Source organism: Gossypium hirsutum, chromosome A05 (assembly GCF_007990345.1).
Source record: "Gossypium hirsutum isolate 1008001.06 chromosome A05, Gossypium_hirsutum_v2.1, whole genome shotgun sequence".
Classification (NCBI taxonomy): domain Eukaryota; kingdom Viridiplantae; phylum Streptophyta; class Magnoliopsida; order Malvales; family Malvaceae; genus Gossypium; species Gossypium hirsutum.
In genome coordinates, this window is record NC_053428.1 from 2478091 (window position 1) to 2539038 (window position 60948).

The 60948-nt window shown below is 33.6% G+C and overlaps 5 protein-coding genes, 1 long non-coding RNA gene and 2 pseudogenes across 10 annotated transcripts in view; 2 read left to right on the forward strand and 6 right to left on the reverse strand.

The window, feature by feature from the left end:
- The window catches only part of LOC107958755 (protein tesmin/TSO1-like CXC 5), a 5889-nt gene extending 2093 nt beyond the window's left edge, over window positions 1-3796 (reverse strand). Inside the window, exons 1-6 of one of the 2 annotated variants that reach the window (XM_016894605.2) lie at window positions 3201-3796; window positions 2426-2530; window positions 1532-1709; window positions 720-1076; window positions 385-482; window positions 215-309 (exon numbers count right to left, since the gene is read on the reverse strand). In XM_016894605.2, coding sequence (XP_016750094.2) covers window positions 215-309; window positions 385-482; window positions 720-1076; window positions 1532-1709; window positions 2426-2530; window positions 3201-3340 — 973 coding nt within the window. In that variant the 5' untranslated portion in view covers window positions 3341-3796. The remainder of the gene's footprint in view (window positions 1-214; window positions 310-384; window positions 483-719; window positions 1077-1531; window positions 1710-2425; window positions 2531-3200) is intronic. The other variant, XM_016894607.2, reaches the window with a different exon arrangement.
- Window positions 3797-5997: 2201 nt separating this feature from the next.
- On the forward strand, window positions 5998-11613 carry LOC107958752 (probable plastidic glucose transporter 2). The gene is given in 14 exon segments (XM_041112837.1): window positions 5998-6310; window positions 6977-7136; window positions 7480-7591; window positions 7730-7797; window positions 7877-8009; window positions 8517-8572; window positions 8646-8808; window positions 8884-8977; window positions 9305-9458; window positions 9587-9730; window positions 9821-9894; window positions 10332-10420; window positions 10825-10939; window positions 11098-11613. Coding segments are annotated over 13 exon segments (1479 nt in total). The 5' UTR covers window positions 5998-6310; window positions 6977-7042; the 3' UTR covers window positions 11281-11613.
- Window positions 11614-12102: 489 nt separating this feature from the next.
- LOC107958753 (cyclin-dependent kinase F-1-like) lies at window positions 12103-14768 on the reverse strand (annotated as a pseudogene).
- Window positions 14769-15851: 1083 nt separating this feature from the next.
- On the reverse strand, window positions 15852-18089 carry LOC107958751 (rac-like GTP-binding protein ARAC7). Its single transcript, XM_016894600.2, has 8 exons — window positions 17567-18089; window positions 17358-17445; window positions 17082-17191; window positions 16791-16854; window positions 16615-16679; window positions 16450-16515; window positions 16258-16364; window positions 15852-16061 (listed from the first exon to the last, which is right to left on the reverse strand). The coding sequence occupies exons 1-8, from the start codon at window positions 17663-17665 to the stop codon at window positions 16031-16033; spliced, it is 630 nt and encodes a 209-aa protein (XP_016750089.1). The 5' UTR covers window positions 17666-18089; the 3' UTR covers window positions 15852-16030.
- A 10430-nt stretch (window positions 18090-28519) lies between these two features.
- Window positions 28520-36262, reverse strand: LOC107958748 (peroxiredoxin-2). 4 transcript variants are annotated; one of them, XM_041112839.1, is made up of 4 exons: window positions 35476-35612; window positions 32658-33593; window positions 32325-32404; window positions 28520-28939 (listed from the first exon to the last, which is right to left on the reverse strand). In XM_041112839.1, the coding sequence occupies exons 2-4, from the start codon at window positions 32810-32812 to the stop codon at window positions 28683-28685; spliced, it is 492 nt and encodes a 163-aa protein (XP_040968773.1). In that variant the 5' UTR covers window positions 32813-33593; window positions 35476-35612; the 3' UTR covers window positions 28520-28682. The 4 variants fall into 4 exon arrangements, 3 of the variants coding, with proteins under 3 accessions (XP_040968773.1, XP_040968772.1, XP_016750086.2); XR_001700716.2 differs by lacking the exon at window positions 28520-28939 and adding exons at window positions 34500-35238; window positions 36063-36253 and having other exon boundaries at window positions 32306-33593; window positions 35476-35946; XM_041112838.1 differs by lacking the exon at window positions 28520-28939 and adding an exon at window positions 36063-36262 and having other exon boundaries at window positions 32306-33593; window positions 35476-35946.
- Window positions 31530-32277, forward strand: LOC107958750 (uncharacterized). The gene is made up of 2 exons (XR_001700717.2): window positions 31530-31661; window positions 31959-32277. It is a non-coding gene; the product is annotated as an uncharacterized lncRNA (long non-coding RNA).
- Window positions 36263-36431: 169 nt separating the features above from the next.
- LOC107958747 (putative E3 ubiquitin-protein ligase LIN) lies at window positions 36432-43124 on the reverse strand (annotated as a pseudogene).
- A 2731-nt stretch (window positions 43125-45855) lies between these two features.
- LOC107958746 (transcription factor bHLH68) lies at window positions 45856-48673 on the reverse strand. The gene is made up of 7 exons (XM_016894595.2): window positions 48118-48673; window positions 47700-48006; window positions 47396-47470; window positions 47250-47315; window positions 46926-46991; window positions 46737-46799; window positions 45856-46429 (listed from the first exon to the last, which is right to left on the reverse strand). Exons 1-7 carry the CDS (start codon window positions 48393-48395, stop codon window positions 46283-46285), a joined length of 1002 nt encoding a protein of 333 aa, XP_016750084.2. The 5' UTR covers window positions 48396-48673; the 3' UTR covers window positions 45856-46282.
- Window positions 48674-60948: the final 12275 nt, after the last annotated feature.

Genomic DNA, 60948 nt, shown 5'->3' on the forward strand with positions numbered 1-60948 from the left:
ATCAGTAGACAAAAGTAGCTAGAGATGAATATAGCAAAGCAAGTATAAGTTGAAGATCATACATGACAACTTTCACTGTGTTCTTGGATAAATAAGCACAAATGATCTTCTGCCTACTCATGAAAAAACTTGAATTAAGCACTGAAGCATATCAGGAACTAGACACTTCAAATTAGACCATAGAATTGAATTGTTTTACAAGCACTCCATATACCTGCAAGTATCTTTGCAGCTTCTCTGGATAGAACTACCAAAACAGAGCAAAGCTCCTTCAAGTCCTGCTTTTGAATAATGTCCGCAAACAGAGACCTTCCACCAAAATTCATAAATTAGTTTCTATAACAAGCAGAATATAATATCTTTCCGTCAAGACTCTTCATTTACCTATATGATAATTTTGATGGGCCTACTGCAGTACCAGCACGAGAAACTGACATAGAAGACAAGGAAGAGGAGGGAATAGAAGCTCTGATAAGATTTGTCTGATTAACATATAAAGTAAGCACCATCCATAAGTTTTAGGAGCATAAACTAAAAGCAATGATGAGAAAGCTTTTACACTAACAGTGGCAGGAGAATGAGAACGGAAAAACTAAATTCACTAGCTGAGCACACATTCTTTTCTATCAAAAAAGAAGTACTATTGTAAGATTATTCAAATAAGATTTGGAAAGTTTATCCAAAGCAAAATGCCCATAATTATGCATAGACCTATTTACCTGTTGCAAATGTCCAAGACTGTGAACAGATGGATCCTTGGCAGTTGACCCCAAAAGGAGTTCCTGACTTTTTCTCTTCTTAGACACTGGGGCAGATGCATAACCAGATGACCCAATTGCTCCAGTTGTGGTAGCATTTGCTGCCTGCTGGATGTATGCCATATTGTTGGCATAGTCACCATGAAATAGAGCCTGTCTCTCTTCGCTCCCCTTAAATTTTTTGCAGCCCATGCATTTGCAGCTTTCGGAGCAAAGAATGTTGGCTTGGAAACACTCACAGTACTTTCTAAGACACCCAGATCTTTTACAATGACATCCTTTGCTGTGTTTTCCCAGCATCAAAACTTCCCCAGCCTCCTAAAGATGATCCAAATTAGTTCATATGAGAATGCCAATTGCAGCAAGATTTATCAAATAAAAAAGGCATTCATGTTATACTTTAAATTTTATGTTTTGCTATTAAAAAAAAAAGGCTCAGCTCAGGCCCATTTTCCAAGAGTGTAACCATACAGAATTTAGAGAAGAGGATATCAAATATGTGATAAAATCAAATGCATGGTCATACATTTCAACAGAAGGATATCATTTTAAATGATTCTGTATATTACTACTGGACCATCAATGATTAAAGGCAACAAAGTTATGACCTTGCTAAACGTGTTAACTGAGCCTCATGAAGAATAGCATCCCCAATAATAAAAGAACCAACTAAAAGAACATACAGCTTTTTGTTGAATGCATACTGTAAAATCTATGAGGTAACTTTGTACTTGATAATGTGAAGAGAAAAAAAAAGAGTTTGACCTGCGTACCTTGTTATCTTTTGCACCATGTGAACTGCTATTAATTTTTGGCCTGAAAGCATTTAGATTGCTCTTCAAAGTTGCTCCAACAGAATCTCGTCTCACAGCTTCATACTCAACATTTTTATAACAATTAACACAATTGCACTCATCACAATACATGCCAGATGCAAAGCATTCACAGTACCTGACCAAGGCTTTGCAATATTAACTTCCTATATCTTATATCATCAGTCACGTTGACAACATTTCAAATGCAAAAAATGGCTCAATCATATTATATAAACACACAAATCATAAACAAGACAGTCTAAAGATACTACCATCCAAATGACCAGGAAAGCTGACTAGATGCTACTAATAGAAGTCATAACCTATCCCCATCTTTTCCCTCTCACGGACACTTCTTGACAGATCGAACATACAACTACAAATCTAGTTAGTGTGTTGGAACACATTTTTACATCTTTTGTAGACCATAAATTGAATGGGTTAGAAATAAATAGAAGGAAATGTTAGCTTAAGGAAATATTTTAACAGAAGCATCTCTTATCGAAGCATGCCAAGGGTCTGGGCCATTTGGACGGAGAAAGTGCATTTTTGGAATTGAAGGCATTTTCCTCCTGTTTCTGCCATTTGTAGAGTTCATCTTCTTCTGCAATTGGTAAAGACGGAAATATTCCAAAACCTTATACTACTTGCACTCTGAAGCTGCTCAAGCCAGACCCATATAATTGTGGAAAAGGTTTAGAAGGTGATGCAGAACGAACTTAAAAGTTAGGAAGTACCACTTATCAGGCTGATGAAAAGTGATACTTGATTCAGCTAGGGGCTAGTGATACAGAAATGGATATTGTGAGAAATATCTCTAAGAACTATTGTTAACTAACTCATTGTACTTACAGTTTTAGACACCGAAAATGTTTACAGTTAGAGTGCTTCTGCTTCTTTGGAGCCCCATCATTTAGTTCATTTGGTCTTGTTTTAGCTTTTAGGGATTCTGGTTTTCTGAAGAGAGCAAGAGATAAAAATAATAATAAATTCTTCAATAAATGCAACAAATATTTGAGAAAATCAGCATTAATAATTACAAGAAGCATTTCATCTGCGCTTTAAGATTAATAGACATCATTAATCAGGAACAGCAATGCTGAAGGCATCCTCGGTTGAGCGGTAAGAAATATGACCATTACAATAAATAAGTCACGAATAATAGAAAGAACTATTCTTTCGCACACAAATTGACAGGAAAAAAAAAACCCGAAGCTGATAAAGCAACGGATATATTCCTTTACTCCAAAACAATGTTCAAATTGAAAGAGAAAATGATGGAAAAAAAAAACAATTGAACATCAAGAGATCAGTTCCAAAAGAAACCAGCTATTCTGTTCTGTGATCAGACGGAGAAAATAGTCAAAAACTTCGTAAAATGAAATACAAAATTCACCAGAATTTGATTCAAATATAACTGAAGGTTGATACTAAAATGTTAATTTTGAATTATTTAAAAACATAATGTCAATCAGGACATGGAAGACAGTAACCCAAGCTTCCTTACTATGTACACTCCCGGATAGGGGGGAAAAAGGAGCTTTTATCAAACAAAAGATTAATCTACAGAATAACACGATAAAAAGGAAAAAAAAAACAATCAAAAGTTTTGATAACAAAAACTTACACAACACTCGACGATGCTGTAGTTAGAGGATGAGATTGCCCGGCAGCCACAGAAATAGTCGCCGCTACCTGTTGCTTTATCTGTGGCTGCTGTCGCTGATTAACTGAAGCCGCTGCAGGCGACCACGAAGCAACATCCATCCCTTGTTTGGATTGCGGGTTTTCTGGGAAAACTACAGCAGCGGCAGAAATCCCGCCAAAAGCGGCCGTAAAATGGAGCTGCCTTGCTAGCTTCTTCTCCGGAAAATCCGCTGAATCAGATTGTACGTTTTTTTTGGCGGGAATTGGTCTCCTTTTCCTTCCCCCATTCAAGTTCCAATATGTTCCCAATGATCCTACACAGCCACAGCTCAAAATCACCAAATAATATCACAAATTGCCTTGAATCACATCAAATTCACCCACTTTCATATACAAATTCCAATCGACAATCTCGAAAGCCTCAAAATACAAAAATATCTGTGATTTCCCGAGCTCACTATTTCCACCGAGGCGTGCCAAAAAAAACAAGAGGCGATTTTTAATTGTTGTTGGTGTGTTCTTTCTTTCTCCTTTTCCCCTTCGGTTCTCCTCCCTCTCGCTTGTCAAAGTTTTGAATTTCTTTTTCTTTATTGTTTATTGAACGTGAGATTCGCGTGGGTTCTCGATCCGACGGCAAATATTGAAAGTATTAATCTGATGGATGAAATTCACAGTAGTGAGTATTGTGAGTTAGTGACCGTTGGATCCAGTTAAACGCAAGGTTTCCACTAAAGAGCTGTGGGCTAAGTAAGTGAGATAATGATTAATGATGAGAGTAGGGACCACTCATGTTTTGACACTTGGAGGATTATATTTTGGGAGTTATGGTTGAGAAAACCATAACGAAAAGATCGTCGTGCAAATGACAGACGGATATACTGGCAATAGCCTTTTTTTGTTTTGAAGACTTTGAGTCAACCCAAGTCAAATTTTAATTTCAATTATTTTTAAAACATAGCCACTGCTCTAGCAAAGATCTTCGTGTCAAAGATCGACAGATAATGGAATGTGACCTATACTTTCAAGTCGCCGTGTCAGCGACTTCATCTTTTCTCTTTGGCACTGCCCGCACTTACTTTTGTTGCATGCATAATTCGCTAGTATTAATTAGTTTAGTTATCGGTCAATTATTAAAATATAACAATTATTTTAATAGGATATCTAAATCTTAATTTTCAAAAACAGTTTAGGTTGAAATTGTTATTGCCGTACCAAAAGATATAACAATTAGAAAAAGTATATTATGTTTTTAATTTAATATTATTATTGTGTTATTTGTTGTTTTTAACTTCTTCTTTTTTACCTACAAATAATAATAAACACTATCATGTTTTAAATTTGTTTGAATAAAAAAATAAAAATTTATTTAAATTTTTTTAGAAAATATTTGATTTAGGAAACGATTAAACTTTAATTAATTCAATTCAAATAATAATCGATTAAAAAATTTATTTTAATTAATTCAATTCAGATAATAATCAAATAAACTATTTAGATATTAAATTTAGTCTTTCTTCTATTGGAAATGACTTATTATTGAAAGTTGAAAGAACTTTTGAGTTGTCCTTTAGACAAATTACTTTCTTTGGAAGGGTTATTTTAATGTTGGCTTTTAAAAACCTCTGAAAAAAATTTAAAAAAGTTAATTGTAACTATCAAAGGAATGGCAAAATTGTGGAGTCAATTGAGAATTCACTTTTCTTTTACCCTTTTGTTCGCATCATTGAAAAGCACGTAAATCTTTTTATCTTTGATTACATTTCTTACATAATGTTATTCATAACTTTACATCTTTTAGAAATTGTTTCATCCCTTTGCTTATTGGTCTTTTAATTTTCTTTGATAATAATTATTATTATGTATTATTTGGTCTGTGTTTGGAAAAGTTTAGATTTGATAAAATCTTTCAAAATTAAAAGGTATGAATTAAGCGATTTGATGTAATATTTATTGAGATTATAAAATTTTTTGATACTCGGATGATTTATACATAAACTAAAAGCAAAAATTGATCTTATTTTGAATTAGATTACGATAATATTATAAATCAACTTAATTCATCTTTACCATCTACCTCTTGGAATACGTTTGTTATCAAATAGGATATTATGCGAATTTTGTTCTTGATTTGCTTGCATTGGTTGAAACGGTAATACAATTGCAAATTGAATTGTTAAACAAGCTAAAATTGGGTATTCTATGACCGGATTTTTCTCCTTCACATGAGCTTGCAATAATGCTTGCCGTGTAATTGTTGGGTCCTGCAATGAATATGGCAGTTTTTTTTTAAATAAATAAATGTTGCAGTTTGACAAAAGAAAAAAATTAAAATTATAAACAATCCAACATGAAAAATATTTTGTCCCAAGCACCAACCCTCATGTGACAGTTCTTTTTCCCCCTCAGATCACGTGACAGGTATTTGATATATAAAGGACAAAAATATTAAACCACCATACCTTAAGGAACGACGTTTTACCCACGGTCTTCTTTATTGCTGGAATAATAATTCAAAATGTCTATAGTATCGCCACCTTTCTTCTCCAATGACCGTGAAAAACTAGAAATTCCCATACACGAAATGTCCAAGTTACCCCAATCTTCATCTTCTTCCAGCAACCTGTCACTTTCCATTTTAAGACAGGTGTCGTCACCGAATCAAACTCCCCCAACCCCTGGAATCACGTTTATTTCGAAACTTTAATTTGTTTTTTAGCGGCTAATAATTAAGTTGATTAACTTTTTAATTTTAATTAAACCAAAAAATAGCTTTAATTAAGTATCGTATTGTGCTTTAATTCAGTTCATTTTTTCTAGAAAAAGAGAAAAACTAATGCCTGTGCTCTGTTTCTTTAATTACGAGAAACCTTCTTCCTTCCCCTCAGTCCCACTCATCACAATCACAAACCTCCTCCCCCGGCGCACGATAGCTCGTAGACCTTCTTTTTTCTTCTTTACGTTTTTATTTATTTATAAATAACTGGAAGCTCTGTCTCTTTTTTCGCGAAATTTCTGTACCTTACAGTAAAAGTGTCATCAAAATTCTTGGACGATTACATACGGTAGATCTATCAAATCATCTTAAGCAAGGTGGATTAAATTTTAGCTTTTTGATCGAATATTAGCTTGTTTAGCGTTCATCTTCGTTTGATTCCTTTTTTACGACTAGCATTTCTTTGTGCGGTTTCTGCTGTAATTTGAATTTTCTTTTAATGAATGTTGATTGTATTTGTATTGATTTGAAGGTGATTTATTTTAATTTAATAGTTTTAGTTTTATCTAATTTAGAGATCCTCTGTTTTTCCTTTTCCTTCCGTGTGATTGTTTAGAAAAATTCAAAGGAAAGAGAAAAATGAAGTGAGCGTTTTAACGTAATGGTGGAAGTTAGCCTAGTTTTAAGGTTTTTGGTGCCAATTTAAATTTCTGGTGTCAAATTAATTGAAATCGGAGTAAGATCATTTTTTTGTTATTATTATGATGCCAACAAAGAATTGTTTGCTTTTTATTTACGCAATATGCAAGTGCAATCTAAACGTCTAATTTTAGCATATTGATCGATTTGGTTGATGATTTTGTTGAATTTGTTTGAGTGTTCAAAATAAATTACAAGATGTTGAGCTTGAATCTGTTTTACTTTTAGATGAGAGTTCTATAGGGGAAAATAAACAGAGATTTTTATGTTAATGTTATGTAATGATGAAGGAAATTAATTTTTCATGTTAAAATGCTAACTTATCGCAACATGCAATGTGCCAGGACGATCTTTACAAATATACGCAAGTTTGAGCGACAGAAGGCCGGAGCTGGCTGCTATAGTTTGGGATGTGGGGTCGTCACCGTGAAGCATTCTCAATGTACAAGAGGATGCCATCAAGAGATCATTCAACTCTAGTTGATGATGTAGAAGAGAATTCAGGTAAAGTTATTTATGATAGACAAGCTGAGGGTCTCTGCATAGCCATGTTTGTGGAGTTGTTAGACCCAGAACCAACTTGAGTTCGATTCTAATTGCCTGAAGTGCTTGACGGTATTGTTCCCTTGAGATAGGTCCTTTCGAAATTTGTGTACGGAAAAATGTTAACCAATGGAAAGATTTTGGAATTTTTTTTGTTCTTCTTTTTCAATTTACTCTTCATAAATTTGCATTCAGTTATCCACAATTGGAAAATCAGATGTTGCTTCAATAACTTCTTTTAGATTATTATCAGCTTTCAAGTAACTTTAAGATACTTCTATGCTTAACTTTTGTGTTTGTTTAGCTCTCTTACAGAACAGCATGGACGTGGGGACTACAAATCCTTCATGGTTGCTTTCCTTTCCGCATGTAGTAGTTGCGACCATATCTTCACTCCTATTTGGCTACCATCTTGGGTTTGTGTGCTATCTTAAACTGTCATCTTCATATCTTCCTTATTTTGCTTTTTTTATTATTATTATTATTATTATTATTATTATTGTTCTCACAGCAATATTAGATGTTTAGGGTTTGCATGTAGCCATTTTATACAGGGTTGTTAATGAACCGCTTGAAAGCATCTCTATAGATTTAGGTTTCAGGGGCAATACACTGGCTGAAGGTGACATTTTTTTTCCTTTCCATTTTTTTCCTCACTTCTGCATCTGGAGCCTAGACTTATTACGACATGTTAAATTTAGGTCTGGTGGTGAGTACTTGTTTGGGTGGTGCCTTTATTGGATCTTTGTTCAGTGGTTGGATTGCTGATAGTGCCGGGCGTCGTAGGGCATTTCAGTTGTGTGCTCTTCCTATGATTATTGGTGCTGCTACAAGGTGATATACATTGCCAATGAAATGCTTAAATGAATCGTTTTCAAGCTATGCCCTGTATTTTATACCCTAATACTGCAACAATAGATTTTGGTTTAAATTTGACACCCACTTTTTTATGGACTATTCGTTTTAGTTTGTTATAGTGACATTAGTTACTTTTTTATTCTCAAAGAAGATGGATTAGATATAAAATTTTACCCTTGAGACAAAATTATGTTTGACAACAAATTTACCATCTTGATAAAGTAAGAATAGCTAGTAGCCTAGGACCTTGATTGGTAGACCTTTTCTTCTGTTTTGACCTGCTATAGTTATTTCTTCTAAAGCCTTGTTTGTGGAGAGATCATGTTTTAAACTAGTTAATATATGTGTTGATTGGAGAACCTTTTATTGTCTTTATAATCTTTTGTTTACGTGCTGTGTTCTCCATACAATTCTTTTCTTTCTGTTTCACTTCATAAATTTGAATTTATAAGATAGGACTCTGACAAACAAATTTCGCTTTAGTGCAACAACAAGAACTTTGGCGGGTATGCTCATTGGAAGGTTCTTAGTTGGGACTGATAGGAATTGGTCACCATTGAATTGATATATCTTTTTTTTACCATCATTGAATATATAGCATACTTTATTCTTGCATGAATCTAATTTGCTCTTTGTCATCTGATTTTATGTACTCAATTTAGGTTTCCCCTGCTTCTTTAAGGGGAACTTATGGAAGCTTCATCCAGATTGCAACTTGTCTGGGACTTATGGGGGCTCTGTTTATCGGTATCCCCGTCAGAGAAATTGCTGGCTGGTACGAATCATGCTCTAGGTATCACAGTATCTGTTATATGTTTCTTGTCAGACTTATTTTGCATAATTTGCTCAGGTGGCGCATTTGTTTTTGGGTCTCAACAGTTCCTGCTGGGATACTTGCATTTGCTATGATATTTTGTGCTGAAAGTCCACATTGGTTATACAAGGTTTGCTCTCTGGTTTGCATGTATTGTAATATCTGATTTTATGTCTGAATATGTAGTTTTTAATGTCTTCCTGTATGTGTGTTGCTTCTCACTTTTATAGATGCAATTTATTGGTTAGAATCACTACCAACTTTCATTGGACCCTTTCTGTCATGCTATTTTTATTCTTTCAACTTTTCCATATACTGTACTCATTCTTCTATGGAAAATTTTTGAAGATGTGCCCATCACCTCTAACATGTAATCACATGCGATAGAAACAGATATTTAGTTTATTAAAGCTCATGCTGAAGTAAAATTATTATGCTATCCTGGTTGTGTCATCAGAAAGGTAGAAGTGCTGAAGCTGAAGCAGAGTTTGAGAGGCTTTTAGGTGGATCACATGTCAAATATGCCATGTTAGAATTATCCAAATTGGACAGGGGGGATGAAGCAGATACCGTGAAACTTTCAGAGTTGCTCCGTGGCCGCCATTTTAGAGGTAGATATTTACCATTTCTTGCTATGCTTTAAAAAATGCCAAGTATTTTTGGGGTCTACAGCTGTTGCTTCCTGTTCTGCTTTGCTTCTTTCCTTTTGGGTTTTGTTATTCATGTTCTCCTTTTGCAGTTGTTTATATTGGGTCAACCCTATTTGCTTTACAACAGCTATCTGGTATAAATGCCGTGTTTTATTTCTCTTCGTCGGTATTTAAAAGTGCTAGAGTACCATCGGATGTTGCAAATGCATTGATAGGAGTAGCAAATTTAACAGGTATACTTTGCTCTTTGATGGCTTTCTTGACCACGTTCTATTATGGTATTTTGGTCCGTCTCTTGATGCATGATTTTTCCTTCATAATAGGATCTATCGTTGCCATGCTTTTAATGGATAAACTTGGAAGGAAGCTGCTTCTTCTGTGGAGCTTCTTTGGCATGGTAATTTACAGTGTTACTGATTTTCTCATCGAAAGCCCTTTCATTTATTAGTAGTATTCAAGGAGTGCTACATATGACTTGTATCGACAAAAATGAAGAAAAGAAAGGCATATTTCTTCCTGACGTAAATTAGAATTTACATCCCGTAATGCTTTACAATGGGTCAATCTTTTTTCTTCTGTGCCCAGAGCACCCCTGGGTTAAATTATTCCATGTCATCTCTTGTTTGAGATGGAACGAAATTGATTTCTGTTTTGTTAAAGAAGCTAGTATATTGATCATAGCAAGGATTTGGGAACTATGGTTTTAAATTCCACTGCTATCACCATTTTATGCATGGCTCAGCTAAAAACAAATATTATTTTTCTTTTCTTGAATGGAAGAATGAAAATTTATTTATAAATTCTGACTTTATTTTTTTAATTTAATTTACTCAGACTATGTCAATGGTCCTTCAAGTTGCTGCGGCAAATTCTTACGTGTCAGGCTCTGGATCTTTATACCTATCAGTTGGTGGCATGCTAATGTAAGTATTGCTGTAATTTATATGCTTTTTGTTTTTTTTTTTTGTAAAAAAATCTCTGAACACCTAGGATTTATATGGATGGAGAAAGTATTCAAATTTTGTATAAGTTGAAAATCTTGGTTGTAAGTTCATTGTGTTTGGGTTCTCGAACCTGAGATCCTGACCATTGGAATAAGCAGCAAACTAGAAGTGGAATTGATGGCTTGAAAATGATGAAAAGATTACCAATATATCTAATATTAGTCTTTTTTATAACTGCTCACTATCAACCACTGAGGCAGAACTTTTAGTAATTGATCATGCTATTCATTGTGGAAAACTATAAATTGCCTATGACAAATGTCAGCATTGATTGCTGGAAGGCAAGAGAGATTTGATTTCCGGATATGGATTACAACATGCAGGTTCGTCTTAACATTTGCACTGGGAGCTGGTCCTGTTCCAGGTCTCCTCCTACCTGAAATTTTCCTAAATCGAATCCGGGCAAAAGCTATGGCGTTCTGTATGTCAGTGCACTGGGTAATTTTCTCCTTTTTTCTTTCTCTTTCTCTTCTATATCATTTGTCCGAAGAGATTGTGACAGCTTTCGCAGCTCCGCAAGCTAGGATATGAAACTATTAGTCTTATTGCTATCTTCTGATGTTCTTTTTCTTGGTTGCTTTTACATTGCTCTTTAGGTAATCAATTTCTTCGTTGGTTTGCTCTTCCTGCGCTTGCTGGAGCAACTCGGTCCACAGCTCTTATACTCGATTTTCGCCAGCGTTTGCATGATGGCTGTGATCTTTGTTAAAAAGAACGTAATGGAGACCAAAGGAAAATCACTTCAAGAAATAGAGATTGCTCTTCTCCCACCAGAATAGAGTTGGTACATTATCTCCCAAATTTATTTTTTGCAATTCAATTTTTTATCTTACTTTTATAGAGCTAAGAATAATAACCAATAACCACCACACATGTGTCAGTACATGTGAGTGTGACGATGTCAGTACATGTGAGTGTAGATAATTCCTTCTGACTTGATCAAATGAATTTATATATGCAGATCAAATATAAATTTGAAGAGCAGATATTTTGATCTCATGCAACCAACTTTAGGTATTCATGCGAGTGTTTGACATGCATGAAGTATATTGTATATCCATATTTGGTCCTTAATTCATTCGGGCTAATATGAAATGATATATTAGATGAGCTCTCTATTTCCTAATTCGGGCTATGGGTCATTTGTTTTGAATCTTTATAGTTCTCTTTATTTGACTTAAGGTAGCACCACGGTTTACCATTTTTGCCTCGACTTTTCAGCCTAGAAGTTGAAATCATAGCAATATATATATTACTTTACAAAAGCACAATCGCTTAATTAAATTTTACTATTTTTATGTTTAGCAAAATATGACTATTTATATGCAATTAGTATACATAAAATGATATCACAAAGTAAATTAAAGTGATCATGTCACCATGTTTATGTGTAATTTTATCCCTAATCTTTTTACCCGTACTCCTTTAACAATTGCCAAGTTTTGGTTGCTGTTTGGCAAAAAAAATGTATTGGTTAATGACCAGTTGCCTGTATTGTCTTTTTGGTACATTACCAATTGGCTATTTATCATGGCAGCATTAACTAGAAAGATAGAATTTTTAGAAAATGGAATGAGAACTATGGCTGTTATCAAATAACCTTAATAAAAAAGAACATGAAAATTTCACAACTATAAAATCCATGTTTTCACAATGAACGAAGTGTACACAAGTCGGTTTGATACAGAGCCAAGCAAGTCTGACAGATTAATGATTTCTCAGCTTCCTAGTTGCTGATTTTAGCTATGCCTTTAAACAAAATGGAAAAACAAAGAAAAAAAAAAAAGCATTCACAATACCTGAATACAGACCAGGCTCAAGGGAATTGTATGGAAAAACCACTGCTGGTGTTCTAGACATTAACAGGGCCGTCCAAGTCGGAACCCATGCCATCATAATTATTCCACCCACCAGGTGGATCTTCATCATGGCCATTCGTTGCAAGGGGAACATTCACCTCACAAATTGGAAGAGGAAGAGGTTGTTCATTGAAGTACTTGTCATTGAGAAGTTCCATTGCAGTAGCTCTATAGCTGGGTCGTAACAAACTAGTCTTTTGACAAGAGAGATTGCACCCAGTGACCGGGTTGGGTAAGCAGGCTTCTAAACCAGTTGGGTTCTCTATCTTGGTGAAAGACACTGTTTTGTTATTGGGAAGTTTCGAACAGCTCGGCCAGACTTTTTCAGTCAAGTTCCCAAACTATCGATGATTTTGCTGAGCTGATCAATGTCAGAAACCCGAGGGAAAAGGGGCTTAAGGGTTAGAAGCTCTGAAAAAATGCAACCCAGTGACCACAAATCCACCTCCACGCCATAACCCGTCGATCCATAGAGTAGTTCAGGGGCTCTAAACCAGCGAGTGCCAACACAAGATGTGAGATAACCTTTTCTGTCATCCCCTTCTTCAGCTTCATACGAGTAAGAACTCTTGAAAGGATCATTAATATTTGATGCTTTGTCAGTCCGTCCACGGCGTGTTGTTTAGCCTTGAGCTCAACTAACTGTCCAAAAACTTCTTCTTTATTCATATCTTCCTCCACTCGCTTATTATATCCTCGATTAGGTAAATCGTCTGCTTCCTGGGCAGCATCTAATGATGGAGAGATGTTTTCCGGGTATCCTGTGTACTGCCGAAACCATGTTTTCCAGGTAAATCCAGGCTCCATATTCATCAGTATCCTTGCCTGAAAATAGAGCCACAAAGATCATAGAAGATGAAAAGCACAACAAATATTGAACAGTTCTTTTGTAGACTATAATTAGCAAAAAGAAACATGCTAACCACATGCAAACACGACTGACAACTCGAAATCAGCGACTGGAATTAACCATTGATAAGCTGATGCGGAAAAATCTCAACTCTTTTATTTCATTGGGTATATCATTCTTTTGAATGTACACGGTCCGAAAAGTAAGAACGTGAACGATGCGCACAATGGGGACCAGGGCAAATTTCACAGAAATGAAACTACAGGATGCTGCTACTCACAATCAAAACAAAGACATTGATGCAAAATCTTTACGGCCTGTGTTTGTACAAACTGTTTATTGACTCCAATTTTGAAAAAAGTTCATTTTCTGATAATGCATGGGGCCTATTTGTCCAGCTTTCCCGTAATCATCAGGAAACCAACAGGACCCCCAAATGATATACTATCGTAACTCAAATCGGAAATAAATAAATGGTTTATTAGAATTTAGCATCAACACCTCTAATTGATGCAAATGCCATCAACTAATCTAACATTAAAAATGCAGCATTTTAATTCAAAGGAACACCCAGAATGCAGTAATTGGACGAATCCCACCTAAAGAATCAACATTTTCTTCCTCCTAACTTCACTATCAAATCAATTTGAGCTCATGATTTCAAGCATCGGCTAAAAGAACTAAAGAATAGACATAGTCTAAGAAAATTAGACTAGTATTCTAAACAGTGATAGTGGCAGTGGAGTTCAAAAGCTCCATGAGCGGGTTTATAAGCTTGCTGAAAATTCGCGTTCATAGTTCATACACCTGCGACGGTAGCCATTAAAATAAGGCAAGCTTTGCAATAGAGAAAAAAAAAACTGAATCCAAGATCATCCTGCAATCTAAATACATCTCGACTCATAGAGTCATAGGCTCCACCAGGAAAACCAGTTAAATGATCAAGAACCAAAAATCAAACAATGAAATTTACCTGGCCAAAATCAGCTAACTTAAGAACCCCATCATCAGAAACCAACAAATTCCCAGGCTTCAAATCCCGATGAACGATCATATTCCGATGACAAGCGTCAATCCCACGTAGAATCTGAAGCATCCATCTTTTAACTTCTCCGACTGGGACCCCACTTTCCTTCTTCTTGGCTTCTTCAATAACAGCCGCTAAATCGGTTCTCAAGAACTCTAATACGAGCACGGCATCCTCGTCTGCCCGCCAAAAGTACTCGTGCATGACAACGATGTTGGGACAGTTCTGGAGTAATTGTAAGGCCTCGATTTCTCGGAAACCCGATTGATAGTCGTGGGCTTCCTTGAGGGCGACAATGAGGTTGTCGGAGAGTCGACGCGCCCTGTAGACATCGGCATACGTGCCTGAACCGACGCGCTCCATGATCACGTACTTGGCTATAATCTGGGATCGCGTGTGAATGCTCCAGCTTGTTGGTAATGGATCTTCCATTTTTCTTTCTTCGTCCGATGATTCTTCCGAGCTCTGCATATTCTTTTTAAGGTTCTTTGTTTCTGTTGATGTTTGTGTACGTGAGTAGTTTAAAGAAACGACGCCGTTAAAGAAAAAAGTTCCATCAGCTACCATTTAATTCACCCGCCTTCTAGCTACGGGCCAAATGCCCATTTGAAAAAACAGGGCTAAACAACATTAGTAGTAAGTTAAATTGTTAGTAAAAAATATTTTTTAATTAATTATTAGTAAATTTATATTTTGTTATTTAAATTTAAAAAGTTACAAAATATCACTTAATTTTTCAATTTTTTTTGTCATCTTCCAGAATCTTTTAAAATTGGCATAATAGCAATTTTAACCTTTAACATCTACTCATTATATTAATTTAATCTTAATTATAAAAACTCTAACCATCAACATTTATGTATTATGCAATTTGTTTTTTTATTTGTGATCTTTTCACCTAAAAAGCTAAAAAAATAAATTTACCAACTAAATTTAATTAAAATTATACAAAAATTGAAAATACTCAAGATTATAATTTTCATCGTTTTTCATTTTTTTTAAATTAACCCTCAATGTCACAAAGACTAAATTGACATAATTTATTGAGGGTTAAAGTTGTTATTATGCTAATTTTAAAAGCTTTCACCATTAGTCAAGTAATCAAAAAAAAGATAAATTAAATAGTTAAATAATTTTGTAACTTTTTTATAGTTGAACTAAAAAAGAAATTTACTCATAGTTGAATATCTAGGAATATAATTAAAAAAGAAACAAAGAGTTAATCCGATCTCTAAATAACCTTCACTTTTTTTAATATTAGAAAAGTTAATAAAAAAATTACATGAAAAATGAAACATAATCAAATAATATCTATAGTTTGGGGTGGTTTTATATTTTTTTTTTCTGAAAAATGTGGAGTGAAATGTTGGGTAAAATATAATTATGAACCCATCTACTTCCCCAAGTATTCAGTCATTGTCCTCAAAATCCCATTGTATCGTTGTTTATTGCCTAATAGGGAGACAATTGAACCATTTTAAATGAGTCTTATAAACCTGGTTCATGTTTGCGTCTTGATTTTCTTTAGATTCAAACTCATAAGTTAGTGGTTTTAATAATGTCCCCAAATTTTACAATATTTAATTAAGACTGCAACAAAAAGGAGATTGAATATAACTTAACCAAAGGTAAAAAAATTACATTAAACAAACATATTTCAACAGAAACTACAAAAGAAGACAGAAAGCAATACACTAATCATAATTCATGAGAGAATGAACAATTCCCTCTGTCATGCACTCCCATTAATTTCCCTGTTGAGGATTAGCAATCCACAACTGCCATCTCCATGATCATGCATCACATCCTCCACAAACCAAACTCCTGCAATAGCCAACGGATAAGTATAGTGAAGCATTGGCTAAGTGGTGTCCGATTCCACATCGGTTACGTTGAAAAGATCGTAATGACCTTTATTCGGGTTGATTCCCTTCACCAATGGTTACTTTGACAATAGGGGATGCCTTAGATGAGTGTAATAGCGTAGGGTACTGAATAAGAAGATAAATGAGCTACTTACATGATTGAACAGCCGGACCTTCGGCGTCTTTTCTTCCTCGCTACCTCTTTCCTCCTTGGTGGTTGAAGAACAACCTTGATCGCAGTATCAAAAACGGCTTTCACATTCTGAAACAGTCGACAAAGATCAAGTTATGTTCGTTGAGATGAAGTAATACGGTGCAAACCTTTCATATAATGACATTGAATTAACCTGCTGAGTCTTGGAACTGCATTCTATGTAAGCTGCTGCACCAATTTGTTTTCTCAGTTCCTCTCCCTGTGTAGCAAGGTCCGAATAAGCCACTTCTATTCGTGCCAAAAAGGCGAATAGTATCCGCAAACGAATTTCAAACAAAGCTAAGAAATGCATCCATACCTGAGCAGACGTTATGATATTAGACCCCATTTGATCGGCAAGATAAGCTCTATCGTCCCGAAGATCTGATATTGAAGGAAGGAAACATTAATCGATGTTATTCATGAAATTCATCTATTCAAACGTACTTAACTGCAGAGCCTCATTATGATCAAAGTTTCAAAATAGCTGTCTACCTAGCTTTGTTCCAACCAGAACAATCGGAACGTTTGGAGCAAATCTACGCAATTCCGGCATCCACTGTGGACAAATGAAATAGATGGTTTAGGATTATATTGGATAAAACAAACTAAAACAGATCTTCGTGACCGAATGCTATTTGATTCATCAAAGACTCCTTTGAGAATGTTTTATTCTAAGACTTGACCATAAGTCGCTTGTCACTCCATTTGTGGTTCAATCCACACGACTGTTTTATTTGAAGAGCTAAAAGGAGAAACTATTGGTTGGCATTTGATGAAAGTTACCTTCTTGAGAACATTTTCATAGCTTGCTCTGCTAATTAATGAGAAAGCCAACACAAATATGTCTGCACCTCGGTAACTCAGTGGTCTTAGCCTGCAATAATCCTCTTGACCTTTAAATGAAGAACAGAAAATCAGTCAGAAATGGAACATCAAATAAACCCCATCAAATCTTCAATTAAAAAAAGAACCCAACAAGCAGCAAACAAGACCTCTTTTTTTTTCTTCTTCCAAAAAAAAAAACCTCAACTTTTTTTAACACAAGAAAGCCCAGAATACCTGCAGTATCCCATAAACCCAAATTAACAATGCTCCCATCCACAGCCACATTAGCACTGAAATTGTCAAACACTGTTGGTATATAATCCTGACAAAGAAAAAAACAACTCTATTACTCTAAATTCATGAGAGGACCCTTTCCGAGTTTCAAAAAAACCCTAGTAGTAAAGCAACTCCAAAGCACATAAATGGCCTAAAAAAGAACTTACAGTTGGGAACTTGTTGCTAGTGTAGCAAATGAGCATACAGGTTTTGCCAACAGCTCCATCCCCAACTGTCACACATTTAATGAACTTTGAAGCACTCATGCTGCTGTTCTTAAAAACCTTCCCCAACTTGAACACTAGAGCAGCAATATATATAAAAAGTTGAGGCAAAGTTAAACGAGGAGCAAGAAAGGGTTCTTTTTAAATGTATAGCTGTTGTAATTTCAAGGAAAAAAAAGTAATTAAAAAGAGAAAAAGAAGATTGGCTTATGAAGGAAGTATCATTTGTAGTCAATGGAGTTGCAGCACTTTATCGTCTATATCGATAGATTTCAAATATGCAAACAGATAAATTTTTTGAAATGCAGGAAAATAAAAATTAAATGGGGGCCCTCTCTCAAACGGGTAGTTCCTTCGGTTGAGCCCTTTTTTTTCTCATTGTTGGTTTCCAGCTTTGGTTGTTTTTTTTTTTTGGCATTATTATTTTATTACTAAAAGGCAGAAGCAGTTGTAGTATTTTGATAACAATGGAACAGATTTCTATTTTGTTTTTAAATGATAAGTTTTAGATCCATTGGTCTCCGAGTCAAGCAACAAAACCGCAGTTAAATTACTCGCTCTAGTTGTGGCATGGTGAAATTTTTTATCTTATAATTATGATAATTAATGTTATGTTACTATTGTTTTTAACTTTATTGAAACTAAACCTATCGTTGTGAACCTCAAGAGTTCTAAAGCAGTAGAAGAAGTTATTTTTATTTCTTAAACCTATTTTTTTATTTTATAAAAAAATAAAATTAATTATAAATTAAATAAAAAAAAAATTTGACTCAATTAATTGTGATATCTTTATAGCTTTTATTCCATAAATTATCCAAACATCATATGGTTATATCCAAATTTGAGAGCAACAATAAATTTTAATTTACCATGAGTAAAGACACTATTGCGGACATAATAATCTCTATAGAAAATACTAATATAAATAGAAAAGGAACAATTCGAATAAGATCTATTAACATAATTGAAAATGTTATTAAAATTGTAATGGCCTAAATTCAAAGTTATCGGAACAATGGTTTCGTAACTATAGATCCGATTTAAAGAGAAATTTATTTCAATATTTTTGCTTGAAAATTTATATGATAGGAAAATCTTATGAAAATATTGATAGGAAAATTTTATCGATTTAGTGATTAGTTAGAAAAAGAAATTATTGAAGAAATTGGGTAAAATAAGGTATCGGGACCTCTATCTCGTAAAACCGAGTCAAAAATAATTTTATAAATATTTATGAAATGTTATTAATGTGGTATTAAAATTTCGTTAGGAAATTTTAATGTTTGGGTAGTCAATGAAATGAAAAGGACTGAATTGTAATAGGTGTAAAAGTTGCTAGAGTGATTAAATAGCTTATTAGTCTAATGAGAAAGGATATAAAAGGCAATTAGACCCAAAAGTTATTTGGGCTAGACGGCAAGGGTATGAAATCAGCAGAAAAATTGATAAATTAAGGGTAAAATTGGAATATTGCAAAATTAACTAAATAAAACTAGGACTAAATAGGAAATATCTAGATTTCTCTTCATTTCTCTTCAATTCCAGCAGCTAAAAACGCCATAGGAGGGTTCTCTAAGCTGGTATTTCATAATTTTTGCACCAAAAGATTCAAATACGAAGCTAGATCGAGGAAAGAAAAAAGTTCGGGATTAATAGATTTTTACTGTTTACAAACAAGTATCAAGGTAAGTTCGTGTAACTTGAATTATATTCTTAAATGCTTGAGATTGTATGTTATTGATGTGAATATGATTTGAGTGTTCATTGTATGAAAATTAATGAAACATTGATATATTTAATAAAATGGGAAGAAATCCCGATTGAATGAAAGGAAAATTCGATGGATCTCTGAAAAGGAATTGACGGTAAAAAGGATCTAGCCCGGACAGGTGATCCTATCCTGATATAGCCCTCCCGAAGAATATGTGTAAAATGGATTTAGCACGGACGGGTAATCCGAATTAGGGTCTGAATTTAGCCTGGACTGGTAATTCAGATCCAAGCTCATTAGAGTAATTGTAGCAGGGGATTTAGCCTGGACTGGTAATCCCGACAATACTCTATGAGTTTATATTGCAGGGGATTTAGCCTGGACTGGTAATCCAGCTGCAAGGTTAAGGTTCGCGGGAGTGTGCTCTCTGAAATGGAAATGTGCGCACATGAATATGAATTGACGGACCCAGAATTGTACACTAAAAGTGTACCTCTGAAAATCCATCGAAATTCCGATAAATTCAACGGGATAAATATTAAAAATAATAAGGGAATGAAAATCATGGTATTGATGAGTACATCAATCATGGTATATATATTATTGATACATGGAAATTATTGTACTAACTTGAATGTTGAGTTTGTGCATGTTAGGGTAATAATGCATTGAATGGATATGTGAATGTTTATTATATTGTATTGAAAATATTAGGTAAGTATAATTCTTGTTACATGAGCTTACTAAGCACAAAGTGCTTACCCCGTTTCCTTTTTCCCTATTTTGTAGTGTTAAGAGCTCGGAGGTCGGATTTGGTCGGAGACACATCACACTGTCAACCTCAGGATTTCGGTATATGGAAATCAATGGCATGTATAAGCTAACAAAGTAAATGTTAACGTGAAATAAATGTAAAGTTAGCCATTAGTATGGTTAACAAACCTGGTTATAGATATGTGATGACATTATCTTATATAAATGCATGAATCTATCATGAAAATATGTTGAATTGATTTGGTTGATGTGGATTGGTCTCGATTTAATATTACAGGGAAGGTTAGATATTTATAAAAGGGCTATATTGAATAAAAAAATTAATTCGTAAACTCCGGTAATGCCTCGTACCCTATTCCGGCAATGAATACGGGTAGGGGTATTACATTTATTGGTATCAGAGCTACGGTTTAGCTGGTTCTAGGACCGATGCAGCAAATACGGGATTAGCTATACATGCCATTTAAATTATTATTGATAGTGTGATATCTCCTGACCATTTAAAATGTGTTTTTCTTATAGTAATGTCATCCGACCGAGCTCAATCTGAGGAAGCTGGGAGTCATGCTCCGGCTTCAGTACAAAGAGAAGAAACTAGCAGTAGAAGGCCCGAGACAGAGGGTCGAGGGGAGGAGGCAAAAACAGCCTTCTTTCAAATGATGAATGAATGGTTTAATCAATACTTAAGAACTAACCCTGTAGTGCAGCAAGTTCAAGCTCCCCCTCCTGCTCCTTCACCGTTTCCCGAGATCCCACAAGGTACAGGTACTGAATCTGTCAGAAAAGGGAAAGCTCCAGTAGATAAAATTCGAAAATATGGGGCCGAAGAATTTCGAGCAGCAGTTGATGATGATTCCGAACGGGCTGAATTCTGGTTAAAAATACTACTCGGGTTCTGGAAGAATTATCTTGTACACCAGAAGAATGTCTGAAATGTGTCGTCTCACTGTTAAAAGATACAGCTTACCATTGGTGGAATACTAAAGCTTCAGTTGTTCCGAAAGAAGAAATTACATGGGAATTCTTTCAGACCGAGTTTAGAAAAAAATATATCAGCCAGAGGTTCCTTGACCAGAAAAGAAAAGAATTTCTTGAGCTAAAACAGGGCAATAGATCAGTATCTGAATATGAAAGAGAATTTGTTCGATTGAGTAAATATGCTCGAGAATGGGTACAGTCAGAAGTTGAAATGTGCAAACGATTCGAAGAAGGGTTGAATGAAGACATTAAGTTACTGATCGGAATTCTTGAAATTCGAGAGTTTGCTACATTGGCAGAGAGAGCTTATAAAGCAGAAGAATTGAGCAAAGAAAAGAAACAGGCTGAGAGGGAAGCTCGAATTTTTAGTAAAAGACCGATGGGAAAATCCCAGTTTTCTGCTTCAAAAAAATTGAAGAAATATCAGGATCGTTCTACTTCAGCCATTGGGTATTCGGGCAAAGAATGAGGTTCTCAACGCACTAATCCAAGGCCTTCTACTCCATCAGTGACCAGTGTTGGCAGTGTTGGCACTCCTAAACCGAGATGCCAGTACTGTAATAAAGCTCATTTTGGTGAATGTCGATTTAAGAGTGGGGCTTGTTACCGATGTGGCTCTTTTGACCATTTCCTCAGAGATTGTCCAGAAAGGGTTGAAAAAGAAGTTGAACATATATCGAAGCTGAGTAATCTAGTTTCGAGGGGCAGACCACCTCGACCATCCGGTAATGTCAGTGGTAGTCGAGGAGCTACAAAAGATACTATAGGTAGGCCTGAGGTACGAGCACCTGCTAGGACATATGCCATTCGTGCCAGAGAAGATGCTTCAGCACCCGATGTTATTACTGGTACATTTTCTTTACTTGATACTGATATTACTGCATTGATTGATCCTGGTTCTACGCATTCATATATATGTGTTAAACTTGCAATTGTTAAAAATTTATCTGTTGAACCTACTGAATTTGTGGTTAAAGTCTCGAACCCCCTGGGCCAGTCTGTGTTAGTGGATAAAATTTGTAAAAATTATCCACTGATGGTAAGAGGTTATTGCTTCTCGGTTGATTTGATGTTACTGCCATTTGATGAATTTGACGTGATATTGGGTATGGATTGGTTAACCCAGCATGATGCGGTAGTAAATTGTAAACAAAAAATATATTGTGTTAAAATGTCAGAATGGTGAGTTGCTCCGGGTTAAATCTGATCAGACAGAGGGGTTACCTGATATGATTTCAGTAATGGCAGCACAGAGGTATGTCAAAAAGGGGTATGATACTTACTTGGCTTATGTACTCGACACCAAGGTATCTGAGTCAAAGATACAGGCAGTTCCAGTGGTATGTGAATTTTCCGATGTGTTTCCAGAAGAATTACCAGGATTGCCACCAGAAAGAGTGGAATTTTCTATAGATTTGATTCCGGGAACTACTCCGATCTCCATAGCTCCGTACCAGATGGCTCCTATAGAATTAAAAGAGTTAAAGACACAGTTGCAAGAGCTTGTTGACAGGGGTTTTGTTCGACCGAGTCATTCACCTTGGGGTGCTCCGGTTCTGTTTGTGAAAAAGAAAGATGGGTCTTTGAGATTGTGTATCGACTACCGGCAGCTTAATAAAGTAACCATAAAGAATAAGTACCTGTTACCCCAGATTGATGATTTATTTGATCAGCTGAAAGGTGCTACTATGTTTTCAAAGATTGATCTTCGATCAGGTTATTATCAGTTACGGGTAAAGGAGCCAGATGTGCCAAAAATAGCCTTTAGAACCAGGTACGGGCATTATGAGTTTCTAGTTATGCCGTTTGGGCTAACTAATGCACCTGCAGTATTCATGGATTTGATGAACCGGATATTTAGACCGTACTTAGACAGATTTGTAGTAGTATTCATTGATGATATTTTGGTTTATTCTCGGGATGAAGAAGAACATGCAGAACATTTGAGAATTGTGTTTCAAATTCTACGAGAGAAGCAGTTGTATGCTAAATTCAGTAAATGTGAATTTTGGCTTCGAGAAGTGAGTTTTCTTGGACACATTGTATCTGCCGAAGGCATCAGGGTAGATCCAAGTAAAATCTTAGCTATTGTCAATTGGAGCTCACCGAAGAATGTATCTGAAGTTCGAAGTTTCTTGGGTTTAGCTGGTTATTATCGGAGATTTGTACAGGGATTCTCTATGATAGCTTCTCCAATGACTCGATTATTGCAGAAAGATGTAAAGTTCGAGTGGACTGATGAATGTCAACAAAGTTTCAACCGATTGAAAGACCTATTAACGAAAGCACCTGTATTAGTGCAGCCTGAACCGGGTGGCTTGAACTGATAAAGGACTATGATTTGATTATTGATTACCATCTGGGTAAGGCTAATGTTGTAGCTGATGCTTTGAGCCGGAAATCTCTGTTTGCTTTACGAGCTATGAATACCCGGTTATCATTGACTGATGATGGTTCAATCCTAGCTGAATTAAGAGCTAAACCGACATTTTTACAGTAAATATGTGAAGCTCAGAAGAATGATGAGAAGTTACAGGTTAAACGGGCACAGTGTGAGTCAGGTAATTATTCTGAATTTCAGATTGGTTCTGATGATTGTTTATTATTCAGAGGTAGGGTATGTGTACCTCAGAATTCAGAGCTCATACAGAAGATTCTACGCGAGGTCCACAGTAGTACTATGTCTGTACATCCGGGGAGTAATAAAATGTATAATGATCCGAAAAAGATGTACTGGTGGTCGGGAATGAAACGTGATATCTCTGAGTTTGTATCAAGATGTTTAATATGTCAACAAGTTAAAGCTGAACATCAGGTACCTTCGGGGTTACTTCAGCCAATTACTATACCGGAATGGAAATGAGAAAGAATCACTATGGATTTTGTATTGGGGCTACCTTTGTCTCCGAGGAAAAAAGATGCTATTTGGGTGATTGTAGACCGATTGACAAAGTCAGCTCACTTTATTCCGGTACGTATGGATTATTCTTTAGATAAACTAGCTGAACTGTACATATCTGAGATTGTCAGGTTACATGGAGTGCCTGTCTCCATTATATCAGATAGAGATCCCCGATTTACGTCTCGTTTCTGGGACAAATTGCAAGAAGCCTTGGGTACTCAGTTGTATTTCAGCACTGTATTTCATCCTCAGACAGATGGTCAATCTGAGCGTGTAATTCAAGTATTGGAAGATATGCTCCGATGTTGTATACTAGAGTTTGAAGGTAATTGGGAGAGGTATCTACCTTTGATTGAATTTGCTTACAATAACAGTTATCAGTCTAGTATTAAAATGGCTCCGTATGAAGCTTTGTATGGTAGAAAATGTAGAACACCGTTATATTGGACAGAGCTCAGTGAAAGGAAGATACATGGGGTTGATTTGATCCGAGAAACAGAAGAAAAAGTAAAGGTTATTCGAGATAGTCTAAAAGCAGCTTCCGATCGTCAAAAATCATATGCCGACCTTAAGCGAAAAGAGATTGAATTTCAAGTCGGTGACAAGGTATTTCTGAAAGTGTCTCTTTGGAAGAAAGTTCTTCGATTCGGTCGAAAGGGTAAATTGAGTCCAAGATTTATCAGGCCATATGAAATCATAGAAAGAATTGGACCGGTCGTTTATCGATTGGCATTACCACCGGAACTTGATAGAATCCATAATGTTTTTCATGTATCTATGTTACGACGATATCGATCAGATCCTTCACATGTTATTTCTCCGACAGAAGTAGAGATTCAACCGGATATGACTTACAGTGAAGAACCGGTCAAGATATTGGCACAGGAGACAAAAGAGCTTAGAAATAAAAAGATAAATTTGGTGAAAGTATTGTGGCAAAAGCACGGGATTGAGGAAGCAACATGGGAACCGGAGGAGGCAATGAGGAAACAATACCCAAACCTCTTTACTGGTAAGATTTTCGAAGACGAAAATCCTTAAAAGGGGGGGAGAGTTGTAATGGCCTAAATTCAAGGTTATCGGAACAATGGTTTCGTAACCATAGATCCATTTAAAGAGAAATTTATTTCAATATTTTTGCTTGAAAATTTATATGATAGGAAAATCGTATGAAAATATTGATAGGAAAATTTTATCGATTTAGTGATTAGTTAGAAAAAGAAATTATTGAAGAAATTGGGTAAAATAAGGTATCGGGACCTCTATCTCGTAAAACCGAGTCAAAAATAATTTTATAAATATTTATAAAATGTTATTAATGTGGTATTAAAATTTTGTTAGGAAATTTTAATGTTTGGGTAGTCAATTAAATGAAAAGGACTGGATTGTAATAGGTGTAAAAGTTGCTAGAGTGATTAAATAGCTTATTAGTCTAATGAGAAAGGATACAAAAGGCAATTAGACCCAAAAGTTATTTGGGCTAGACGGCAAGGGTATGAAATCAGCAGAAAAATTGATAAATTAAGGGTAAAATTGGAATATTGCAAAATTAACTAAATAAAACTAGGACTAAATAGGAAATATCTAGATTTCTCTTCATTTCTCTTCAATTCCAGCAGCTAAAAACGCCATAGGAGGGTTCTCTAAGCTGGTATTTCATAATTTTTGCACCAAAAGATTCAAATACTAAGCTAGATCGAGGAAAGAAAAAAGTTCGAGATTAATAGATTTTTACTGTTTACAAACAAGTATCAAGGTAAGTTCGTGTAACTTGAATTATATTCTTAAATGCTTGAGATTGTATGTTATTGATGTGAATATGATTTGAGTGTTCATTGTATGAAAATTAATGAAACATTGATATATTTGATAAAATGGGAAGAAATCCCGATTGAATGAAAGGAAAATTCGATGGATCTCTGAAAAGGAATTGACGGTAAAAAGGATCTAGCCCGTACGGGTGATCCTATCCTGATATAGCCCTCCCGAAGAATATGTGTAAAATGGATTTAGCCCGGACGGGTAATCCGAATTAGGGTCTAAATTTAGCCTGGACTGGTAATTCAGATCCAAGCTCATTAGAGTAATTGTAGCAGGGGATTTAGCCTGGACTGGTAATCCCGACAATACTCTATGAGTTTATATTGCAGGGGATTTAGCCTGGACTGGTAATCCCGCTGCAAGGTTGAGGTTCGCGGGAGTGTGCTCTCTGAAATGGAAATGTGCGCACGTGAATATGAATTGACGGACCCGGAATTGTACACTAAAAGTGTACCTCTGAAAATCCATCGAAATTCCGATAAATTCAACAGGATAAATATGAAAAATAATAAGGGAATGAAAATCATGGTATTGATGAGTACATCAATCATGGTATATATATATTATTGATACATGGAAATTATTGTACTAACTTGAATGTTGAGTTTGTGCATGTTAGGGTAATAATGCATTGAATGGATATGTGAATGTTTATTATATTGTATTGAAAATATTAGGTAAGTATAATTATTGTTACATGAGCTTACTAAGCACAAAGTGCTTACCCCGTTTCCTTTTTCCCTATTTTGTAGTGTTAAGAGCTCGGTGGTCGGATTTGGTCGGAGAAACATCACACTGTCAACCTCAGGATTTCGGTATATGGAAATCAATGGCATGTATAAGCTAACAAAGTAAATGTTAACGTGAAATGAATGTAAAGTTAGCCATTAGTATGGTTAACAAACCTGGTTATAGATATGTGATGACGTTATCTTATATAAATGCATGAATCTATCATGAAAATATGTTGAATTGATTTGGTTGATGTGGATTGGTCTCGATTTAATATTACAGGGAATGTTAGATATTTATAAAAGGGCTATATTGAATAAAAAAAATTAATTCGTAAACTCCGGTAATGCCTCGTACCCTATTCCGGCAATGAATACAGGTAGGGGTATTACAAAAATACTTGTATGACAAAATTTTATTGATGACAAAGTAAAGAAACATTGGGAATGCAATAAATATTTTTTTTTATTTTAACCTTACGACATAGAAAGAATAGAAAATGACCGCATAGAACTAATTTAATCCATAATTTGTTAAAATTTTAATTATAATTAGGGTTGTAATTCTTTCTACTTCTTAAGGGTATAATGGAAAATCAAGAGATTTGACTAGAAAGAATTGGTAGGAAAATTTTATGTTATATATGATAATCCATCCTATATATAAAGTAACCAATGACACCATGCTCCTAATCCTCTATTTATTTTGTTTTTTTTTAAATCCCTTCTATTTTTTTTATTTAACCTAAACATTAAAACCCTAATTAAAAACTAGCCCCTTTGAAAGAACCTAAAGATTTATGATAGGGGCAGAGCAACATAATTTTCTAAAGGCCTGAACCCCAAAACATTGGTGCAGAAAAACCAGCATCAAATGTCTTTGCTCCACAATTAAAAAAACAAAACACAGTAGTGAGTAACAGTTAAAAAGAAATGGTTTCTTCTGTAAATCCCCCAAATTTAAAAACAAATTTCTTGAAATAAATGAGACGTTAGACAATTCATTCAAATTATTACACCAACATAAGTAATGTGCCGTCTTGTCTCTTTTGTTCATATTCAACATAAACGCACAAACTATTGCAAACGACAAGAGGTTCTTTCCCTGCTCTCTTTTTTCATGTTTTTGTAACAAATAAATTATAATCAATTTGATTTGAAATAATCATTAGTTTTGGTTTGGGGGTCGTGCGAATTTGTGTTTTGATGCATTTAAGTTTAAAGGTAATGTTCGTTGATATGCATTAATTGGAATGTGCAGGGTTCAGTTTTTCATGTTCTTTTCAACCTACTTCTGAACTGTGCCAACTTTGAACGTTGGCGGAACTTAAAAATGATGTTTCCTATCACAAAGAAAAAATTAATGTAAGGATATAACTGTTCCTTATATGACCCAAGGATGGAGCTGCCTTAAACCAAACTTACAGTGGAGGTTGACAAATCGTTGCTAAAAGTAGTGTCCAAATTCACCCCATAAACAAAAAGTCTTCCTGGATTTGAGGTTATCCACCCCCACTGAAGTACATGTTTGGTAACTTGAATTTAGGGGAAACAAAAAGTTTGAAATTTAAATTTAACATAAATTGTATGATAAAATACATATGAAATAATATTAATATTTATGATTATTTTTTAAATTTGTGATTTCGAAATAAAATGCAGGAACTAAAAGATAAAGAAAGGGATGTTTTGTAAAATGCTAAATGTCACAATTCGAGCCAATCTGTCAGGTTGTATTATGAGAATACAAAGTCAAATTGTTCTCTTTAGGTTTTTTTTTTTAAATTTATTACAGTAAAAAAAATGTTATTATTAGAGTAAATAGAAAGTGGAAAACGAATGAGAGATGGGAGATTTTTTCTTTTTAATTAGAGTTTTACTCTATGAACTGATTAGATCAATGTTCAAATAAGTTGAACCAATCAAACCAAAAATCGAAAACTGAAAAACTGATGACATTGAGAAAAGCGAAAACCCTATGCATGAAAAGGTACCTGTTATTGCCATAACCATCAAGTGCTTCTACATAAAACAAATCCATGTTGTATAAACTACAAAGATTAAAGACCAAAAGGAGAGTTTACGAAGATGGCCGGCAATTCCGAGGTTAAAACAAGATGACCTCCGTATATAAAAGCAATTCTAAAGCATTGCTTTAAGGATATCATCGGCACTAGAGACGGTAAATTCTCCTCCTTGTTCAATATTCGCAGCTTTCACCTTGAGGTTGTCAACCAAGAGAGCGAACCTCTTGGAACGAGTGCCCAGCCCTTTCTCGCTTAGGTCAAGTTGAAGGCCCAGAGTATGGGTGTATGTTGCCGAACCATCCGCCAGGAACTTAACATCCTTGTTCTCCGGGTAAGTTTTGGCCCATGCGTTCATCACGAAGGGATCATTCACTGCAAAATTCAAGACCCAATTCACATTACTGGATTTTACAAATGCTGTAAACCATCAAAACCTTACCCAAGTCTTCATACCTTTCAAATAATTGAATTTCTATTGAAAAGTCTAAAGCCAAATCTTGTAATCAGTATAGGAAGCTTGATTTTTTTTTTTACCAAATAAACTATAAATTTTACTATTACTAGGTACTTTTCAAAGAGAATGTTATCTAGTGATATATTTTAATTATTCAAGGATTTGGCGGATAACACCAGTTAGAGAACTTTTTAGGGACTAGTTGGAGATTATTTATTTACTAGTATTTTACAAAACGCTTTTACATTAGAGCACTTTTTTTGTTAAATTCAAGAAGAAGCGTGTTTAATTGCAATTTTCTTTCCTTGAACATAACCTTAAGGCTACCGATTAGTATTTCTTAAGGAATTGCCTGCTGAGTACCTTTATGGATACTATTATTGTTGTAACAGGTAATATCCTCCTAGGAAGTAGAGGATTGAGGAAGCCATGAGTAACTTAGAAATTGTATAAAAAAGGTCCTAAAAACTAAGGACGAAATTATGAATTTGGTATAAATGGCCTAAAACAAAATTATAGCAATTTAGGGGGTCAAAGGTAAAAAAAAATATTTAAAAAAACTTAAATTAAATACTTTATAACTAAAGGGAATTGCAATTGATATCATACGGAGCAAAGCCACTACTAAGGACCTTTTGTCAACCAAGAAATAATTTAACGTTCTTTTAAATTACAATTATATCAAACCAATTTCAATTAAAATTAATCATTTTTGAAAACGGAAATCGACTTTTGAAAACGAAAGTTAGGAGTCGCCATCAATCCTTTTTTGAGGTGTAATTGGGCCACCTTATAAAACATTTTGGTCCACGAATTTTAAGAAAACAGGTTCGGCAGTCGGTTACATACGAGGAAGGATTAGCACCCTCGACACGCCCAAAATTGATGCTTAATCGATTAATTAGTGTCTTAAATGTTGAAAATTAAAGATTTGGACAGAGTTCAAAATGCGATCCTCCTTTTATTGACTTTTAAAACATTCAGGTAAGTCAAATGTGTATTAAATACCATCTCACCTTGAGGTAAAACATTATATCCAATACGTTAGGACACAACATTTTTGACCCTCAAATGTGATCTTGCCTTTAACGTGCGTTTTAGCTTTAAGAGGATATTCGAATATTCGAAACAAACAAAGAAAGCGAAACCCAGTACGTTAGGGCACGATCATTTGAATTCTTTAAATACCGAACATTGCCTTTATTTTGAAAATTTTTGAGAGTAAACCGGTAAAAGGATATTCTGATATTCAAAACAAACAAAGAAAACGAAACCCAGTACGTTAGGGCACGATCATTTGAATTCTTTAAATACCGAACATTTCTATTATTTTAAAAACAATTGAGAATAAATCTGTGAATAAATGAATTTGGGCAATTAAAATTTAAAAAAACGAAAATAATAGTATGTCACATGCAAATAACATTACCATAATAAACTAAACGATGCATATTAACAATAAAACATAGTAGCAAAAAAGGTTTATTGACAAATAATAAAAATGGTAGTAGTAACATGTTAATAATGGTACAAACAAAAGAAATAAAAACAATTATATAAATATATAAAACAGAAGATAATAGGAAAAAGGATTCCTAATAATATACATATTAATAATAAGAAAATAGTCGAAATAAACAGAGTATAATTTTAAAACGGGATCTTCAAAAAATAATAGTTGTATACGTATAATTAGGAAAAATAATTTAAAAAAACAAATAATAAATACACAATATACAATATACAAGTAGAATAATATGGAATCAATAATAAAATATATATATATGAAACAATTAATAACGTTGTGCGTACATATATAAAAATAATTTTAGAAGTATTTGAATTTAATATTGTAGTAATTTTAAAACAAAGAAACATAAGTATATGGTAAAACCTTAGGAAATTATATGCATAGGTAAAAAAAATATTTATTTAATATATTAATAAAAACAAATAGTACGAACTATTACAATAGTAGAATATAATAAATAATATTAGTAATAAAATAATATTAACTATTAACAGTAAAGTATAATAAAATAGTAATAATAAAAATAATAATACTAAAAATAATCAATTTTATGGTAAAAATGTCCAAAATAATCGAAACAGGGCTTAATTGAATTAAAAAATGAAATTCTGGGGTGAAAACATAATAACAAGGAGATAAGGGGACCAAAATGCACACGCAAGTAAGGAGGGAGGGGTCTGAGGGCAAATTTCCCTACCCTCCAGTGCGCTGAGTTTAAAACGGGACTAAAACGCGACCAAATTAAAATATTCGGGCCCAATTGTAAATAACAAAACTCGAAAGGGCCCAATTGTAGACGGCCTCAAAAGCGAAAGGACTGAGGGTGCAAATAGACCCTCAGTCCAAAAACACGCAAATCCTAGGCCCTGGGTCGGGTCAAAATCGGGTCGGCCCCAAAACGATTGGGGCCATTTTGAAGGCCATGAAACGACGTCGCTTCACCTAAGTATAAAAGGCAAAAAACTTTGAAAAAATTCATTTCTCTCTGGTTTTTAAAAAAACTAACCCCCTATTTCTTTGTTTCTCTCTGCAGGTGCTGGAATTCCAGCGAGGGCTCCAGCCTGCCACCTCCGCCGTCGCCGGCAGCCGTGTACGGCGGCCGGAAAAAGGTGTTTTTTATTTTTTATTTTTTTTAAAAAGTATGTATACGTATATGTTAAAAAAATGAATAAATAAATATAGTTAACAAAACGGAAAAAAGAAATAGACCTTAGAAAATAAGGTTTTTGCTTGGTTGCCCGGATTGTTTGGACTGTTTCAGTGTGTTCTCTTGCACTGTTTTAGTATTCAAAAAACTGATTTTGTATTCTCTATTCATAGACAAAAAAAAAGAGGTCCTCTTTACAGTGTTTTTCGAGGGCTTTTATAGCCCTTTTTACAAATGTTTTGCTACTGTACGTTTGTAGGTATGGCGAGGATCACGGAGCCCGTGGGTTGCGCGAGTAACGGCGTACGATGCGGAGGTGGGTAGCAGTGTGTGGGAGGGGGGCTGCTTCGGGTGTGCAGCGCTGGAGAGATGTTGCTGCTAGGGTTTTTTCATTAGGTTTAGGTGGGTTTTGGGGTATTGGGTTATTGGGTGTATTGGGCTTAGAGCTTGAGTTAGGTTTAATTAGTTAATTGTTTTGGGTTTTAAATGTGTTGGGCCCTGGGCATAAATTGGGCTTAACAATTATTTATAGAAGGTTAAAAAGAATGATTTGATGCTAATTAAATATTCAATCAAAACAAAACCGTATAAAATTAGAAAACAATATTAAGGAACAAAAAATTACCACTGATGCAGATAATCTCATTAATACCCTTGGATTTAAACTCTGCAGCTTTCTCGATGAATCCAGGCACATGTTTCAAGCTGCATTTACACCAACTCAAAACTCTCCATAAATGTATCCGCTAGAAGAAAATTTTAAAAATCGGCTCCGTTGATCGGATAAAGACTGTTAAAACACGATAAGAAGATTCTTCTTTTGCTCAGAAAAAGGTGCATGCATTAGATGAAATCAAAATAAGTCACGCTACAAGATGGAGCGTGATGCTTCCAGCAACAAAATAGATTTTAAACATTCAGGCGGATCTCTGCAAATACAAAATAGAGAATTACTTACCTGCAAGTAGGGGTAAAGGCACCGGGAACGCCAAAAAGGATAACCTGTTTACCGTCAGCGAGGGAGTGTATGGAGACCTGCTGGAGCTTGTCCTCTGCGTCGAAGTAGGAGAGAGTACCGTCCGGGAGTGAGTCGCCGACAGCAATCGGAGCCATTGGATAAAAATTGAAGGTGATGATGAAAGTCGGTTGCTAAGGCAGTTGATCGGAAAGTGATATATGAAGGCTCGGAGGAAAATATTTATAGGGTTTTAGTCCTTTGATGGCGCTATCAAATCGTCCAAGCAACGTAATAAGAAGCTTCAGAAGTGTACTGAAATATCCTTTTGGTGTGGTTGACTTTATTCACGAACTGCCCGCTCGAAATATTAAGGTTGCATATCTCATTATTTTGAATGTGTCAACTAATAATTACGCAAAATATTTGATTTCAAATCCAAACCTGATTTGGAGAATATTGAATATTGAAAATTGAAAATGACACCTGAAATAATCTAATAAAAGATACCCAAATTTAAAACAAAACAAAACAACCTTGAATCAACTTTGACTAGGTAAAAGTTTCTTGATTCTAAGCATTCAACCATTACACTCAATTATATCAACAGTTAGTATTAAAATCAACCACACATGATTTAGATAGGCCTGAAATCTCAAATTTTGCAAGGCCTGAAGCCACAATTGTTATGCACAGAACAATGAAACCAGACAAACAAAAAGGTATTGGACTACCAGGTCATAGATGACATTTCATCAGAATATCATCAATGACTGTCTATGCCTTGGATTCTCCGTTGCTGCATTCAGTTCTTTTTAACATTTTGGGTCGTCCTATCCATCAGAATCTTATGTTTGCCACCTTGTTGGTGACAAGGTTAGGTGATTGATCCTCCCTGCCGCTACTATGACTTGGGAAGAGTTCAGGGACAACATGAAACTGGAAAAAGATCATCAATACAAACTACAACAGCAGCAATAAAATTTTTATTGCAATTCCACCCAAAGTATAATACCAGTTGAAGCAGCTATCGAAGATCCACTCGATTGTTCAGGTTGCCAAAATGGTTAGGACATGGTCAAGCAACATGACCTAGTGCCTCCAGAATAACACAAAAGCACCAGCTCGGCTGGTGCAATTACAATATCCTATCTTATCAGTAATTTCTATTGCTATTAAAGTTTCAACCACAAACAAGATCATATATATGATGTGTAACGTTTCATAATATCTGTGATTAATACCTGACTAAAATTCCTCAAGCAACAAGCTAGGAGTGAAAACTCAGTACCTGGAATATAAGCTCCATGATAAAGCTTTGTAATATTCAATCAAACCTATATTTCCTGGTAAAGTATATGAGATCACATATGGTAATTTTCTCTGATTGTTCTCATGCATATTGTCAATCTCTTTTTGTTCTACTAAATAGTAATCAACAAAAGAAATTTAACAATTAGCTTTATGACTGATCCTAGTGAAGTTGCAAGAACTCAATCAAGTATGAACCAACAAGAAAGTCCTTGGAGCAGGCAAAAATTTTCAAATCAAAGGGGTAACAAGTTTGCTCCTACGGAATTGAACTTTTTTTCATTATTCACTAGGTGCAAGATCATTGTGCTTAAATGCTCAAGGCTGCAACCTTCTCAAATGTCTCCTTAGCATAACAAATCAAACTGTAAATTCATGTTAGATTGTTTAGACATCTTGACATCAAGATGGAGTATTATCCAGAAAAGCATGTTCTTATCTAAAATGACAAGGAAATGGCTCAAACAAGTTGGCAAAACTATACTTATCAATCAATTTATCTAAAACATGGTAGATATGGCAAGCTATATATACCTGAAGAGAAAATTGAACTTCTCCAAAACATATGGCCTTCCAGAAAAACTAGAACCTCCTAAACATACAATCATATGGACCAGTTAGACCGAAGCACAAGGGCCAGGGTTTGGGTACTTCCACTAACTACATATGCAACTCCTGGTTTCAAGCTAAATCTTTTACTTGGGTTAAATTTTACGTAGGATTCAACCTGAAAGTGGCCCCATTTTCCTGGACCTTCAAGAATTCCACCTAGACTTGTACCCCAACCATACCCATCTTCAGAAGAATCAGAGAAATTAACAGCCCATTCTAAATGTTCTGGATTTGCTTGTTTCATCTCAATCCAACCAGAAAGTCTTTTGTATTCATCAAATTCTGAATCCAGCTTCAGGGCAATAGATCCAAATTCTGGAATGTTTGGTGTCAAAGGTGGAGCAGATGCCTCAACCCTTGAACCAGCATCTCCAAAAGGCCTAGAAAATCCAACTGGAATAGCAAAGGCTCCAAGATGGATGTTATGACCTGCTAATTTAGGCCCTCGGTGAAGGCCTAAAAGTGAAAGTTTCAATCCTAATGGAAGTAGACAAACAACTTGTCCAAAAGTACTCAAGCAATGTCCATTTCTAATTCCAGATATTGATTGAGCTAAGGAAGCGATGACATTGGACATTCTCACAGTCACCCCAATTGCACCTCCAGTTTGTTGATGCAACATGGGTGGCCCCAATGATAAATCAGTGAGGCCCTTTTCCTCCTAAACAACACAAAAAGAAACAGGTTGATACAGAAAAAAAGAGTTCAAGAAAACAACAAAAACTTAAAAAGTTTATATCAATTATGGAGTCTGATCAGTAATTAAAGTAAAATTCACATGAATAAGTGCAACTCTATAAAATGGAATGAACAACACATGGTTTGCAAAATTCAATTCAAATTGCAATGGCTAAAACTTGAAACACCTGGGTATAATGGGAGGTCTAGTTAATTGTACCTGAAGGGAATAGTCCGAGGCGACATCTAGATCTTTAACCTGAGCTCCAATTGGAATTGCAATGGCGGAAAACTCATTAGCAGCATTTGCTTTATAAAACAACTTAGATAGGGAAAGTGGAGTTTCAAGTACATCACCATCATTACTCGCAACCCTTTTCTGATTAGCCACGAATTCAATCCCAACAGAATCTTTATCCCCAACAGCTATTTCAAATCTAAACCTGGTATCAACCCCAGTTTTAATTCCTGCCCGACCAATCCCACCCCAGTGTTCCTCATCAACCCTGGACATAAGCAATACGGCTCCGATAAAATCAACTTCCCCTCTCAAAACGGTACTTGATTCTTGGAATGGGTTCCCCTTGGATGATTTGTAAAATGAAAATAAACGTTCCACTTTGTCTTGTCTGTCTCGGAGTTTCATCAAGTCTGAAAATGATTCTCGTTGTAGCCGCTTCAAGATTTCAATCTTTAAACCAACCCAAAAAAAAAAAACAGAACAAGATAGGCTAAATATCAGTAGAAGAAAACAGAGGAAAAGAAAAAAGAAATAGTAAAAAAAAAGGGGGGTGGGACTTATCATACAGGATTGCGGCGAGATGAAGATTCACGGCCTGTAACCAAGCCTTCAGCGAACCCTTTTAGTTTCTGCCCTGCTAAAACTATAGAATCCATTTTCTGCTAGTTCCTTTCGTGGGGTTTTTCCCTTTTTCAATTTATGAACAAAATTGTTCTATTTGAAAAGTGAGAGCGGCAAGGTTTGTTCGTGGGCTTTTATCGATGGTGGGTTAATGTTTCATTTTCAATGATTTAATAATTGAGAACTTATTCAGTGTTTTATTTAGTATTATAATCACTTTATTTTGGTAAAAATTATAATCACTTCAATATCTCATCAAATATTAAATTGCCATTTCCAGAAATTTTGGAATTTTCATCCAATAATGCTAAGGATCCGGACAAATTTACAGTATTCATTTATATGAATTTATGTATGTATGCAGTACAATGCTAAAGAATTACAAATTGTGACCAAAACTTACAATTCAACTTGATGCAAGTCAAGAATCAAATCATAGAACGAATGACAACTTGCATGCAAATTACAAGAACTTTTCTTTTCCCAAGGGATCTCAAAGGGTATAAACATTTCCAGTGGAATTATTCTGCTTCTATTGTTCTATAATCAATGTGTTCTCCATACTTTACAAGCGTTTTTCCTTAAATCATTTTTCCAGCTTTTTAACTCCATCCCCATGCCTGCAGAGCAAATAAAGGTTTGGCAATTAATCCAAAGGATTCAACTTCAATGAATGTTTGAAGTTTGAAGAAGAGGAGCTTTTTTTTTTTACCTGAATTCGGCCTTCGGAAGTTCCAGTAACTAAAACTTCCTCATTGGGATCAAGACTCATGCAAAGAACTTTACCATTAGTTCCTGTTTGCAGTATTTCAATTCTAGTTTGTTTTTTGAGGTCCCAAACTTCCACAATTCCTCCTTTGCATCCCAAGTATACCAGCTCTGAGCTTATTACCATAGACCTCACTTCTGAAGTAGTTGGCAATGATCCCATCATGTTATAATTTGTAGTGCTCCAAATCTTTGCAGGAACAAAAAAAATTAATAGAAGGTTAAAAAGCCGTTGCTTGTCATCAAAATGAAGATGGAAGGGAAGGGATAGCAGAAAAGAGAAAAGGTACCTTCACAGCTACTCCATCCAAGGCAGTACTGGCTGAATATACCAGTCCATTGTGAACCTGGAGTGCATGGATCGGATGTGCTTTGCTTAGTAATTTTCTAGAACCACTTTGAATGGTGCTTAGTGTTCCAGATGCTAAATCAAGTTCCTGAAAAATAAGATTTCTTTTCATTAAGATACCAAAAATGACTGAGAAAAAGGGTGTCCAGAAGCTGGATGCTTTTTACCTGGATACTATTATCATGGCATCCACAATATAATCTTCCACGGTCAAGAGCCAAGCACTTGATGTATTTATTTTGATTCAATACTTTTGATTGTCCATTCCATGCATGAACCTGAAAAGGGTAAGGAAAAAGGCTTAAACTCCATTTTTCCCCTTAAGATGCCGAAAGGTAAGAGAATGAAGTATGAAATGATCCTATTACCTTGACACCAGCTCCTTGGGGAATGAAGCATGAAATGCTGTTGGCAACAACTAAGTTATGAACCTGATCCTTCATGTCATGTACTTGTACACAATGTATTTGTTCATTGCCAATGGACCAGACCTGCACATTACAAATAGAATGCATCAGTCTAGCCCTTCATTGGATGTAATCTAGAAGCAACATAAGAGCATACATACCCTTGTAGTTTTATCAAGTGAACCACTATATAATCTTTCCCCAGATTGTAGAACATACAAGCTTGTAATAGCCTTGGTATGTTCTCTAATTTCTTGGACAAGATGAAGAATGCTGTCTCTACTAGCCCAGACCTTCAAAAATTAGAACAGTAAAAACTCTAAGTTTGATAACCTCCTGTCACTGGAATTAAGAAACTTAATAGCAGAGCTAAGGGTTACCTTTATAGTTCCATCAGAATGGCCTGAAAAGAATTTGTCTTTGAAACAAACAATTGACAACACTTCTCCATTTTCAGCAGAGTCTACTTGAGCTAGTTCTTTATGATTCCATAATTCCTGTAGCACAACAGAAATCGATAAGTTTGCTTCGATACTTTCAAGTTTCACCCTTCTTTTTAATGGAACTATTGATTTGGAAGTTTAACAAACTTACAGCACTGGAATCTTGTCCTTCAGAGAGAAGTTTCATGATTTCAAGTGCCAGCGAGGAAGATTTTCTGAGTTCTCTTAGACCTTTCAAAATGTGCTTCATGTAGGAAGACAGATCACGCAGTCCCTCTGAATTTCAGATAATCTTGCATAGTTAGCTAGCATTTAAAGCATGTATGAATCGATCTTTTTTACTGCAAAAATTAGAACCTACCAGGGTCATGAATGAAGCTTTTGAGAGCCAACAAGGAAAGAGTTCTGTCTTCAATGTCCTTTGAAGACTTGAATGTTGATATAAAGTGCTTGAGTAGGCAGACTCGGGCAGCTCCTCTTATTCCGGTGTCTGGAATAACGCCAAGCATGTATACTAGCCATGTTGCTGCCACAAAGCAAGTGGAACATAGCTCTGCTGATTTGCTCTTTAGCCCTTCTGCTAAAGCTTCAAAAACCAAACCAAATTCATGACTTACTAAAACAAACGCTGTTTTTCTTTCCCAAGCATCAGCTGCCTTCTCTTCTTCCTGTCCATACCATTTCAATCAAAGTGACAAAAAGGAAAAAAAAAAAAAGAAAAGAATGAAAAGCAAGTAATAGGTGCAATATGCGAAACTAGAAAAATAAAACTCACAGATATATCTTCAAAATCTCCAGGATTGTTGTGTAGCTGCTCCATCCGCATGAGCTTTCTATAATTTTTATCAAGTCCGGCACGCTTTAGTAGAAAAGGCCGTGCGAGGGGCTTCCCCGAGGTAGTGAATCTTCCCTGCAGTGATACAATTGTCTCTGCAGCTGCAATTTGAGCAGCTGGGAATTCTGAATTTCTGAGGCATGAAATGAGAGTATCTATCGCCTCTTCGCGGTAAATACTCATCTTTCTTGGCTCAACCTGCAGAGCAAAATAGTACTTACTACTGAAATGTAACAATATAAGCTATTGTGAAAGCCTAGAAAGCTTATAGAGACAGATCCAAACCAGGAGATCAAGTTGGAGTAGAAGACCAGCCACAATAGGACTCTGGTCTTGAAGTGTTGTCTGTAAATAAACTAGGAGAGCATGCATTGTACTAAAAGAACCTTCATCCCTGATAATGTTGAGAATTTGCTCATTGAATGTCCTCCTGGGGAAAACTTTATAATCAGATTCCATTCATGCAAGTATTGATTCAATTATTCATCAGCAAGGAATGTGAATGTACCTGTTTAATTTGACTAACTCGTAAAGAAAGTAAACTATCTCGAATCGTTCTTCATCCCTTGTGGCCATGAAGTTTTCCAGAACTGGTGCCAACTGAGCTTTATCAGCTATGGTGTTTCTACATTTACCATCTTGTTGTATGCATCTTCTCAAGATACCAACTGCAGCAAGCCTCTCAACTGCCCATTCAGCTTCCAAGCTACCAACAATTCTTTCAATCACTTTTGAAGAAACAATTGTGCTGATAATGGAAGCTACAACGTTCTCTTCATTGCTCTGTAGAATTTGTCTCAATAATAGAATTGAAGCTGTTTTTGGCTTCAAACACATTTTAAACAAATCATCAGCTCTCCCTTTTATAACTGATAGGAGGGATTCTACTACATCCATCTCCACGAGGCCATTGATTGAAGGCCTTAAAAGATATATAAGCACAATTGCCTCTTCCATACCTTCCTTAAACAGAGCAACAATACGTTGGACATCGGAGTCGACTCGAGTTAATGTATGGATCACAGTTTCATCTCTTGAACCCAGTTCACACAGGAGAAAAAAGGTGGCTTTCCGCACCTGGAGGTCCACTGAATTGAAAAGGATCTCCACAAATCCATTGATCACTGCCGGTTTTGAGAGCATAGTTAGAATATCAGGCTCTATATTCATGTTTTGCCAAAACCTCTCTATTTGAAGAACAGCCCTCTCCGATTCCTTGAGAATTTCAGACATACAAAGACTGGTAATCGCTTGGCGTAACTCATTGATGGTTCTATCCATGTTGGCTTGGCTTATGACACTATTAGGAGAAGTTGAAGGAGGAACCACTGGCTTCACCATTCGCTCATGATGATCAGTTTCTACAACTTGCTGATTCTGGGACAGATGCGGGGGGGTTGCACCCGGATTCTTTTCTTGCCAGCTCGCTATGAGCCTCTTGAGGACATAATTCGTTTTAGGCAACTGAGTACTATGAAGACTCTGACGGGTGATGGGGCACGTCGAGTTTCCCCGATCCAACCTTCCCTGGATTGCTCGACGCTCATAAGTCTGGCCTGTTTCAAGGGTGACTGGGTCATCAAACAAATGACTTGTGATGGGGCAAACAAAATCCTTGGGGGGTGTATGTTTTCCAGTGCCAGGAGGGTTACCATTATCCGCCATTAGATAATGAGGAGACCTGATGGAGATACCAGAAACTCAAGTAGACAATATGTAAAAGACGATTGCTAATCAAGTTTTTCTTTTTTTCCAATATTACTTACCGACTGGAATCAGCAAAGACAGGCTGCTTTTGTTTCCGTGTCGGACTACTTCCATGTTCCAACAATGCACTTTCTTTGTCATTTTCCTACAAAGAAGACAAACATAATATTTTACAAAACTATAAAATAAATAGCCTTGTTATTTCAGTCCAAGGGTGGGGATTTGTTTTTTTCTTGTTTGTAACGAGTAGATTACCTCGATATCGGCATCAGATTCCGATGAACAAGAGTTGGGTGAATTGTCTTCGGAAAGAGACTCCATTTCAGAATCAGAAATTGAAGTGGGCGATGTTGTCAGTGTCCTAGAATTTTGTCTTTTAAGGACATTTACAGACACTCTTTGAGGATAAAACGGTGGAGACTTGGATTTGCTGCTACTGCGAGAAAATTCAACTGATCTTTCTCCTTCAGCCCATATTGGCTGCATGACAGCAACAAACAGGACTAAGCAAAGATTTGTCAAATTGAATTCATATTTCAGACACTAAACTACGCTTTTCACACTGAAAAGTTATAACTTATTATCTATCCATGAACCCAAATGGCAAAGAATTATTAACCCATTTTCAGATCGTATAATTTTTAATTTTTGAAACAAGAAATGGAAATCACTTTTTTTTCCTGCAAGTTGGAAGTAGCAGTCAATTGAAATAATCCAATCAATATAATAAATAAATAAATAAACATTTTAAAAAATGGGGGTAATTAGAAAACCAAGGTTCAGCCATAATATTTCCAGATTAAAGAAGCTTTCAAGGGGTCCACTGTCAATGGTGTTAGCCTATTATTATGCCACACCAATACAATAATAATCCTCCATGCATTGCGGTCGAACAAAAGCTTACATTGAAAAGTGGATTTAAAAACAGTAATATAATATAAACTATTAAGCAAGTCTTGTTTTCTTTTTGCACAAGCATACTGTATTTGCTTGACTGATTCAAAGATAATATAATAAGCCAAACTGTCAAAACACACACACTGCAACGGAAAAACGCGGTCAGGATACACTTATGAAATAAATAAATGCATATATATATACGAACAAATGAAACATGGACTTGAATGTGTCAAAGAAAATTCACCAGTTTTGACCAAAAATGAGCAAATTTAGGGTTACCATTCAAGTCTATAGTTTATAACTATAGCTAAATATGAACAGGTCATGAACATTAAATAAAATCAAGGTGTTGATTAATTAAAAGCTACAGCAAAATATATTACATTATACCGTCCGTTTTTCAATCCAAGTTCCTTGGCTTTGACGTTGTCATCATCTTCTTCACGATAGTCTACTTCTTCACTTTTCTCTGATTGCTTAAACACCAAATCCGGCGGATTAACGGATCTGTTTTCATCATTATTTGCTAGAATCTCTTTGAAATACTTAGCGAAAACCCTGCAATTCTCGTCGAGAACCTCTTCGTAATTTCTTTCCAGTTCTTTCAACTCCAAAGCTTGATCACCACTCATTTTCGATAGCAATTTAGACCATGGAACGACCACCGAAACATCACTTATGGAATAATCGTCTGTATCGTGATTCGCATTTTGCGATAAGGATGACAAAATGGTCGATCTTTGTTCGTTGAACCGTTGAAGAACGGGTAGGAAATGAACGAGAAAGAGGTCTTCGAAAGGGTGGGTGCTAGTTCTGATCGAGCTACTGAAGGGTCTAAATAGAAAACTTGTAGAAGACTAATGGAGGAATTGATGGGTTGGTTTGACAAAGCGTAAATGAGAGATAGGAGGAAAGAAGAGAAGGTCGTTTCGGGGTAGGAAACGAGGAGCTTTTCAGCAACGCGGAGAGAGGAGGATTGGATGGCGGCGTTAGATGTGGAAATGGCGTTTTCTAGAGTTTCGGCGGCGAGCTTTAAGGTTTGAGTGTGATTTGATCGGAGGGCAAAAGCTTGCAACGTAAGGTAGAGAAAATTTGACGGCGGATGTCGGACTGGGATAGGATTTCGGAGGTGAAGGAGGTAGTGTGATGGAGGATTTGGGTTGACGTAGTGGCGATGGTTCCCATGACGGTGCGGTGGTGATATTGCTTAACCGTAACGGTTATGTTTTGAGTAAAACGCTCAAAGTGAGGTTTTAGATACAAGGGATGATGATGATGATATTAACCGAAATACCTAAATCTTTGTGCTGCCGCGAAGACAACAGAACGCCCTGCGAAAATGACCGATTAGTCCTTTGTCATTTAAACTTTAGTGCTTAAAAATGAAGATTATTTATGCAATACAAAATAAAAGACAAAGAAGAAGAGCCCCCCTCTTTGCCGCCCAGGCCGGCCTCACTGCAACGAGGTTCTAGCGTACGGAGACTGCTTCCAATCTCGGGCGTTGAAGCAGGTTCTTCCATTTGTGTCAATGATCAAAGCACGAGACTCGGAATGTTAGATATGGGCTATAAAAAAAATGGATTAAGATTCCTTCGTTGGACTTGGAATTTTCTCGCATATATTTCATGTCTCAGCACTTCAGCCGATTGCCTACATTGCATTAGTTCTCATTTAATTAGTATTATTGGTTAAAGATCAATCAATAATGCAGGATTAAAGATTGGGTCATACAGAAAGTTAATGATAATTTATTAGTGTAGCAAGTTGCTGCTGTTTTTGATTGAGCTGATGAATTCAGCTTGTCGTCTTCACTGCTTACCCACAGCCTTTAACCGATTACATTTGTCCATATATTTATAATATATTGCCTTGCCTGTTATCCAAAATGGGACGTAGAGAATTTATAATATCCTTTACCATTTTGGTTCAAGGTAATTGTTAAAAATTGTATAACCCGAATCGTGTCATTTGTTAAAAAAATAAATATAGTAGTAAAATAAGAGGATTCGTGAGGTTAGGGAGCTCTTGCGGTACGGACCATACCGTACAAGTTGAAACCCGTATAAAATTATACTTTTTACTATTTGACTTTGATTAGAATAGGATTTTTCAACCCTTAAATAAATGTAGTAAAAACTTTTTTGTATCATTCGTTTTTCAACATTAATGAATTTCTTCTTCTTTACTCCTTTACCCATGATTTTTTTTCAAATGAGTTTCCGCATTTAATTTATGTTTTTTTTTCTTATTACTTTGCTATCGTTCTACTATCATTATTGACATTTACTATAACAGCAACCTTTGCGATTCCAATTGGACCTTAGAAAACCAAAGTTATTCTCCTACCAGATCCATTTACAAATTAATTAATCTGAAAACTCTACTACATGCTTCACATAATCAGGTAACAATGGGTAAAGTTTGATGTGCCCATAACAATGGAGAAAATAAATGTATGTATACTTCACTCCAACTCACTCCAACTCGATTGAATACCAATTTATAGGTTCAAATTTCGTTTGAGATTTAATCAAACTATTTAAGATTGAATTCGATTAACCTCATCTATCAACTTTTTGTAATCAAACTCTAACTCAAGATTTATTAAATTTATTTGTATTTAAATATAAACTCGTTTATATTTAAACTATTTCTATAAAATAAGAGTAAATATATAAATTTATAATATAAAAATATATTAAAAATAAAAAATTCTATTAAACTCACAAGTTATTAGAATCAAATATTAAAAAACTTAAATTCAAGTGAATTGATAACTCAAACACCTCTAGCTAATTACATATTTTGCAAACACGGAAATCACATTTACATGTTAAGTAAGAGGTTCTTGGAATGTGATAATAAAGTCAAACACTAATTAAGATTCCCTTCATTGTTAGATGATGGAACTGACAGATCTGAAGCTAATTAATTAAGCGCTAGGGTAGGGCTTCTTCAGGAATCTGGAATGGAACATCAATTGATTAATTTCTGGCTAATACTATTTTAAATTACAAGTCAATTTTGATTTAAAAAAGTCAAACCCGGCTCCTGGAATAAACCATACTAGTATTTCAATGCAGCAGGGTTCTCCAATGGTGTTTTCAGGGTTAATCAAAATGGGTCTCGGAGAGGTGGGTTGGATCAAGAAAGCCGCATGTATCGCTATATCTTTTATTTATTTTGGGCCTATCTAGCATGGGCTTTAAAATTGCCCAAGAGCTTAATAGAAGGTAATAAAGGGACACGTTCCTAGACGTGTATGATGCATTAATTTTGGTTAAAATTGCAAAAAGTCCTTGTACTTTTTATATATTTGAAATTTAGTCATTTTACTTTTTAAATTTCAAAATTATAGTCTAATGATTAATCTTATTAAACTTCTTCTGTTAAACTTATTGGTTTGACAGTTTGAAATAAACAAATAGTCACTTTGGTAGCTATGTATCAAGAAAAATGATGTTATAATGAACTTACATTTTTAAATCTAAAAAGTTGAATGACTAAATTCTTTAAAACAAAAATAGAGGAATTAAATTTTAAATTGTTGAAGAGTATGGTGGACATTGGCACAATGCAAGTTACCACGCCATGCCAACGTGTAACATTCCATCATGTTGACATGAAATCATGCATGCGCCACATGGGACAGAATCATTCACGCATGACACGTGTTCCGCGTCTTGACAATTCATGTGGAAAAAGAAAAGACTAATACTAATGATTTGTGTTGTTGAACTGATTATGTTCCATCTTAGCTTATGTATGATGACGTATTCATTTTTTTTCTTCTTTCATGTCAAAATTACATACCTAGTCACCTGAATTCTTGTCGCTATCTAAGGCCACTGGATAAACAAATCGTAAGAATAATGTAAACAATACTAATATCTAAACCCTAATTCTTTTATTATGAAAGTATACAGCATAATTCAATAAAAAATAATTATTCAAAGAAAATATTTTTTTTTTGTATATTAATCCATCTTGCTCTTACGTACGAATTATTTATCGCATAAAATTTTTGATAAGTTTTACAAATATAAACATGTATCTAATAATGGATAAACCTCATACGTAATATATATATAAATGGTGGGATTAAGCCTCATTAGTAGAAATTGCTAATAATAGAACTTGAAATTGAGTCATTAAAGTTCAAGGTCTCCACCCTGGTCAACTGAACCAATGCCTCGTTATCAAAATTTTATAAAATAAAATAATATGTGCATGGTAAATTTAAGCATATCCAAATTTACAGTATCACAATGCACACAATATGAATATATATATATTTGCTGAATCAAATAGGTAAATATATTAAGATAGAAAAAGGGCAATATATTTAATATAATATTTGATGAATTGACGTTCAATATACATCTGGTAATTTCAGTCAAATTCATACTAGTGGATATACATACATAACTAAACGCAAATAGTTTAGCAGCTAAGCTTAAATCTTAATTAGTAGTAAATTAGAAAGAGAGAGATAGTTCTTACAAATCACAAGGCTTGAGCTAAGCACACAACATGATCGACGAAATACTCCAAAGAAAGAAAGATCTTGTATAGCATCATGAGCAATCAGCCTTAAAACTTTTCTTTTTTTTAATTAAAAAAAATTCGAAGAGTGACTGCTCATGATGTTATATCATTTTTCATCAATGATGAGATCTCTTGTGTTTTTAATCTTTTTTCTTTTTATTTTTTTTCTTCTTCTAATAGTTCTAAATAAAGCCTAGTAATTCTCCTATCGGAAAAATCCAGCACCCAGAGCAGGTGGAGGTGCCCAGTAATCAGCTCCATTGTCACCACTCCATACTTCAAGCGTGCATGATACTGGAACCAAGCACAGCCCTCTACTCCTCAGGTCTTTCTTTGCTTCTTCTTTACAATCCTTCAAAATGGCCAAACAAAACAATAAATAAATAACTTTTTTATCATGCATAGTAAATAAGAAAGTAATCTATAAAGCTGAGAACGTCTTTTAACACTTGTAATCTTTATTGGTTATAAAGCTTTTCTCTTTCAAAATTCCCTCCCCCCAAGTTTCATTTTGAGGTAATGGATCCAATAAAGCTTAATTATTACCTGACCAAAACATTTTATGTAATCATTAAGCAATAAATACTATCTTATTTCTCCACGTACGCAGAGAGAGATTTTATTTTTATTGGGAAGGACGATGTAGTTTTTTTTCTTACAGATTGTTGTTGTTGGTGCCTCATGTTAGCTGATCCACTGCCCAAGTAAGGTAAGCTGAGAGCCTATTTTCAGGGAGAGAGGGAATTAAATTAATTGTGAGAGGCTGAATGAAACTTTAAACAGTGTGTGTGCTATCACTGTCACTGCTGGTTCATGGTTGTTTGCAAAAAAGAAAAGAAAAACATCACCTCAATTTGACTCTGAAGGAATCTGATGTACCCAATAGCTTCTGACAATACAGACGCTGTGTCAGTCTGCAAAAGAGATAAAATAAAAAAGCATATATTATACACCACACACCATTTTAAACCTTCAAAGTCGTATTTAATGGCTTTCTTTCTGTTTATGTTTCGCTGTGTGTGCTTGAAGTAAAGGAAGAAAAAAAAAAGACCTTCTTTATAGGTTTTCTGCATAAAGAATATAAATGTATTTATTCCATTAATTTCAATCAATCTGCAAAAAAAAAAAAATCTAAACTTTTGAGCCTTCATTGATTACACCTTATATTATACCTTCCCGAATGGAGAAACTAGCTGGTGAAGTGATGTAATCCTGTCTCCTAATTTTTCCTTCCTCACCTGTTGATAAATAAATTATTTTTGGTCACTAAAATATGTTGCTTCGATCGATAAAAGAATATTTATTTATTGAACATTACCTTTAAGGTAGATTGGGTTGCAGAAGGTTGAACCCTAGGCTTCTTCAATGGCCCCCCAGTTGCAGTGCTGTTACACTACATAGAAGAAGGAAAAGATGAGACTTTTGATTTTACAGCAATCTGCAACAAACCTGGTTTTTTTTTTAAACACTATTCATATCAACCAGCAGTTTGTACTTTGTACTTTACCAAACTACAACAATAGACTATGAATTTTAATATAAACTTCAAATATATATCAGCAGAAAAATGTTATTTATTCGATTTTGTTTGTTTGTTTTTTTTATTCCTCCCTCTTTCTTACCTCAGAAGACCGATCTGGCTGTGGCTGCCTCCCATGTTCAGCTTTGTTGCCTGAAAAATCCAACATGTTACTGCTGAAACTTGTGACACTGGACTTAGGTGATGAAGCAGCTGACGATATCTGGTGAAACCAAGCTGGTTTATTCGCCTGGTGATGATGAAAATCTTCACCTGCATGTCCATACACATAGCTGCTTGCAGAGTTTTCTTGTTTCACATCCACAACAGAATTAGCATTTGAGACTTGGTGTAACGCTTGAAACTGTCCTATATCACCCCCCTTTTCTTCTTCTCCTACCAATCCACCCCTAAAAAAAAACACTCGTCAGTAATAAATTAAAGATTGAACCCGGTAACATGCATGGTACATATGTATAACACAAAGCTTTCTTAAGAGAGAGAGAGAGAGAGAGAGTTACAAGAGAAGTTGACTCCATGACTCAGGAAGCTCCTGGTTATTATCATGCCAAGAAGGAACGGGAAGTGAAGAAGATGAAGAAGACGAAGAAGAAGAAGTGGGTGTGTGAGGGAAGAAAGTAGTGGGAGTAGGATGCAAGAAAGAAGAAGGTGCTGCCGCCACCGCCGCTGCTTGTTGATGATGATGAGTTGGTGGGCGCATGGTGTTGATGTTCCACCAGTTAGGGTTTCCGGCCATCAATTGCTGCACTGGTGAGCTCTGCAACACACCTCGGTTCATGGCCTTATGAATCTTATCTAAAGAAGAAGAAGAAGAAGAAGATGATGATGATGATCACTAGAAAACTTTCTCTTTTCCTCCTGGTTTTCCTTTCACTTTCCCTTTTATGAAACTACAACTCTCCCAAAACAAGTGTTTGTAGAAACTTTGAGAGCTCTTCTTCCCACTCCTTATTTATTTATTTATTAAAGGTGTATTTACTTGAAGGAATTTGAATCAATGGAGGTTTTTGGGAAAACTTTGTTTTTTTCTTTCTTTGATTTCTTTATTGCATTGCCTTTTTCTTTCTCCTTTTATTTTATGTTTTTCTTTACTCTCATTGCTTTTTTTTTTTTGGCCCTGCTTTTGCTTTATCTCAAAGTGGGTCAGAAAAGAAAAAGGTAGAAGCAATTCTCAATTTCTAATTATTCAATAAAACAACCTCAAATCATATTTAAAAGAATTAACCTACATAGCTAATACAACTTTTGGGACACCCTTTTTCATCATGTCTACCCATACCTAATTTGCTATCGATTACTACACATAAAAACATATACATTCGTATTATTGGGCAAGGCAGACTTCTTAAGTTTTTATTCACCTATATATGTTATGAATAAATTTTAAAAAATAATTTAATTTTTATATTTTTTTATCAAATTTAAATATTGTTACAATTTTAATTATGTTTTAATATGTTCAAATTTGAACATTCAATGTTAACAATCTCTTGGCCTAATAGTGACGAAAGTATAAAATTGTAGGTACAAACAATTGTCCTCTACACCTATTTATAATAAAATTAAACATTCAATTTTTTAATAAATAAATAAAATATAGTTTAATTAATACACAAAATCATGGATTACATAAAAGAAATATATATGGAAATAGAGAGGGGTAGCTACATAGGTTGCTCTACATCACAATCCATGGTGTGGGTATGGGCAAGTATGATTTCTAAGTTGAAATTAAGATTTGATTTGTCTTGTCTTAATATAGTGGTTTCCTTAATCATGAGCTTACAAACATTATCCATTTGGTTACTACATCCAATTTCCTGCTGGCTGTGTTTTGGTTTTGAATAAGCTACAATGTTGCTTAATGAGGGCAGACATTTTGGAAAATCCAAATGCTAACTATCGTATTAATTAAAACAACATTTCATAAACAAACATCTAATTATTGCATTCATTATCTGTGTACTTAGTGAAAACAATAAATTTTAAATAACAATTTCTTATACTTAATAACCTATAATCATACATCATTATATTTTTTTACATGTGAAACAATATTTCATATTTTAATAATTAAAGTTGGATAAATTAAATAGGTAATATTTAAATTTCAATATTTTTCAAGATTTTAGAATTTAGTCTTTTTTTTTTAAATTTCAAAATTTAGGACCAACTCTTAACACTGTTAATTTTTTTGTTAATTTTTTAATGTTATATTTTGAAATAAAAAAAACTTACTTGTTAGCCGTGCAATTAAAAGAATGACATTGTAATTAATCTGAATTTAATAAAAAAATTAACAATATTAATAATTTGACCTGAATTTTAAAATCTAATTACTAGAGAAATTGCATTCTTGAAAATAAAATATACAAAATTAATTTTTTAAATTTTCAAATAATGTAAAGACTTATAACATATTTTAACTTTTATTTTTTATAAAATATCAAAATAAAGTTAAGGTTAATAATTAATGACAGTTAACTTTGTAACATAATATTAATATCAAAAGTTAAATATTTACGCTTTTTAAAATTCTTATACGTATATATATTTTTAAATACGGATTAAATTCAAACGTAGAAATAGATGAGAAGCTTATGGTTATATATAAAAAAAAAGTTATTTATATATTTTAAAATATTTTATACGTAGAATGTTTGGGAGTAGAGTATATGTAGCGGTAGAAAATGACGTCATGATGATGGAAAGGAAATTATTATTATTATTATTATGAACAAACTGAAGGAAAATAGAGGGGAGGGTGTGTTTGGAATAATAAAATAGTAAACCGCTAAACGTGGGATAAATGAATGAAAAAATGTGAGCCGCCCGTGACCGCGAGAGGACCGACACGCCACACTTTTCAAGAGGTCAATGTCTAGGGCTTAGATAGATACCCCTATGCCAAGCTCTCGCCCCTCAGGGCCTTCAACAGAATGATTGCAATTTCCAACATGAATATTTTTTCCCCCTTTTTTTAAAGAAATATAAAAAAAATTAGGCTTGTTTACTTGATGGTATTATAACATTTTTTTCATTTTCTGGCCTAATTATTAGGCTTTTTTTTCATATATATGAAATAAAAATTAATTATTAAAATAGATGGAATTGTAGATTAATTAGTGAAATAGTTGAACTCGGCACCTGGGGCACCCAACTTCAATTTATCTTGAAATTGTAATAAAATTACAAGGGACCATTTGTGATATTATTCTTTTCTTTTAATTGAGCATAAGAATAGCTTGTTTCTATGTTTTGGACTAAAAGTGAAATAATATCACAAATGGTCCCTCATGAATTTATCAAATTTTCAAGATGAATTCTTAAAAAAATTAATTAGTAAAATAAATCTCATATTTACTTGTAGTTCTCATCAAATTCTTGGCTTGAAACCTATTAATATTGTATTGTAGCTTAAAAAAAACAATTAAAACTATATAACTAAAATTAGCTATTATGAAAGTTTGATAAGATGTGGGGACTATTTATGATATTTTCCCATTTTCATTTGAGCTCAAAAAACATATAGAAGGCTTCACCTAGAGGTGCCGGCTTCAACTTTTTCACTAATTAATGTACAACTCGATTTATTTTATTAATTAATCTTTTCATTTCATATATAGGGAATAAAAACCCAAATTATTTTATTTATACTTGTATGCAATTGATTTTCTTTATTTTATTTCACACTTCTATTTTTAGGAATAAATGTTTGTTTTTTTAGGGGAGAGGTGGGTGGATAGTCAGTTTGGTTTTATTTTACATACTAAGTGATCGAATAATTGATATATCCTTTAACAAATATTGATATAAAAAAATTATATTTAAAGAAATATATTTTTATGAATTATAATAATAAGATAAAATTTGAATAATAAATAGAATTAATGAAACTAAACTTTAAAGGATAAATACTTTTAACTATCAAGGTATGAAATAACATAATAATTAATGTTAATTAAAATGGTATTGTAATAAAAAACAAGATATCCTCTTGGAATTAATGAGATTATTCCATGACAAACATTCCCTTAGATACGCATTTCAACGCTGCAAACAAACAAGCATAAAAAAAAAAAAAGACCCCTTAAATCCTGAGCTAATCTGACAATCTACTTAACCACCAAACAACAAAGAATGGAACAAACACCTCTCTCTTGTCTTCTGCTTCATTCTTTTGTATTCTCTCCTTTGCTTGTTTGATAGCAACACTAAAAATGAATAATATCGATTAAAATTTTATTAATTTAAAACAATTAAAATCATTTTCAAATTATAATATTATGTATTAAAATGTAAAATGAATTATTTAATTTTTATGGTACAAATTTAGAAAAACTGATATTGACGTTTTTCAATTGGCATATGAATCACCTGCTGCACCTTGTTGTTTAATTAAGGCAAGCTGTAAATATATATTGAATTAATAAATATTAATGGAAATTTTGGTTTATTGGGGTAGGACGCAATTTTTTTTTTAAAAATTGAGTTTGAAGGTTTGGGTAAATTATATTGTGGATGTTTTTTTTTTCTATTTAAATACTATATCATTTATGAGTAAGTTTGGATATATTTTAATTATTTTTTATTGTATTTAAGATTAGTTAATTTTAATGATAATTATTTGGATACATATTATCATTTGTATTTAGGTATAATGGTAATACACGTTACTGATAAAGGATGAGAAGGATGGATGTGAAAGCGGATCGTAAAGTTAGTCGAAGTCACGAATTTGACTTAGGGCTCTAGACGTTTGGGAAAAAACTTAGATTTTGACACAACCTGAAACAAAATTGAATCCAAGTCAGATAAAACAATTAAAATAAATAACTAAAATAAAACAATAAATCAAAAATTAAGGAAGCGAATAAAGAAGATAAATGAAAAGATAGAACGTGGTGTGTAGAAGTCCTAAGAAGCCTTGGAAACACGAATAATCTCAAACGGCTCTAATTTTCCCTCCAAGATAGAAACCTTAGCAAGAAAAAGTTTGAAGATGCTCCCCACAATCTAAAAAGATTGTTAAAACTTTCCAAAAGAAACTCAAGAAAAATTTGTCTGAATTGTGTACAATGGAAAGGCTTATATATAGGCTAGCTCAATAAAATAAAACTCTTAAGTATACTAGAACTCTAATTTAATAGATGATAAATACAATACTGGGCTCATATATAATAAAAATTAAGCCTAAAACCCAAACTGTAACAGCCAAATTTTTTAGTGGTGTCGGAAACAGTGATTCGAGATCACTAAATCCGACGAGTAAGTTTAGAAATTTTAACAAATAATAATTATAGGCCAAGCGCGAACTTAAAAGAATTATTTTTAATTAGTGAATTTTGCGATTTTAAAAGAATTAATCAGGTAAATTTGATTGAAAACGAGGTATCGAGACCTTGGATTTATAAACCGAGCCATAAATATTTTTATAAATATTTATGGAGTGTTATTAAGTTAGTATTAAAGTTTCGCTAGAAAATTTTAACATTTGGTTAGTCAATTAATTAAAAAGGACTAAATTGAAAATAGTGCGAAATTTGTTAAATTGTGATTAAATAGTTTAAGTGATTAAAAAGGAGGGATTTAAAAGGCAATTGGACCCAAATTGTATGGGCTGGACGGTTGGGCAAGAAAATCAGCAAAAAAGACAAGGAGAAACAAGGGCAAAATGGGAAATTTTGTAAATTAAACATATAAAAGACAAATTTGAAAAATCTAGAGATATCATCATTTTTCTTCAGCAAAAACACCATGGGAGGTCTGAAAGCTGCTGGTTTTTCATACTTTGACATATGTGAGTTCAATTCTTACCCTTTTCTTTGAGATTTTTATGTTTTTGTGACTTTTACAATTAGGTCCAAGTGTTTAATTCATTAGTTTTTGATTTTATGAACAAAATTAAAAGCTATCATTGATAAGTGTTAGCTGTTTATGATGAAATAAAATGAATTTGAACCTTTGATTTTGTTGTTTGATGATTTTATCAAGTAATTTCAATAGATATTTGATTTTAGGACCTAATTGTGAAAAAGTTGTGAATTAAGGTTTAGTGTTAAAATTCTGAATAGTTTAGAATGATGGAATAAAATGTTAATTGAGAAAAATTAGCTTAATAGATGGGTTAATTGAGCAAGGACTGAATTGCATGACCTTTGAAATTTAGAGGAAAAATGGTAGTAAACATCTTGAACTAAAACAATATTGGACAGCAGAAGTAGACTAACTTTGAAAAATCACCATAAATTGTATAAATCGAATTAGAAGATGAATAAAATATGAAATTAAAGATTATTAAGTCTAGTTTTTCATAGAAGAAGCGGTTTAAGCAATGGATTTGTAAATTATGAGATATAATGAATTTTGTGAGACAATGTTAGAATGAATTCGGGTTCCCCTGTTTTGACTTTGTAAAATCACCAAAAATTGGAGAAAATTAATTAGAGTCTCAAATTTATATGCTTAGAATCCTTAATGAGTCTATTTTTAATATAAATCAATGGGAACATTATCCGAGTTTTGTACTGTGATATAATTAATTTTTAGTGAAGAGAGGTCAGAACTGTTGGATAGTGAAACAGGGGAAACTTAAATGAATAAACTGTACTAATTGGCTAAACAAAAAATTCTTAAAATTTTATGGTGGAATGATATGTGAGTCTAGTTTTAGATAAAATTTACGGATCTCAATTTTGAGCTCTGTAGCTCGAATAGTAAATAATTGAGTGACTATGACTCGTATGAACAGATTAATGTGAGCATTAATAAGTAAATTATAAAATCGCACTTACAAGAATGTTATATACATTAAGGATGTGGAATGGAGAGGAGGAGGAGAAAAAAATATATATGAATATTCAGTTAGCATGGCTAATTTGCATGTTTTAAGCTCATGGACTAAATTGAATAAAAGTAAAACTTTAGGGGGTAATTTTGTAAAAATGTCAAAAATGACTAAATTGAAGGGAATAAATTGTTTTATTATCTAAATTAATAAATTGAATAAAATTATCAATTTAAGATTGGGTGAAATTTGGGAAAATGGTAAATTACCAATATTCCCCTAAATTTGGGTATTTCTGCAATTTAGTCAGGTAGGTTCGGATACTCTGAATGAGCATGTAAATATGAAAATTTAAGTATTGTATCATATTTTAAATGATATTTTGAATTGAATATATAAAAAGGATGTTACATGAAACATGAAAATGAATACTAAATAGTATATGTTAATTGAAATTATTTTGAAAATTTCGGTAATGCCTCGTATCCTATCCCGGTCTCAAGTACGGGTATGGGGTATTACACAAACCCAATATGATTTAAACTCGAATTAAAAGACCGAAACTCGTAATTCCTGTCATAATCCCGTTCAGAAATTCTGCTCGCACAGACTTCACTAAAATGGTCATAACTTAAGCTCCCGAACTCAAAATCGAGTGATTCAAAATGTGTTTTGAAGCTAAGAGATAGATCTTAAAACGTCATGAAGACATCTCAACCCAGAAATGTCAGGATCATATCCAAAAAGTCATCGCAAGTCTTTTGATTTCCCAAGCCTGAAAATGGGCAATTTTGGTGATTGTAATCTAATAAATTTCATCTCATTCGTGCATATATCAGTTACACTTTCAAGTGTAAAACTCAAATTCGACCATTGAATATGACATTATTAAAAGGGACAACTATGAACCCGAAAATAATTAATTTTTATAGACCATAAAAGATATGAAAGCAGAGACATCGTTAAGGTGTCAAGCAATGACCCTACCCCTAACCCCTAACGACAAATATGTCTTTTTTTTTGTGTGTGTGTGTGAATAAAATAAAACATTTTACAAAAAATTAGAAAGAGTCTAAAGGAGAAACTACATATAACTGTAAGCCTTCCCCTCTGTCAAAAGCCAACTTGGCAATGTGGTCAACTTCAACGTTATCTTCTCTAGGGACATGTTCAATTGACCAATTCTCCACACTCTGCAAAAGTTGAGTTATACGTCTGATTATTGCTGAATTTAACCGCTTTGACAATACTTTCTTGATAGCTTCAATAACTTCCATGTTATCTGTTTGCACCAATATCTTGTCATGTTATTTTTTTTGCACCAATGCCACACCATAAAAAATGCCCTACAATTCAACTTAAAAAACCGAACATTTCGCCAATCTACGATTAAACCCAAGGATCCAGTTCCCATTGTAATCTCTCAAAACTCCTTTTGTAGCAGCGCATGCATACTGTGTTGATCTTAATAGCTCCATTGGTTTTTAAATGAATCCACCCTTTTATTTCCACCATCTCCTCCCCAAGACTTGTCTTACAGAATCTCCTCATTTACAAGCAGAAATGAATTTATAAATTTCAAATTAATATAACAGTAAAATTATACTTTGATGACTAAAATTTTATTATTTAACCATCAACTTTAAAATAATTTTTTTAACTTCACCCTACCCCACGTATATATGTTAAATTAAAACATTCATATCGAAATAAACAGTTAATGTGATGTTTCAAACCTCAAATCGGCATTGGCCATGTTGTAGTTTTGTTTGAACTCCAATAATATTACCCCATCAAAGGTTTGTTTTTTTCTTTCCCTTTTTTGGGGTTCCATACTGGTTCGTGCTTTGAGCATTGGATTCCTCAAATCACATGCTTTTGTACTAATAAATTTAGCAATTAAGATTAATTAAAGCCATAATTATTCTTCTATGTGATCCCAAGACCGCTTCTGTATAAATTTATAATAAATGCCTGCCTGCCTACCCTAAAACCCTCACCTCCATTTCTTATTTCAAAGGCCTAAACCAAACAAAAGGAGGGGAAATCTATAATTAGTAGGTGAAATTTTCACCTAATTATAATTAAAGGTTAAAACAGTTTTAGACTAGAAACGTAATTTTAATTTTATATACAACTAAATTATATCACACCTATTATTGATATAGATGAATAATAATATTTTAAAGCATTAATCACGAATTTGCTTATCTTTTTTAACTAAATGTCAACAAATGAATAGAAATTAAAAAGATTAAATTAATTTTGTTGCTAATCTATACTGTGTTTTATCAATGTTGATGTTACCCTCAATCCAATCAGCAATTCAACCGTAATCAAAATAAGTTATACTATTTCGAGAATATTTTAGTCTTTTTATTTTAACAAAAATCAATAAAAATATGCATATGGTAAGATTTGAACTCGCACCCATTACATTACTAAAATATTAAATTTACTACTCAATTAAAGTTTTATTTTGATGTATTTATGCATTTTTATTTTAACATGTACAATTTATTATTTACACTATTGTATATATTAATAATGTTGTTAATTGAATTTGTGTTACAAGTCAACTCGTCATTAACTCATAATTGATGACAAAATCATTATAAATAATTGCAGTGCATTTGGTATTATTTATTTAATGTATTTAGTTTTGTTTTACTCATAATTTAATCTAATTATTTTATTTCAATATCATACATATTGTGATTAATTAGTTTCAAACCATATATTTTATTGTTTATTAAATATTATTTTTAAATACTCATCTATATTTTAAATTCGTAATTTAAACACGTATACACCACATTATATATATTAACTGAGATTTTTGCTTAGGTGTCTAAATAAGGTTTAAGTTGCATTATTTAGGTTGAAAATAATTGTAATATACGTTTATATTAAACATCTTTCAGCTTTGTTGGCTTGAATTGCACGCACTTCAAAGAATCCAATCAATCTTACATATACAATTATTTTTTTTCTTCGGCCAAAATACAAATTGAATTTCTTAGGTATGGTTTAAATACATTTTCATCATCGTTTTTTAAAAATTGCAGACCAGAAATTTAATGTTGGAACCTTTGGACATAAGCTAACTTTGTCGTGCATAGGGATGAAATAGGAAAGGCCGGCCATGGAGCAGGTGGAATTAAAACTACAGAAAGCACTTAATCTCTTAATACAAGCAAAGCCAGTTGCATCCTGAAACTGGTAAAAGATTTTCCAAGGTCCTCTGAAAATTTATAAAAGTTCCAAGATAAAATTATAAAATTATCTTTTGGCTTTCAAAGAATGTATAGTTCAAATATGTTCCCCTTAATATTTTTTTTTTTATTTTTATTTTTTGCCTTTGTCCCCGTCCACAATGTAAAATTGTGAGTGTGTCATCAATTTTCTCTGTTAGAGTAGCTAAAATTGCTAGAGAATCATTAACAAGATCTTTCCTTTCCGAATCGTTCACAAGATTCAGCAACAAAGGAACAACCATAAATGCAAGAACCCTCCAACGGGTGCACTAGGGGTCCAAAAATCGCAACCAATGCATTTCGCTTGCAAGGATGGTTTTCATTCATAACTAATTTTACTAATTTTAAACCTTATGTTGGGATGATGATCAAGATATTCATTGCCCCACATGTGGTCTGGATTCGAATCATGTTAATTGCGTTGTTGTTAAAGGTTTTACCCTCCTTTTATAATTAAAAAAACTTTACTAATTCTAAAATGACTTAAGGATTTTCATCCATCAAAACCAATTCTCCTCAAGCGAAGTGCTTAATATAACATGGAGGAGGAAGATTCAAACTATGCCTTTTGGAGTTGGGAGAAGAAGAAGAAGAAGAAAAAAGAAAAAAAAAACTTTATCATCACACTGTTAATAGTAGTTAATAGTTAAGTAATTATAACATAATAAATCAATCATATAATAATCATATGATAACTTTTTTAAATTTAACAACAAAAATATAATTTAAACCATATATATTATTATTAAACTTGTAACTTTTCTAATCAAAATCTGATTGAAGACTTCCATTATTATTTTTATTTTTATGGGATATATCCATAAAGAAAAAAAATGAAAATATATTAAATCTACATTTAACACATGTAAGTTATTTAATAAAGAAAATGTGGTTATCAGAAAACATGTTTTTCTATAAAACTAAAAAAAAAAAAACATAAATGCCCTTGAAAGTAACATTTAAATGTTTTTTTCAGTCATTATGAATTAGTATCACAATTAACCAACTAAGTTAGGGTTTCGTATGCAACATAAAGTGTTAAAAATAATGACCGACAATATTAAAATAAGCAAATGTGGGTAAAGTTATTAAAAAGGAGGAGGAAGAAAATCAACCGCTCTCAATATGGATAATTAATCAGATTTCTCCCTTTCTTTTTTCTTATATATCCAACTAAAATACTGATCCCAATACGTTCTCACACCAAGCTTTTCTTTTCCCTTTTATTTATTTATTTATTTTAATCCTTGTTTTTTTGTCTTCTTATATATATATATAATTATAATTTCCACTTTGTTGTTTTTCTCCCACTCAATCAGTTATATTGTTTTTTAATTCTATATAAGAATAAATGAATTTGTGGTTCATTAATTTTGCACTATCTTTTTCATATAGCTTTCATGTGTTGGAAAGTAAGTCTGCTAAATTAGAATAAGTCAAAGGGCAAAGGCAAATAAATAGAGAAACATAATTGCATCCAACTTTATTAGTTATGAGACAAGTGTTTTTTTAGTGTCATTTTCCTAAACTTTAGAAAAGCTTTTATATTCATGCCTTTAGATTTTGCACACTAAATTCTAAAATTCATTTAAAAAAAAAATTGTTATTTGATCATATAAGATGTTCCATCTTATTTTTAAAAAAAAATTAAGATAATTATTTGTCAATATCATATGTGTATGCTTTTTTTATTAAATTTAAAATGAATGAATCTACGTAAAGAATAATTTGAAATTAATTGAATTTAATAATGTGCATATATAAAATCTTGTGTTAAAACTGAAAAGCAAATTAAATTAAAAAAATGGAAGTTATACATGATTTTGTATGTTTGTAGATGATAACAATGTTCATTAATGTTGGTTTCTATATGTGAATAATGCTTAAAATCCAATCATTATTTCTTTGATGACGATTTTAGCTTTTAGATTGAAACACCTTGGTTAAGAAAAGAAAAGAAAAGGAAAGGAAAGGACAGGAAAGGAAGAAAGTGGGTGGTTGTGGTAGTTGGATTTTATTTTTTTCAATTCTAAAATAAAATTTATTATTTTTTGTATAATAAGGAGGGGATAATAATATTAGAATTTAAATCCTAACCTTTGGGATAAAAATACGGGAGGGTTTTTTTTTAAAGTGTGGGAGCTTTAATCATTGCTTCCACATTGTGTTGGTCATTAAATACAAAACTATAAATTCTAGTCTCACAAAATTTGTCCCATTACAATATATATTATTCATACATGTGACTTCCAATATTGATTCTAGAGTGTTTGGGAAAATTTACAAGGTTTTGAGAGGATTTTGGTATAGTGTTAGGGTAATCCCAAACATTTTTATGAGCTGGAATTAATTAATAAATATTTGGAAAATTAAATTATGATTTTATAAGGTATTTTTAATATAATTTTACCATTTAATAGCGACTTGACCAGTACTTTATTTGCTAAAATTTAAATAAAAACTTTTATATTTTTTTGTTATCAAATTTTTTCTTAGTACGTTATATGATTTAATTGATTGATTTGACAGGACTTGAATGAGATAATCACTATAATAATACACATTAATATTATTAATTCTACTTATAAATTTGAATCAAATTTAAAATATAATATTTTAAATACCAATTCAACTTGGATTAGTATTTAATGAATATATGCTTTTATATAAATTTAATGAAAATATAATTTTAAGAATATGGTGGTGGCTGTAAATTGACGGGGAAGGAAGGATATTTCAGTAAAAAGGCCCCATCGCCCGTGTGTTCTTTAAACATGGGATAATGATGGGTTTAGCCGAGTGTTGGGTCAAAATCAATTCATAATTCAAAATGCCATCATTAGATCCAACGGTGGACGATCGCTGAAGTTTAAGCAGATTAGTGCCCAAGCGAAGTACGAAAGCAAAAAAGGGAAACTTATTGACCTCACATGCCAGATCACGTGACTGATGGCCCATTAACACCGATGGGTCACTGGCCCACATCTTCTACACGTGTGAACTACTGAACCAAGCATGTAACCTTTTTAAAGATAAAAGAAAAAAAAATCAAGTAATGTAAATCGATATATATTTTATTAGAAAAATTTAAGAAAATAAATAATATTTTCAAATTAAAAAAATAAAGTTTACCCAATAATGAAATTTTTTTCCTAGTTAAAGTTAACGTTATTATTTCTTTAAAAATAAAAATGTGATGTAAAAAGTGGAAAATTTTCTGGATACCTTAATTAGGTTTTAGTAATAACGAAAATATTAATTAGAATATTTGAACTCAAATTACAAGA

Excerpts from the sequence above, each read along its gene's own strand:
- LOC107958751 (XM_016894600.2), bottom strand. The coding sequence starts at position 17,665 with ATGAGTGCTTCAAAGTTCATTAAATGTGTGACAGTTGGGGATGGAGCT. Across the intron at positions 17,446-17,566 it reads CTAGCAACAAGTTCCCAACT|GATTATATACCAACAGTGTT; the intron begins GTAAGTTCTTTT and ends TTTCTTTGTCAG. Across the intron at positions 17,192-17,357 it reads GGGTTTATGGGATACTGCAG|GTCAAGAGGATTATTGCAGG; the intron begins GTATTCTGGGCT and ends CTTCATTTAAAG.
- LOC107958748 (XM_016894597.2), bottom strand. The coding sequence starts at position 36,152 with ATGGATTCTATAGTTTTAGCAGGGCAGAAACTAAAAGGGTTCGCTGAA. Across the intron at positions 35,947-36,062 it reads CTTCATCTCGCCGCAATCCT|ATTGAAATCTTGAAGCGGCT; the intron begins GTATGATAAGTC and ends GTTGGTTTAAAG. Across the intron at positions 35,239-35,475 it reads CCTCGGACTATTCCCTTCAG|GAGGAAAAGGGCCTCACTGA; the intron begins GTACAATTAACT and ends TGTGTTGTTTAG.
- LOC107958746 (XM_016894595.2), bottom strand. The coding sequence starts at position 48,395 with ATGAACCGAGGTGTGTTGCAGAGCTCACCAGTGCAGCAATTGATGGCC. Across the intron at positions 48,007-48,117 it reads TCATGGAGTCAACTTCTCTT|GGGTGGATTGGTAGGAGAAG; the intron begins GTAACTCTCTCT and ends GTTTTTTTTTAG. Across the intron at positions 46,430-46,736 it reads GGCACCAACAACAACAATCT|GATTGTAAAGAAGAAGCAAA; the intron begins GTAAGAAAAAAA and ends GCCATTTTGAAG.